This window comes from Curcuma longa, chromosome 3 (genome assembly GCF_044706935.1).
Source record: "Curcuma longa cultivar G26 ecotype Majalengka, Jawa Barat chromosome 3, ITB_CL_G26_1.1, whole genome shotgun sequence".
NCBI classification, from domain to species: domain Eukaryota; kingdom Viridiplantae; phylum Streptophyta; class Magnoliopsida; order Zingiberales; family Zingiberaceae; genus Curcuma; species Curcuma longa.
Genome location: NC_133863.1, coordinates 1,429,357 through 1,496,654, shown reverse-complemented (window position 1 = coordinate 1,496,654; position 67,298 = coordinate 1,429,357). Strand labels below are relative to the sequence as shown.

Below are 67,298 nucleotides of genomic sequence, written 5' to 3'. Positions count from 1 at the left end.
ATTAATAATTTATCATAAGATTTTGCACGAATTTTCATATCTATGGTAACAGTTTACACAATCTTCAATTGTATTTATCTTTTGATATTAAATGTATCATCCATCTAATTTTAGTCTACAAAATGCTAAATCACCCACTTAATCTGACTACTTCATTTGCTAATTAAGAGCAATATGGAAACTCTGATTAGTTATATAAAATTTAATAAACAAATTCACAAAACTAACATCCCATACTAAAACTAGAGGCATAAATGAGTCAAGTTGCTCGCAAACTATTCGAGTCTCGATTTTAAAAAAAAATTCATTTGAGTTCGTTCGATTAAATTAACAAGCCGAGCTTGAGTTTGATTTCAAATTCAAAAATATTATCAAGCCGAGCTCAAGTTTAACAGTATTTAATTCGTGAGCTTACAAATATGTTCATTTTCATTTAGAGGCTCATGAACGTCTTCAAATTAAGAAGCTCGTGAACGTGTGTGTATATATATATTATAAATATTATATATTAACGAATCAAGTTCGAACTAAACTCGTTCAATTTTTAAATGAATTATTTTTGAACCGAACTCGAACTAATTTCGTTTACTTTTAAACGAGCCATTTTTGAATCGAACTCGAGCCGTTCACCAACCATTTAATTTCATTACAAGTCAAGCTCGAGCTTAAGAATTAGAGTTCGAATTGAACTCGAGCCGAACCCGAGCTTAGGGAAAATGAATCAAGCCTGAGCTCGAACTTCTTCCTATTCGATTCGATTATACACCTAACTAAAACTCATTCGAAAGCATCATCACTGTTGATCATGACACTCTTAGAATAGGGAAATGATACTTAGTATGAAAAATGCCAACATGAATGAAACATAACACTCACATTGGTAGTGGGTCCCACTAATATATAGTGGGACCCATTGCATATGTCATATTCCATTCATATTGAATTTTTCATGTTAAGTACCATTTCCCCTTAGTATATATATAGTTCATGAACTTCAGGTAGCTGCTGGTGTGTATGATAACATCGTACCACCTATCGATGTACATTACTTACATTGTGGCTCCGCATCCTTGAATTGTGGCCTAGAATAATCACCATGCAGCCACTGCATGACGTCACCAATAGTCACCCGTACCTATCTACCCTCTACCTCGTGGGAAATGAATGGTAATGATGGCTGGTATGGTCAGTGTTTACTATCGGTCTTGAGCTACGTCCACCCACTTCGATGTCAGGAGACAATCTCACTATGCACCAACTCCCCAAGTAGGACACCACCAGTCACCAGACTTGCGATCTCTGAGGTTGTTTGAAAGTGAACTGCTCGGTGAAGAACCACTGGGCAGCATCAGTGGCGTTGGTGTACGATACTCTGAATCTTGATGGTGTCTGTCGTTCATGATGATGTCAAACCGCTGAAAGCAGATGTTGGTGTGATGGATGGCAGCAATGCCCTGGGAGAAGCATAAGCAAACATAGCAATCGAAGTGATGCTGGACGTGTAATTGACCACTGCTCAGGTCTCCTCTCCCAACGTCCAGGTCCCCCGTCTCCAAGAGCTTAATTTCTATATGTGATGGTGAAACTCAACGACAAGGGTACTGATGGCACCTCATTCATCCTGTGAGGTGAAACAACAAAGGTGGAGAAGAGGGCATGACCACTGGAAGTGAAAGCCTGTCGACAAACATAAGCCTGGATTCTCCAAGGCAGAAGAGGATGGAGCTTGAAGGCAGATTTTTTTTTTCCAAATACAGACAAACAGATGATTCAAAAAGTTAATGCCATATAAACAATTGAAAAATGGTTCGATGAAATTAAGTTAAGCAAGATAAATTTGACATTAAAACCTAAATGTTTCCAAGCAAAATTTTTAAACGTTTTATTAGGAAACTTCAAAGATTATGTTGTGCATCTACAGAAATCATAAACATTGTGCATAGGAATTTTGAAGCAGCATACACTGGTGCAACATTGAAGCTGTGTCCTCTGGGTGCATCTCTGTAGATTTGGCGATCTACGGAACAAGTGTAGCTAGCCTTTAATCATCATGATTTAGAAGAATTAACATATTCAAAAAGTCCGCGATGATACACATAAATAATATGCACTAAAGAATATAACATTGGCATTTCTTCTAAGATAGAAAAAGGTAATAGAAGAGGAATTCGCGAAGATAATGGAGAAAATTTGATTATTGACGAGTCAATATAATTCTCTTAAATAAAATAAAAAGACAGAAATGGTGTCCATATTTACATCAAAATCCTACTCTCTATTATGAAATGAAATCAACTGTGGAGTTCAAGGACGAGATTCATGTACCAAAGCCCAAATAATTGGGACTAATCAGGATGATGATGATTGATAGGTGTGAGACTAGGGATTAGAAAGATATTTTTGTTCCGATCGCCACTAATAGAATTTGTATCATCAATAGTAGCTGCAAGAAGAAACCATTGTGTTTCAATCACCAGGAAATAGAATCTCTATCATCAATAGTAGCTGTTATGCCTCAAAATAAATAGCAGTTATAATGGCTGATCTGTTCGTGGCACTGTTTTTTGATCTGGCGCATGGGAACTAGAAATCTAAAATCAAAATTTTGATTTGACTAATTAAGAACATATCTGTAGTCGGACAGTAGGGAGTATGATGAACTGTAGCAGCTAAAGGGATGGAAAATAATCTTCAAAAAATGCCTCTGAAAAAGGGAGGAGTCAAACATCATAGTTCTCTCCATAACTAATTGAGGACCCGAAACTAGCAGCACATGAAGACATATAATAATGGAAATGTTTTGACTGGATTTCCAAATAGAGGATTGCAGGAATTAGCCAACCCCAAATAGTTTAGATAAATAGGCTTGATGATTATCAGAGTATGGACAGGAATTAAAAGAATGATTCATCCGTTTTAGTGCTTACATATATGATCAATGATTTTGCCTGATACTTCACTAGTTAAGCAACAAACCGAGGAAGTTATTAGATAGGAAGAACAGTAACGAAACAATTCCCATAACTCAACAACAAAAAGTTGGTTTGTGCACGAATTATAGTATGGCACTCCAACTCTAGAGCAAGACAATGAAGGTCATCAATAGAGAAGAATAATTATACCAGGTGGAGCGCTCATGGACACTGAAGGGCATCAAATCAAGAAGTTCAGAAAATCAAACATCAGAGTAGTGAGTGCTCTCCATGCTTTTGGGGAAAAGTATAAGAGAAAATTAGAATGATAAATCCTGATCTGATCTACAGTGAAATTCGGCTGTCATAAACTCGACCCAACCCAAATTACATATCCAACCCAACCCGGCCCGACCCGATCCGATACATTGAGTTTGCGGCCCTTTAACGCGTCGCGCATGAGCCAGCGAACGCCCAAATTAATGGCACACCTAAAAGATACTGTCACTCTCTGTGTGCGGTAATCCATACGATTCCTAAAAGCGATCTCCTAGATGGAATAGTACTGGCCGTTAGATGTTAGGTGACCAAAATCGCTATCAGCGCTGGAGGTGACTGGATCGCCAATGCTGTCCATCTGCTTTTTTTTCTTAATTTTACATCGTTCCGCTCTCCCTCTTCCGAAGCAGCGGCTTTTGGCATTTGGAGTCGAGGTATTTGGAAAATCCTGAAAGCAATCTCAACCAACCCCGAACGATCGATCAAGGGTACCATTTCTCTGTGTTTCGTAGGGAACTTTCATGGCATTTTCCCCCATTTTGAACCTTACCAGGAGCTTGTGATTTGGTTTCACCATGATAGGCATCAGAGGTGTCCCTTTGATCCTTTCATTATTTGTAATTTTGGTTTTCTGATTGTGTGATTTTCTTGAGTTAGTTTATTTGTTTCATCAGTAGCTTTGATTCCCTGCTGATTAGGGCGAGTTACATTCTATTGCGTTTTGGGCAAATGGCTTAGCTCTTTTTATTGTGTAGTGGTCGGTATGACTTGTTATTTTGGATGGCCAGTTTAATATCGGCTTCAGGTACGTCATTGGAGTGCATCTTTTGCTCAATAGTTCCATCCGATCTACGATTCGATTCTATTTTAGTGCGACGGCCGAGGAGAGCATTTCCCTAGTTTTTCAGAAAAGTGGAAAATTTTGTCATTTATCTGTAATGTATGGCGTGTTGATACTCATTATGGTTGAACTACTTCATTTTCTCATTCAAAATTGACTCATCTTTTCCAGGTTTGCTTTAGTGCAATTGATTTGTAGTTTTTCCGCCCATTCTTAGTTTCCTACCAGCATACTTGATTATTTTCTAGGGGAATTATTGTAAGTATGCTGATAACTGGTACATATCTTTCGACTTATAGTTTTCCATACTTTTAGAATGAAAAGAATTTGTGGATATTTTCACTTAACGGATGGATGATCTTTTGATTTGGTTGCATGATCTACAATTTATAGCGGTTTACTCATATTCAAAGTATGAGTTTTGGTCATAATAGCGTCTCTGTCCTTTAAAATTGTTGGACCCCAAATCTTAATTCAATGGCTTTTTACTATTTGAATGGTCAGATGTAGATGAATGTTAAACTTTGTATTAACCTTATGCTGAAAGTATGTTTCTGAAGTTAGACAATTGCACTATATTTTTCTAGTTGAGGTTTGACTCAATTTATTGCAGTGAGTTAAACTAAGAGCCATGGTTTCATAAGAGCTTTAGACATTTGTATGTTTCGTTTTGGGTTTAAATTCTCTTTCTTGCTTTGGAAAGTCAGACTCTCTAATTAGTGGGGCTTTCTATTCATATATTAAAAAGATGGTAAGGTCTGGTTTCATGAGTTTGTAGTTCATTTTAATAAGAAGTGGAGTCCTACTTGCTTGCTTGTGGACATTGGTTTGTCATGTGAAAAACATCCATACTTCTTAAACACATGTTTTCTTTTGTCTATATTTTTTAGTTTTGTCTTCTTTGGTATTCAGGTTTCTCAACAATATTAACCCCAACTGCTCTTTTCCGCCAACCCCCAACTGCTCTCTTTTTTAACTTCTATATCTTGTTGCTTTCTTATTATGATTATTCAAAATTATCAAGGATGACTGAGTGTTCACATTCATGCAGTATATCTTAATTGGAAGCTTTCTGTTCAAGTGTGTACTGAAACCTAAAGGCAATCATATAATCTTTGTTTGAGTTTTTATGTTAATTAAATAATTGTGAAACTCATTCATCTTCTCAGTACACATAACGGGAAGGATGGATGTGGATTCTCTTGATGTTGAGATTTCATTCAAGTCAGAGTTGGATGATAATTCATATCGAAATAAGGGTGAACAGAAGGAAAAAAGTTTTAAAGAAGCCGAGGAGGAAGAAGAGATGCAAGATTTTGCAGACCAGGAGAAGCTTAGATCAGCTGCACTTCCTGTTGCTGCTGTTAGTGAAGTACCGCAATCACCTACCACCATTCCAAGCTCTGGAATTTCATCGTCACCGATAAACAAAAATGAACAACCAGGTGAGCGTTTGCCATTTGAGTCTGATGACCATTCACAGGTTGAGTCCGATTCTAATGATAATGTTGAAAAGAATAGTCATAGCTTTGAGGAACCGGCCTCAAATGTTGGGCATCAGGAATGCCATGATGAGGAACAAGGAACTAGTGGTAACAATCATTCTGGTGATCTTCATGGTGTTAGTGCTGATCAAATAGTGAAAGATGAAAGGACATTAGTAGACTCATCTCTTTTGTCTGATGAGAATGATTTCAATTCTCAATCTGAAAAGTCTGAGTTTGATAATGATGTAAACAAAGGTGGAAATGTTAGTAACAATATGGAAGAGAGGGAAGATGATCATATAGTTGGTATTGCAAACTTGGATGACAGAGAACGCCTTAAAGAAAGTTTTGTTGAGCAATCTTTGCCAACTGATAGAAGTTCAAAATCACCTACATTGGAGAGAGAATTATCTGTTCATACAGAAAAATCTCCTGACCCCAACCTGTTAGCAGCAGGAGAGCAGCTACTTACTGGGATCAGTGAGGAAAAATTAGCCTGTTCGCCCAAGCATACTCCTGAAAAGCATTCTATGAAACGAAAGAGAGATTCTCAGGAGAGTTTGTCTCCTCCTCCAAGTCTTAAATCTCCACGAGGAAGGGCAACACATAAAGAAGCTCATCACAGAGATTCTTCTCTGAGAAAAAAGACATCAGCCTCACCTCGAAGCCGTGAATCTCCACGAAGAAAAGAGAGGTCAACATCTCGATCACCTGCTAGGCGGAAAGATACTTCTGGATCTGGACATAGAAGAGATCGCCATGGTAGATCTAGGTCCAGATCTCCCTATGCAAGGGATCATCATAGAAGGTCTCCAAGGTGAATTTGGGTTTAAATTTTAGTAGACGCATTTGTATAAATGCCTATTCCTTGTAGAAGTACAGCACTAGAGCAGTATATTATGGAGTGGCAAAAACTATGAGAAAACAGTTTTGATCATCATTTAAGTTGGGTACAATTGGCATACCTCAACTTATACTGGTCAGACTGGACAAACTGGTATTTAAAATTTTTGTTCTTCATCCATCTTTGATGGTTGTTTTTCCCCCATAATCTTATTGAACTTTATTTTGTGCTAGGTCATCATTGGACTTGATGCATCATAGTCAAAGGCTTATTCATCATCATTGTCTTGCTGTGTTTGTATCATCCATTTAGGGTTGGCTACACAAATTCTATACCTCTATTGAGCTATATGCAAGCACTATCACTAGTAATATTTGTATTAAGTAATTAATTTTGTTTTGCATTCACTAATGTTGCATTTGATTGGCCTTTACCCCTTCTTCCACTCTAATAATAAATTCAATTCTTCGAACTATAGAATCTATTGGATATCTTTGAACATGAAATTACCATCTCAAACTATAACAATTTTATCCTTTATTAGAGCTACACCTATTTGCTCTCCAAAAATTACTTCGACCTATAAAGTATGCTAGGTTATACCATAGTTATTTAAAATACTTTTTAGTTTAAAGGGGACGTGATGTTCACACAAGAAATTTAGAAGCCTCTCAACATTTTGAGCATTCATTATTATTCCTATTACATTTTCATAAATGTCCTTGTAGTGTTGAATTGTACTTATAGGTATGTTGCTTACTAATTAATTTAGTCACTTATTTCCTTATTGAATAGGAGAAGGCATTCTCCAAGGCACAGATCTCCTCCACCAAGTTATCATTCTCGTCATCGGTCATCCAGAAGGCCATGGTCACCGCCAACTAACCGCAACACTGGAGTGGGTAAGCCTGGGAGGAATTTGTTTGTTGCTGGTTTTAGCTATGTTACCACTGAAAGAGATTTGGAGAAGAAATTTTCTAGGTTTGGACATGTAACAGATGTTCGCATTGTTCGTGATAAAAGGTAAATTATATTATTCGATGAACACATCTTTATCTGTAATTGCTCACCATCATAGTATTGGTTATGCAGTTATACAATTGTGCTAATGAATCACATGAAATGGCTCAATTTGGCCCACTTATTATATACTACGTCTATTCAACTTTATCAGTGAATTTTATCTAAAATCTCAAATATTTAATATCTGATCACGTATAGCATCCTGATTTTAATATCTGATCATGTTTAGCATTACAATTTATCTTTATGTTGTAATCAAGAAAGATTACATTGTATTTGGAGGATGAGTAATATGGGCTGCCTTATCAAATTGAGGTTATATAGTTCATTACTAGAGAATGTTTGATGTCACGATGTTTCCAAATTCATACTAGGAAGTTCACTTTGTTCTGTTGATAATGAAACATGCAAGTCAGCTACTGTTGTTTTCAGTATAGTTAATTTCCTATTCCTCTATTGTAGAATTTATGATTGAATTTAATGCCATTACCTTGATATTTTCTATTTTGAGACGACCTACTTGTGTGGCTACTGCTTCAGTTTCTCTTGAAAAAGAATGATACAAGTCATACGACTTAAAAATTGATTCAACTCCTTTCACTATCAAGAATAATTCTATCCCATGAGATTCCAATGCTACCTTGATCTAGTTATTGACTTCAATAACTAGCGAATTCCTTCTTTATACCCACATTAAACTGTCTGCCGGGAATTCTATATCTACAATCAATTGCAGAATAGTAGCAGATCTAACATTCGCCATCAAATGTCCAAAAGTTAATCTTCTTTTTGGTGTGGATGCCAGGTATTATTTTGTTTTGTGATCCCCATTGGATTGTTCTCCTCCATTGCTTGGAATGGCTTCCTTTCCTAATTGCTTACTTCTCAGACTTTTTAATTGTCATACACTTGTGATTGCAAACATTCTCTTCTAAATACTATCATATTTTTTGTTCAGACAGTTTTTAATGGCTGAGCTTTCACCTAAAGATTCGGTTAATTTATTGATCATCAATGTTGCTAGAGGTTTTCCAAGTTTCATTTTAGACTTGGAGAATTATACTGTGTAAACAAATCAATGTATTGCTGCCAGATGATTAGGAACCCAGATTACAGGTTTCACTTTTAATGGTTTACAAACTCAAATTCTATCCAGCCACTTGAATCCGTTTTTATGTTGGAAGGAAATTAATAGGATAGAAATAGAATAAGATCCATTGTTACTTGGAAGGAAGAGGATAAGAGGAACCTTATTCCTTCAAATCCTCCATTTTATTTTGGCCCAAAACAACAAAACTAGATGAAGGAAACTTAACTTGACCCTCTGATAAATACACCAAATTAAGTGGCATTATTTCCTTTTGGTTCATCCAAGTAAATAAGAATGGTCGAGGTGGTTGGAAGAAAGATAATATAATTCTGTTTTCTTACTTACATTACTTCCTTGCTCTCCTACTTCTCTCCTCCAAGTAAATACAATTCTGGTTTAATAAATTGCCGGAAGAACCTAGATGCAACTAGCTGATAAGTTTCTTAGTCCCACTGACCATATTAATTAAATTATCATTGTCCCTTTTTTCTTTTATTCAAAGACTGTTTATCTATTAAATTGTATCAATTCTTAGATTCTAAATGAAATTAGGTTATTTGTTTTGATTTGATTTCTGTTTATAAAATTTTGCCTTAGGTTGTACTTATACCACAATATTTTCTTCAATTCTTTTTTCACGAATAAATTTAAATTCCAATTTCATTTTCATTATTACATCACTACCTTTTGCACTTGTTCTCTTTTCCTGCTTTTTTACTCTGCATTTCTGCTTTAAAATTTATATCTAAATGTATAGATCAGGGGATTCTCGTGGCTTTGGGTTTTTATCCTTAGAAAGGGATGAAGATGCTGATGCTGCAATACGTGCTCTTGATCAATCTGAGTGGAATGGGAGGATTGTTCTGGTGGAGAAGTCTAAGACTGGGGCTCGCTGAAAGATTTCTTTGCATTACTACCGTAGTCAAGAATGATAGAAGAGCCTTCAGTTTTGTCAGCTTTATTTTGGACCAGTATTGGTTCCAACTATAATGGTACTGATCATGCTACGCGGCAAGTGTTACTTTGTAACAAACTCTTTGATCATGCAGTATGTCTATGTTTTCAACTTGGTATAGAATGTTTATTTTCTTCATGGAATTGTTGTGAACAAACATTTAGGGAGTATACAACTGCAACTATATGTAATTTGAATTATCATCAAATAATTGCTGCACATGGAATATTCTTTCAGGGTTTATGATCATTCATCGGATAGAAACCATAGGTGTTCCTTCACTTTCTGGGAAAAAGTTCACCTTTCAAAGGACCACCTATTGCAAACGTCTGAGGCCTGAACCTACTATTTCGAAGATCATTTCTCTCATCTTTTGCTATTTTTGACACGGGTAGCCTTTTAATGCAGTAACACTTTTTTATCACATGATTTATTAAATCATTTTAGAACTACGTGCATATAGTTTCTTTTGCTGAATATGTTTAAAATAATCTGAAGCATTGTTTGTGCTTAATAAATATTGTGTTCTAGTTTACATATTTAGTCAATTTATTCCATAACATTATCCACATGAAAATCTTGTTTATAACCTTTTGGTTTTATAACTTGATATTGAAATCATACACTGCAATTATATTTCAAGTTTGTAACAGTTGAGAATTTCTGACATATTCATTCTTTTACTCATTTTTTTTGGCTGCATCATACATTTTTGGGCATTTTCTTCTGCCGCAGGCTGGCTCCTTTTCAAATTGGTGATTACAAGCTCCATGAATTGAACCATATCTTACTCAAGTACCTTTACTGCCTGAATACATATGAATTAGTCATATAGAATGTACCAACTCCACCTTTGGAGTTGTTATACCAATCTAATTTGGTGACTTGTCCTGATATAAGAACGAGAATGTGGATCTAGTTGGAGAAATGAATGAGCATGATGAATGCTTTTGGGAGTACTGACTGCCCCATAAACATTGGGTTAGTTTGTTGTCCATGGCTCAATTGATTTGTGGGGACACAGCTCTCTTGCACAACTGCAGGTCTTAGTAAGCTGGAAACTAGTACATGGTCAACATATGATTTCTTTTACTCCGTGTATTTAGTTTAGGATACATCACTAGACATTTAATGTACTGAACTATTGACATGTCAAGGTACCCAAGGGAATTTTCAAAATGTGTCTGTTATATTTCTAATTACCTCTGTTTCTTTTAAGATGATTCTAGTCTGGAGGCTTTAATTTGGTTTGCAATTGTTTATTGGCATATTGAGTCATAGTTGTTTCGTTGCCCTTCCATAGATTGGCTGGAATTTTCTTTAAGCTTTGAGGCAAAATCATGATTAACTAAAACAGAATAGAATTGTCGATCAGATTAGCAACTGGCTTGTTGTGTTTAATATTGTTCTTTGTCAATCAATGCTAATTTCTCCTTATAATTTACGCGCACATGTAAGATTATCAGACTAAGTTTTGTTTCATTGTCCTAATGTCTTTGATCTAACTAACATTATAAGAACCTATTTGTGTGTTTAGGAATGATGTAACAGAAAGTGTTTCATACAACTGGTATTTAGGCAGTTGCCCAGTCCTAGCAGTTAATTCCAAATGCTCTTAAAAATATCACATATTATTTGATTTAGTGTTAGTTAGAAGCACACTCTGGAACATTTGCTGAGAAATGGTTTCAATTTCGTGCATTCTAGCAGCTATATCCGAGTGCATCTTCCCCTGTTAAGACTGGTAACGAGCAATAACATGCCTCGTTGATAATCAAATACTTTAATATGTTGAAGTTGTTAAGTTTTGACAAGGGTGCTGGTAAGTTCTTTTGTAGAAATAACCTTACAATTGATACCTTGAAAGAATTACCTTACCCCTCAGAAGTAGATTATAACCTTTCTATGATTATGATTTTTAAGCGTCCAAGATACAGCTGAAGTTAAAGCTGTGGTCCTATTAGCGTATGGGTGCTGCTGTGATTAATTTAGATGTACGTCATGCTACATTTTGACCTTTCTATGATTATGATTTTTAAGCGTCCAAGATACAGCTGAAGTTAAAGCTGTGGTCCTATTAGTGTATGGGTGCTGCTGTGATTAATTTAGATGTACGTCATGCTACATTTTGACGTGATATGTTGGATCAGCTGAATAAATTCATTTCATGGATTTGTTTCAGGCTCATAGATGTTTTAAGCTTATTCCTGTCAACTAGTTCTACTTCTCTAGGTTCACTTGCGGCATTTGAAAAATCTGTGATTGCACTTTTATACTTTTTGAACGAGTTTATTCAGGAATGGATCGTAAAGGTAAGCGCCTCTGCTAGTACGCGTTCTATTTTATTTAGTAATGCAACATGCATAGTCCATACGATGTCTGATTTCCATGGTTTATTGGCAGCAGCAACAACTGTATATATCTATGCTACAGATCAGTGTAACTTTTTACTGCAATTAAGAACTTGCACTTTTTGGATAAATTTTGCAAATATTATGTGATCAAATAAAAATCGAGTCTGTTTAATTTTAAGCAGAGCTAAATTTTTGTTTGCCACAGTTAATGGACAGTCTCAATGTTTGTCTCCGTTATTTACCCTATCTCTTTTTTTTTTCTGAGTTTTTACAGTCTAACAATTTCTACAGAGAAAGATAAGGCATTACCCCCTCGCTCCCTCTCGGCCCCCATCTATTAACTTTCAACATGACTTGGTCGTCTCACCTTAGCCTTCAACCACTTCTGTAATCCATCATCTCAATTAAACCATGTCCACATCAGTCTAACTCAATTAATCTCAGCCACTTCGACTACATTGCAAACCCCTCCTGAATTGTATCCGGTTAAATGAGAAGTCCATTATTCTTTAGTTAGTCCTCTTTAGTTATCGCCAGCAGTTCTTTAGGAACTTTGCATTCATGCCATCTAAGGCTTCGTTATTTCAATCTGCCTAGTGTGATACTGTATGCTCAATCTAGAAAGCTCCTGCCAAGCCTCAGTAGCTTCTTAAGGGACAAAAAAGGAAAAATCAACAAGAATTTGATCTCGACGAGGTCATCAGATTGCTATTTTCCATTGGAAAGATTCATAATTACAAAGAAAAAATAAAAAGATAATTTTTTTCTATCGGATCCATCGTCAATCTTCGTTCACAGGAGCCGTTTCGCAAAACTAACTACCAGATTCCTTCCCGCGCCCCAATTCACACCGTGACGGTCTGCACCAGCCGAATCATGCTACTACGATTACCTGGCGCTCGTAACACCGACACGTGTGACTTCACGACCGGGTCCTCGGTCTGATCCTCCCATTTCTGTCTGTTCCAGTGGCGCCGCCCAACCTCTCTTGTCATTTCGCCTATAAATTCACCTTTTTTTCCATCGTTCTTATCCCTTCAATTACTTCTCATTCAATTCCAACCCCAAAGAAAACGAAAAGAAAGCGAAGGGAGATGGGCAATTGCATCGGTTTGCAGAAGCCGGTGACATGGGTCGACGACGACGGCGACGAAGATGACGACGACGACTGCGGCTCGGGATTGGCGGAGCGCAAGCTCTCGAGAAAGCACCAAGAGCGGGCGCCAAGGCCAACAATCGATACGAAGGAGAAGATGAAGGCCGCCGTGAAGTCGACGGAGATCAAGATCAAGATCAGCAAGAAGCAACTGGAGGAGTTGCTGCAGCAGGCTGACGCGGAGGGCTTGCCGCTGCTGGAAGCTCTCGCTGGCTTCGCCGAGCCCGAGAGGCATTGGAGGCCGAAGCTACAGAGCATACCGGAGTAGCGATCAGATGTATCGTGAGTACTTCTTCCTCGATCGATCGGTTTCTTCCTTTTAAGATCGTGTATTGTGAATATATATATATACAGACGAAACATGGAGCAGAAAATTTGTTGTTTAGGTGTTTATTTAAAAAACACAGATGAATGAATGCTTCATTTGAGTTTTGAGTGCTTAAAGGTTATCACACATATTTCTAAAATGTCTTTATCTACTTCACCTTATCCATTTTCACTCAATTAATAGTTGATGAACATGATTCTAATTGATTTTTAGTCTTCAAATGCACAATTACTTAACGGGCAACAGTTCGATTGGATATAATTTCAAGTACTTTTAAAGCCTTTACTAACATAAATACTTAGCTTTTTAACTTGAATTTGGCTATATTATTTTAGTTAATTGTATATTATCTCATTTTAGTAGTAATTTAAATTTTGTATTTATTTACTAATTAAATTATTAGTAATTTGTCAAAATCGCTAATTATTTAAGAAATCATATAATGTCAAAGTTATTAATTAATTAATTAAAATTAATAATTTTTTAATTATCTAAAAATTTAGATGTGTTTTACATATTTTAAGGCGATTAGTTATTAAGAAGTAAATCATTAATTAATGACTTATTTAACATTAATTATAATCTTCACATCCAAGTAAATCATTAATTATTAAGGACCAATTTATTGATTTAATAGCAAAGTATATATACATTAGTTACAATAAATCATATAAACATAATTATTTAAGTGATCAATGTTATAATAATTTATTTATTTATTCAAAAATCATATTTAATCAACTAGTAAAGAAATATTTCTAATTAAATGTGCAACTTTAGAAATTTTATATCTTATCAAATGAATATCTTTGTGTTATTAATATTTTTCAAAGTACGTTTATCTTTATACATATAATTTTTTATATTTTGAATCTTTTAAAATTATTAATAGGTTTTGATTCATGTTAAATGAGCATTATTACCCTTATAATATTTTCCTGAGTTAATCTATTTTTTTAAATCTAATTTCGAACTTTATGCAGTCATAGTACCTTTAGAAAAATTCTTGACAGTTATTCATCAGATTGAATATTACTTTTTGCACATGTATTTGATGGCTAATAATCGACTAAATTGCATCTAGTTAATTAATTGTTAAACCTTTAATTAATAAACATTTAATTATTAGATATATATCCAAATATAGCTGTTATAAACCATTAATTTCAAGTAGAATCCTACACGTTTGACCCTTATCTCAATAGTTCTTCATGGAGACATTTTGGATACAACTTCTAGGCTATAGATTCAAAGTTATGTATTCATGTGCGATGGGTTGATGGTGTTAATTCAACAGCTAGGTTGGGCAGTTAGCTTGACGATGAGTCGACGACTCGAATTTCGAATTGATGGATATCGATATGTTGACATGGATCTTATCATGTTTATACTTAGTTCAGTGGCGTAACTAAGAATTATAATCTACTTGATTTAGAAATTTAATGTTGATGTGATGAAAATTTGAATTTTTTTCCAAAATCCTATAATTTTCAAAATGGCCCCTCGGGTGAGCCCTTGGGCTAATGCTCGGGTAAGCTTATACATGGCTCCACCCTTTCTCGACGTACCTTTTCAATTATCAAGGTATTTTAAACTGTTTTATTTTTGGTCTCATACCAATAGAGATATCTTCCCATCTATCTCTCAAACAAAAGATCACTGAGACCCACATAGATCTACTCTGATACCACTTTTAGGTCTGATGGAATCCACATGTCTTCAATTGTGTCTATTTTGAGCCCAAACTCTCATGATTTTTGGGTTTTACCAAAAAAATCTCATATCAATATAGATATCTTTAATCTTATAACCCAGAATCTTTTTCATGTATTTTCAATGTAGGACTTTGATTATATCTCAATAGGCATCCTTTTGGATAATAAAGGTATCCTTTTGGTATTGTTGTTACCGACTTAATCACGTCGATTGTCGAGTTATTCTTTTGGACTCTTCTAGGTAAATTTATCCCTATAGATAAAAATATTAAGATTGAGATAAAAATTTCTTTTCTTAAGATGCTATTTTCCCACTAAAGTGCTTATGATTTATTGACAATCACCTCCAAGATATATATCATGACCTATGTTTTTAAATAAGAGCATTCTACATTTTAAGCCCTAATAAATTTTGAAACTTTTAAGAGAAGAAAGAGAAAAGAGAAGTCAAAAGAGTTGAGCAGTTGAGTTCCTTTTATAGGATTTAAAAGGCGAAATACCTTTTAATTAATAATGTCATTCATCAATTATATGAATTAATTGATTAATTAATCAATTAATCAAATTTATTATAGTATATATTTATTAATCATTTGATTATCTAATATATTGCTATGCATGAATTGATTATTTTTTATTAATAATTAATCTTCTTAATTAATTATATCTATTAATTAATCTTGATCCATTGAGTAATTTTTTTGTAGTTAAATTTCAAAAATTAATTCTGATTTCACACTCTTAAAGGGTTACACGTAAACGTTCGAGTTAGCATTTATATATTAATGTCAATCAACCCATCTCGTATGTGAGTCAAAATTTTTCGTCCAATTATATTAAACCAACTCTTCTTTATTCAAATAATATTAAATATTAATTTTTTATTCACTCGAAAAATTGATTCAAAACGGTCTACTCATGAAATAGTCATCATTTTCCTATGTAATTTCTTGGTTACGAAAATTAATTTTTCAATAATCCCATGAATGAAAAATTATGGATAAGTTTCGAGTTTCAATAGAGTGGCAATCAAGATTGTATTTATTCTTGAAAAGTGTTCAATCTAGAAAATATATATCCTTTGGTCTTTCAATTTCATTGAGTGAAAGCTATAATTGTCTGATCAGAGTACTAATCAGAATTGTATTACTTTTTAAAAAACACTCAACTTAAAAGTATATTCCGTTGGTTTCCTGATCTCACCAAACCAAAACTACAGTCATTTAATTGATTACTTAAATTAATCAAATTTATTGCAGCATATATTAATTAATCATTTGATTAATTAATATTTTAGCTATGCATGAATTGATTAATCTTTTATTAATCAATCAATCAATTAATTAATTAATATTTTTATTAAAATTATTTTCGATTTCATACCTTGAAATAACATTTATACCTACTCAAATTAACATTCATGTGTGCCAACCAAAACTTTTTATTCTTTCATTATTCAAATAATCTTAGTATAAAATTAATTCTCCACGCATGGTCTACTCACCAAATAGACATCTTATTTCTATATAAATTTATTGATTAAGAAAATTAATTTTCCAACACTTTACATCTTAGACAAGTAGAATCCTACACATTTGACCCTTATCTCAATAGTTGGATACAGCTTCTAGCTAGGCAATAACTTCAAAGTTATGTTTCCATGTCCAATGCACGCTACCATCTTCTAATGCGCCCAAAAATTCGAAAGAATTAAATTTCATCGGGTTCAACTTTGTTAGAAACAATATGATATATCAGAACTAAATCAATAATGCATTTATCATTAAGAATAAGACAATATCGAAATCGAATGCAATGACAAACGAAGGTTAATCTAAATTCAACACAAGAGCCATTGATTTTTATTTATCGCCGAATTGTTCCTGTAGTGCAACGGAAGTCTTTTATAGGAATGAGAGGCAACAATCTTTAGTCCTTTTCAATAGGGGAAAAGAGGAGGAAGATGAAGAAACTCAATTCAGCAAACTCCATAAATGAATGAGACTTCTTCCCTTATATACCTTGGTCCATCCTATAAGGATAGATCATCCATCATAAATCTCATTATTCATTAATAATCAATTATTGTTAATGAACCGGGTTATTGAATCTACATATTAAATCCATATCTATTTATATAAATCTCCTTCATGCTATTAATTAGTATTAAATTACTTAATGAAATTTAATATCTTAATGATAATTATTATTGGTGTACAGAGGTATAGCAGTTTGCTATTTTCTTATTTCATAGCTTTATGCATGTATATGAAGTGAATCACGGACCAATGAGCCAGAAATCCATTTCATGTGTTTCTAGTTTCAGATGATTTATCTCACATTTTATAGTAACCAAGGCTCAGGGTTCATTTACTTGACGAAAATAAAAGAGGCTTATACATTCTCTGCAAAATTATATGGAAACCAAGTGTTATAGAAACACACAAATCTTTAGTTATATGCAAAGGTATTGTTTTCTTCAACCCCATGAAGCCTATCCAGATGTCTCTATCTCAACACTACAAACGAACATGAAACAACTTGAAACTTTTGCCATAATTTTCTACACATGGTTAAGTAATGCCTTTGTCCTTTAACTGATGAGCAATAATTGGAACAAAACCAATAAAAGTAAAGATTAAACCAATATCGAATCATTTTGGTCTTGGTCAAATGATAGCTGATGATAAAATGAGATGTAAAATTTCACTTTGTCCTTTAACTTTAATTTGTTTTTTTAATTAAACTTTTATCATATTTTTCTTTAACTGTGATGTTATTATTATTTATGAGAAAAATAACATGATATACATTTGACATATCCACCGTACCACTATACTGAGCAAAGTGAACTTGTCTTTCAAAGAAAGTAGAGGGATGGTTCATTTTCCCGGGCTTGATATAAATGGGCTATAATTACATAAAGCCCAATTTGGAGCCCAGAAAGGCATGCACGAAGAGGGGCAAAGTTGGTATTTGCAGATTTCGCAAAACCCTAACATTCCAATGTCGTCCGTGGGTATAAAAGGCCTATCTGTTTCTCCTTTGGATTGCCCTATCTCCATTGGCTCCGGCGCCGCCACGCGGGTTTCGCACAGCACTGCGGCAACATGGTAAACTGATCAATCCTTTTCCTTGTACCGGTTTGAGATAGTGTGTGATTGTTACCTCAGTGTTTGCTTTTGATTCAATCTCCACTGAATCTCTTTGAATTTAAGGGTCAAATTTGGATTTTAGTTGTTAATTTTTGATCTATCGGGCACTTCTTTGTTGGCGAATTAAGAGGCTAGTGAGTTATGCGAGTTTGATCATTTTTTCTGAGATGTGCTCAGGTGAATTAAAAACAAAATTATAGTGGTGCTGAAATCCTTTTCGCTTCTTGAACCTGATTTGTGCTTAGAGAAAACAAGTCCGATCTACAGTAAATTTGACTCAAACCTTGTGAGGATATCTGAGTAACTGATCATTTATGCTCGGGAAAGTTCAGTATCTAGCCAATAAAACCATGGTCCATTATGTAGCTTGTAGTTCATGATTTACATTTATTATCTTGCTCCGTATCAAATAAAAATGTTCACTTAATTATTCCACATGATTAGATTATGCCATTGTGATGCGCTGCATCTTAAATCAAGCCTTTTTTTTTGTTAGGAAGAGAAATAAACTAACGGATGCATGACATTAAGCTTGTGAGATTCTGAACCTTCAACATGTTATATTTATGGTATTGATTATGAAAAAAGTATTATCTTGCAATTCACATTTTTCTGTGTGAATTGGTTTGGGGTCGAAGTCCAGAGTTTATGTTTGTGATTAGAATTTAAGTCCTTTCTGACGCTTGCTAGTGAGAACCAACACTATTATCAATCTTCTGTAACTGTATCCCATTGACAGATGAGATTCTATTAATTCTTTTAGAAGGCCCTTTGTCTCTTTACTTTTATTGCATTTCTTTGCATAACTTTTTTTCTTGACTCTGGTCTTTTGATTTGGTCACGCAGGTGAATGTTCCCAAGACAAAGAAGACTTACTGCAAGAACAAAGCTTGCAGGAAGCACACCCTTCATAAGGTTACACAGTATAAGAAGGGAAAGGATAGACTATCTGCTCAAGGAAAGCGCCGTTATGACAGGAAACAATCTGGGTATGGTGGTCAAACAAAGCCTGTTTTCCACAAGAAGGTATTCTGGCCGTTTCTGTGCCCCATAAATGGGATAACATTGATCTTTTACTGTTAAATACCTATCTGCTATGTTTGTAAATATTTGGTCACTTGATTGACTCCAAATCATTGGTTGTGGGTTTTATTTTCTCAATGGAAAATTAATCTTCTACTTTACCTTCTCGTACAACTGACAAAAGTGAATTAATTGTGATGTTTTTTCCAACTTATAACTATGAACTTGGTTTCAAAAGAGTATGTCGATGATAGTTGCATAACACATTTGCAGTATGTGGCAGTATATCAACATAAAATACTAAAAATTTACTTGTAAGATATGGATAAAAATTACTAACATATTTACAATAAAAAATATTAATCTATATATCAAATTCATATGGAGATATAGAGAAATTCAAACCATACAATGTACAACTCAGAGTACAACAACTAATGTTAATCAACAATATAAATAATGTTTGTATAATTAGTAATTTCTCTTTCATAACAAGTGTCATAAGTTAATATTTTATAAGTTATAATTAACAAAATTGTGTTGTTTAGGTCTGCCAGTTCAATCTAAATTGGTTAAAATGAGTTAAGATTTTTTAAAAAATTGTATATGTGGTGCTACATGCCACATGTGGTCAAATGTGGCCCTTCTGAGGTATTCAAAATTTCTTATAGGGTACCTTTCTGAATTTGCCTCGATGATCTAGGTGAAGACCTTTTTAACATGTGATGTCTTAATTGTTTGATCTTTTCTGAAGTTTCTGTTTTGAGCTTAGTTTCTTGAAGCTAAGTCATAGTTGTATTTAATGCTTAGCATTATAAAATTGTAAGTGATAGAACTAATTCTTTTTTCAGGCCAAAACAACAAAGAAGATTGTGTTGAAACTTCAATGCCAGAGCTGCAAGCACTATTCACAGCATCCCATAAAAGTTTGTATTGATATTCTACCTCTTTGTCCTTTGTAGTTTTCCACCTGTAGATAATATCTGTTTTTGTTGTTTCAGAGATGCAAGCACTTTGAGATTGGAGGAGACAAAAAGGGCAAGGGAACTTCTCTCTTCTAGTTTACTTTTTCTCTAATTCTAGGTGATGTTATGTTCTTATTTTCATTGGATATGATAGCAATCTGATGTCATGAGAACCTTATTTACTGTTTCATTTATCTACATTTCGGTGATGTTATTTTGGTGTCATTAGAACCTTATTTAAATAGTTAAATCTCAATTGCCTTCAACTTTCAGCTGCCTTATGTAATGTCATTCTACTCTGATTTACTCGTGTATTTCACTATAAGATAAGTGTTGTAACCGAGTCATGTTGAAATGGTTGCCCGCTTGGTTTGTGAAAGTTTGCTTGTTCTTCTTTAAAAGCTTTTTGTGTATTTATTAGTTAAGGTAACCTTGTCTACCGACATTTGATTTGTTTATAGTTTTACTTGTTTTATGAGGGGTGGGCATATAGTCTGAAATTGATGAACTAAATGGAGCCAAATTGAAATTTTAGTTTATTTCCTGGTCAGCTTTGTATCTATTTCAGAATTGATCGAAGATGAATTACCATGCATTAGATTATTTATGATGCAACCTTATTGATTCAAACACTATACGTATTGAATTGCCATGTCTTTTTCTTTAGTATACATGTTATTCGCAATGTTTACTAGTGACCTGAGTGCAAGGCTGCTTATATTTTGCATTGTGTTATTCGTAATGTTTTAACAGTAGTCGTTGGAGGTTCCAGATTATTAAAATTGTAAAGGTTAAGGCCTTGCATTTGTCTCCGGTGCTCTTTAATGTAGTCATTAGAGAGAACTCTAGATTATTAAGAGGACAAAGGAGAAGGGGAATTTGTGGTGATTATGTCTTCCCCTGTTAATTTTGACGAGTTAATCAATATTGGAAGGGGCAAATAAATTGCCTTTCTAAAAAGAACCGTAACTCCAGTAGCAAAATAAATTTACCTTTTATTATAAAATATTTATTTATAAAAAATTTAGAAAAATTTATATTCGGTGCAGTCGTAAAATACTTATAGGAAGAGAATTAGAATTCAAATTTTAAGTGAGATGCATATTTGATGAAGCAGAGGAATTGCCTATCTCATTAGTTTGTTAAAAAATAAATCTTTTAGACAGGAATATTTGAATAACCTACAAGCGAAGCTGTCAACATGAATAAATCATGGTCAAGGTCCTTTAGACAAGAATAATCAAGTACAATCGAACAAAGTTTTCATTAAAATTCCATATTAAGACGAGTACAATCGAATAACCTACAAACGAAGCTAAATCTCCCTTGGTGCTTTTCTTTCTTTCTCGTTTTCTTTTTCTTTTTCTAATTGGTTCTTTGTTCTCTCTCTCTCTAATTTCCTACTTTTACTCTTTTGTTTTCTGCTTTAATGTTGCCTCAGTATCAAGTAAGGCACTTCGAAAATATGCCAATCTCATGGTATAACACGACGAGGGTCCTATATATACACGAACTTGATCATGGATGCTTCACCACTCACCGAGAAAATTAATAAGCATTAATTCGCCACCATGTCTTCCTGCGGCGGAGGCAACGCCGACATGATCTCTCGCCTGTCAAAGCGCTTGGAGGAGCTCAAAGACCGCGTCCCGCGGCAGTCGCAAGACAAACTCAAGTTGCAAGACGAATCCAAGCTGATGGAGGACAAATTCAAGCTGATCGATGACAAGATGGCGGAGCTGAGATACCAGCAAGACATCGGGCGGGGGAAAGAAAGCCAGGTCATGGAGCAACTCAACCTCGTAGCCCGCTATCTCGACGAGATCGACAGCGACCCGAAATCTATCATTCACTCCCAGCACCTGGATCGACTTCAGGAAGCGATCACCAAAGCCGCAGCCGCCGACATGATCTCTCGCCTGTCAACGCGCTTGGACGAGCTCAAAGACAGCGCCGCACTGCAGCTGCAAGACGGTTTCAAGCAGATCGAGGACAAATTCAAGCAGATCGAGGGCAAGATGACGGGCCTGCAATACCTGCAATACATCTGGCGGGGAAGAGAAAGCCAGGTCATGGAGCAACTCAACCGTGCAGCCAGCTATCTCGACAATCTCAACACCAACCCGAAACCTCTCATTAACTCCCAACACATGGATCAACTTCAGGAAGCGATCACCGCAGCCGCAGCCGCCATGATCTCTAGCGTGTCAACGCGCTTGGACGAACTCAGAGTCCGCGTTCTAATGAAGTTGGAAGATCCAATGAAGTTGGAAGACAAATTCAAGCAGTTCGAGGAGAAGATGACGGGCCTGCAACACCTGCAATACATCGGGCGGGGGAAAGAAAGCCAGGTCATGGAGCAACTCAACCTTGTAGCGCTCTATCTCGACGAGATCAACACCGACCCGAAATCTGCCATTAACTCCCAACAAATGGATCGACTTCTGGAAGCGATCACCAAAGCCGCAGCCGCCGACGTGATCTCTCGCCTGTCAACGCGCCTGGACCAGCTCAAAGTCCGCGTCCCACCGAACTTGCAAGACAAATTCAAGCAGATCGAGGCCAAGATGACGGACCTGCAACACATTGAGCGGGGAAGAGAAAGCCAGGTCGTCGTGCAACTCAACCTTGCAGCCGATTGTCTCGACAAGATCAACACCGACCCGAATTCTATCGTTAACTCCCAACACATGGATCGACTTCTGGAATTGATCACCAAATCCGCAGCCGCAGCCGCCGGTGACGAGGACACCGATAAAAAAGACACGGATCAGTCGGAGGAGCCCGAGGGCGTGACAGTCGTGGAGCAAAAGCTTCAGAAGAGTCCGGCGTGGGCGCACCTCAAGCTCGTGGTCGACAGCCTCGATCCGTTGCTCAAGAACTGTCTCTTCACCCTCACCGTCTTCCCGCCCAACGTCAACATCAAGAAGCGGCTGCTTCTCCACTGGTGGATGGGGGAGGGTTTCGTCCGGTGCATCAAAGACGGGAAGGGCTGCTTCGACCAGCTGGTGGGAAAGGGCTTGGTCGTCCCAGTCGGCAAGCGGCACTGTGGAAAGCACCACTACTGCCGGGTCCAGTCCTGGTTGCGCCCGCTATTGGTCGCCGTCTCAAACACAAATGGCTTCCTTGACTACGATGAGGCTGGGAAGCCCACCGACGACTGCTCGTTCAGTCACCGCTTGTGCCTGCTGCCGCGCCCGCACCAGGAGCTGGCGTCTCCCAAGGACCGGATGGCGGACAGCCGGCTGATGACGGTCTACAACGTCGGCAATCTTCAACCCAAGTTCCCGCCGGAGTGGCTACTCAACAAGAAGCAGCTCACAACCCTGCAGCTGGGGTGGTGGCGGAAGGACGACAAGAAGCGACCGCCCTTGGCCTTCTCCGACAACGAGTTCTTGTCGGGTCTGGGTAAATGCAGCGGCTTGAGGTACCTGAGCTTGAGGGGCATCTCCCGATTAGAGAGGCTGCCTCATCACTCCGTCGAGAAGCTCCGCAAGCTGGTGGTGCTGGACCTGCGCGCCTGCCACAACCTCGAGAAACTGCCGCCAAATCTGGGCGACGCCCACAGGCTGCAGTTCCTGGACGTGTCGGATTGCACCCTGCTGGACCAGATGCCAAAGACGCTCGCTTCCTTGTCGGAGCTCGAGGTGCTCAAGGGCTTCGTGGTCTGCGATTACTGGAACAAGAATTGTTGCCAGATCGGTGACTTGCTGAAGCTGACCAAGTTGAGGAAGTTGAGCATCACCACAAGCCGCGAGTTCAATGACCGCGAGGTCGTGAAATTGAGCGAGCTCATCAACGGCCTTACTTCCCTCACGGTAACATGGGGAGTCGTCACTAAGGAGGAGAACACGACGAAAAGGAAAGCTGAGAAGGAAAATGCCCATTCAGGAGATAAGAATCTGAAATTTACTTTCCCATCGAAATTGGAGAAGCTGGAGCTCCGGTGCTTCAACGAGCAAAGGCTCCCGAAATGGATCGTTCCCGACAAGTTGAAGAATTTGAAGAAGCTGTACATGACAGGGGGACTTCTCAAGAGCCTTAAAGATGCTCAGGGGAAGACGTGGTGTGTGAAAGTTCTGCGGGTGAGGTTCCTGCCCAATCTGCAGGACGACTGGGAAAGCATAACAACTTGGTTTCCCGACCTCAACTGCGTGGAGAAATCCAAATGTAAGCTGCTCCCTGATTGGCCTTGCGACAAAGAAGGGTATTGGCAAAGAGACGTTGGAAAAAGCAGCGACGATGAGGTTGAAGGTGAAGTTGGAGAAAGTAGCAGCGTTAATAGTAAAAATAAAGTTAAAGAAGGTAGCAACTCTGAGGATGGAGGTAAAGTTGGAGAAATTCGTAACGGGAGTGAAATTGAAGAAAGTAGCAACGATGGGGTTGAAGATGAAGCTAGAAAAAGTAACAGAAGTGAAGTTGAAGAAAGTAGCAACGCTGGGGTTGAAGATGAAGCTAGAAAAAGTAACAGAAGTGAAGATGAAGAAAGTAGCAACGCTGGGGTTGAAGATGAAGCTAGAAAAAGTAAAGATGAAGAAAGTAGCAATGCTGAGGATGAAAGTGAAGTTGGAGAAAGTAGCGATGCTGAGGATGAAAATGAAGTTGGAGAAAATAGCAACGCTAAGGATGAAAGTGAAGTTGCAGAAAGTAACAGAAGTGAAGATGAAGAAAGTAGCAATGCTGAGGATGAAAGTGAAGTTGGAGAAAGTAGCAACAATGATAGTAATAGTGAAGCTAAAGAAGGTAGCAACACTGTTGTTGGAGGTGGAAGGAAAAAATAGCAAGAGTGAAGTTAAAGAAGGTAGCAATAAAAGCATTGACGATAGTGAAAAAGGAAGAATACCTCGGAGTGAAGTTGAAAAGAGTAGCAACATTGGTGAAGAGAGTGACAATGAAGAAGATAGCAATTCAGAGGATATAATATGAATGAAGTTGAAAAGTATAACAACAATCACAAATAAGTTGGATTAACTGGCAATGTTGAGGATAAGAGTGAAGATGAAGGTAGTCCGTTGAAATTGAGAAAACTAGCACACTTTAGGCCGCGTCGGATTGGAGAGAATGGTGCCTAAGTAGATTAAAGAGTGAAATATCTTTCATAAAGGGTTCTAAGGGGGACTCTCTCTCGAGTTAGATTTTGTGTTCATTTAGTTGTGATCAGGGTTGCAACTTTGGCTTGTTGAATAACACTATAAGGTTTTCACTTTGTGTGTTTGTATGTTTCTTTGGTAAGGTTGCACATAGTTTGTGCACAAACTTTAGTTTGTATGATTCCTTTTACATATAAATCTATTAACATATTATTTGCTTTAGAAGTGAAATTGATCATTTATCTCGATATATAGAAGGGTATTATAAGATCTTGAATTTTCCATTTTTTTTTTTGGAAAAAAGAACAGTGGTAGGAGAGTCTCCTCTATCATATGAAAGAAGATTAGTACACTTACATTGGTGTTGCTCGTTATAAATAGGAGAAAATAGTATGAACTTAAAATCAAAGAAATTTGCAGAAAACTGAAATCCTTGGATTGCCGCATTTCCTTCGTCAGAGCGATCTTTTTCTTGATCTCCATGATCAGAATCTTCGTTTTGGCCTTTTCTTTTGATTCAAAATCTCTAGAGCCATAGCTTGATACCATACCATTCATATAGATTTGGGCTTTCCTTTGAAGTTTGTTTGGATAGTATTCTATTTCGCTGCAACCAAGTAATCCAAACCCATGCTTGGCACCAAGTTAGAACTAAAGCATTTGCTTGCTTGAATCTTTCTCCTAAAAGAAGGTTACGTTGCAGTATTACGTTTTAATTGAGGCGAAGCAGAACCACCTAGCTTTCGTGAAATTGCATTGACTGAAAAGATGTCTTAAAGACACAATTAGTAGTCGTACCGTTCTTGCTGAGATTTTGTTTGTAGTTGAGGTTGTTGTTTAGTATAGTCATGCAAAGAGTTTGTTCTTCTACGAGCAAAAGAAATCCAAATGCTACCATTCAGACATGACGTTGTATGTTGAATTGACACTAGAACTGCCATTAATCTGCTTTTCCCATATCTCTGGACTCCCGTCAATGATATACATAACCATTCTGATTTTATTCAGCTGATCTTGATGAAGTTGAGTTGCTCTTTCTGATAAACCAAGGCCCAGATCTAATGACTGCTTGCTGATTTGAGAGATTGTAATCTCGGGGGTACTACAAGATCAGAACATCTCTTGGAATTTTGTGAAAGGGTCTGAATGTGAATACGATTTATCAAACCTTAAGTATTCTGCCCCTTCCCCAGTTTTCTACGAGTATTTGCAAGAATGAAGTATGAGTTTCGCAAAGTCTTTCAATAAGAAGCTTACCGATTTCGCAAGTAGAGGCCAAACTCAATGGTGCTAATGATCTGGTAATGCATATTCAAGAGAGCATATGAAAATATGTATTATTATATTCAGTGTGATAAATATTCTTGTAAAAGTCAAGCAGGCCATACTGATGCCTCACCTCACCTCACCTCATTATCCATGTCAAGATGGGAAATACTCTTGTTTATGAAAATTCACTGTCTGAGGAGGACCTTATCCAATCTTTCTGCAGATAGGGGTGGGGGGATGCTGTTGGCAAGTTCTGTCATGGTGACAAGATACCTGATTCTAGGTCGCCATAAATGCATCCCCTGCCTCTTTGTCCTTCAATCAACTAAACTCCAAGCCCTGTCAACATTCCTTTTCCAGTGAACAAGTATCTTATATGCTGACTGCAGGGAAGAACCTGTGGGGGGGGGGGGGGGGGGGGGACACTTAAACACAAAATCATATGAAGGCTAACTCATGCTGTAACTGTAGGATCAAGCTGCGTTTAATCTCGTTCACAAACAGTCATGATTCAGTCTGTCCTTCACATGGATTGTGTGAAGGGCTCACATCAGGAACATATCTTGCATGGCATTGTCAAAGTTGCACGCACAGTTTCCCTTTTATATTTAGCAGGGACCATCTCAATATTCAACGCCTACAATTCTCCCCCTACTGAAAAATCATAAATCACCTTTATCATGAATCAGACAAGTTTATGAATCTTGTAAAATATAAGCCCAAAAATGTCTTGAGTGCATAAATGCTGATGGGTAGAGGAACATGGGAGTGTGGTGGTCAAAATCACCAAAAGAAGAGAGGTCTTTTTCAGAGTAAATTGTGTGGAGTAGGCCCATAATCCATTGTTGTAGAGAGCATATACATTGCACATCAAGTTGTGTCAACTGGTTCACGAGCATTTGTTGCACTCCAATAGCAGCCCCCATGTGGGCAGAGCCACCTCCATGTCGATATCGCCTTTCGGTATCATGGAGGATCAATGATCATCCAAGGCTAGGACTAGGAGGGTCTGAAACTAGAAAACAAAAATCAGAATCAAGTTTTACCTATCTGCAACTTTTGTTGCTACGGTATCAACTCAATAAGGAAAAGAAGTGAATAGATAATCTTATTTCAGAAAAACCCACAACAACAGGTGCATGCATCATTAATGTTTGTAGACCTTTTCTTTGTTTTTGATAAAGATCTAGAAGGAAATCTTGGAGAAGAATTGCAATTAAAAGTGTGATGTTGATGGCTTTTTATATACAAGTTCATCTAGATTTTAGACGATGAGCAGCCAACTAAACTTAGGCAAGATCAGTAAAACTGTTGAGAATTAGTCAGTAGATAACCGATAATGATAGATTATATGTAAAACATAAGTAAAGTGAAAGGTTGTGAGAGTGTGGTGATGTCCAACCGTCCATTTCTCTTCTCACGTCCCAATCCAACCTTTTGTTTTCAAGCTTCTCTGCCTTCACTCTTTCAATCTCACTACTTTCTCACTCTCTCTCTTCTTTGTTGATACTTATAAATAAACCCCACAAGGTCGCCCCCACGGGCGGGAGCAGCTGGTCAGGGCATGGGAGCTTGCAGCATGAGGTAGGCGGTTCGAAGGCTCATGGCGCACATGCGATAACATCAAAATGTGTCATGTTTCCAAATCCTTCAACCACTATGCCCTGGCCAGTCCCGTATTTACCGTGATTTACCTCCTCACAGATGGTCGGGGGGCCGATCGTGTGGGGCCGCTAGGTTGGCGGATTCCAACCTTTGCAGCATAAATAAACCCCACAAGGTCATTCAAATTCCACCATATGAGACATGGAGGAATCAATTAACTCATCTATGAGCAGCTCCTTCTCCTGCTCCATGGATGGTTCAGAGGAGAGTGGCTGGACCATGTACTTGGAGGACTACATGGCATCAGAGGAGAGATCACCAGCTGCTGGTGGCTGCAGCTCCTCCAGTGATATCAGTCTCTCATCCACCATTTCTGATGCTGCTTCATCCACTTTCGCTGCATGGCAGCAGCAGCCATCAGCTAAAGCTGATACACCAGAAGATTACAGAAAACTGAGTCTAAAGAGGAGGAAGGGATTAATGACAAATGCTGATTCTTTGGAAGATACTGCTAGCTCATCTCTTAATTGCCCCAAGGTCATATATAGAACCTGAATTTAAGTACTTATTTATAATCCTCATGATCCCTCTTACGCAAGAAAATATATTCTTTTTAATCTGCAAACAGGATACTGAGAGTTACTTGTCTACTAATCCAACGAAGAAAGATTACCACAGCCTTCAGAGAGGCACACCACAGGTATTTTTCTTTTCCCCCATTTTTATTTAGTTTTGATGCTTTTGCTAATTTTGATTAAATAAATTGGGGTTTTAGGTCATGAATGAGCAAGAATTGAAAGAAGTTGAAGATGAATTCAAGTTTACTGAGGGTACAAATGGGTGTTCAATGTTGAAGAATAGAAGGCTTTATTTTGTTCCTTTGTCCATGTTAGTAGACTACCTGTAGGATAAACCTTCACTTTGGATAATTAACGAGCCTAGAAACTCTAATTGCGCTCAAGAAGTTGTGGACATTTGATGTAATGGATCTTTTAATCAATATGCGTAAACAAGGATATTTGTCTTCTGATTTACAGTGTTTGCAATTGCACTCATGTCTTTAGTAATTATATTGGAGTTAAAAAAGAAAGAGTATTTTAATTTCCTAGAACATTGAATTCATTAAGGTAATAACCTTTCCCTAAATGTAAGAGTAATTTATTTGTCCCGAGATATAACTGAGTTGGTTACGACAAAGCAGAGTTACAAAAATGAGTAAGGGTTTGAATCTCGGCGAAGTGGAGACAATGCCTTCTTACATCGTGGTCAACTACAATTTCTCGATTTACCTTCTCATAGATGATCGTGGAATCGACCGTATAGAACCGTTGGGACGATGGATTCTATTTTTTTTTACAGAAGAGTGTAATATCTTTTGCTTTCTCTTCTTTTACCACATTTATATCATGCAAATAAAAAAACCTAATCCAATGGTTGGTATGCATACATAATAATAATAATAATAATAATAATAATAATAATAATAATAATAATAATAATAATAATAATAATAATAATAATAATAATAATAATAATAATAATAATAAGATTCAAACCAATCACAATTCATACATCGTTTTAAATTATTCAATCAACTCAAGCTTCAGCAATCAAATAAGACAATCTCATCAAGCGTTCAACACACCGCACACAACAAGCCCTGCCATGCAATATGTCTATCGTCAACTGCAAATCTCAAAAAGTGAACGAAAGAGCCGCGATCGCAGCAGCCCCCAGTGAGCTCACCACGCCCACCACCTTGGCAGGAGCCGCATTCGGCGGCGGCGATGGTTCCTCGGTGGCTCCTTCTGCCGGCGGCGAAGCAGGAAGAGGAGCAGGCGCCGGCGAACTCTTATTCGTCCTGTCGGCCAAGACGACCACGTGTAGCTTCTCGTTCTTGTCGCAGTTGTCTTTGACTCCGCTGACGAAGTAGAAGCTGCCGGAGTGGGTGAAGGTGAACACCGTGTTGCCGTCGTTGAATTGGTCGATGTAGGAGGAGGTGTTGCAGCTCTTGTAAGCGTCGCCGTCCACTAAGAAAACAGAGTCCTCGTCCGGCAGGTACATGAACACTTCATTCAAATTAATCGAATTGAAATCGTTAAGATAAATGGCCAATTAATCCACGAACAACAATTTTAAGCTGGTGGTTGTTGAACTTACCTATGGAATCACCAATCTGAAATCTATTTTTTTCAGCCCACTGATTGTAGGACATGGCATTGTTGTCAGGCAGACTCCATCTTCCCGAGCCACCTACCTTGAACTGTGTCCCAGCAGCTAATGATAGAATCATGAAGGAGGAAGCTAAAACCAGGCATACTGACGAGTTTGCCATTAAGGAAGAAGAAGTTTGGATTAGTTTGAGTCTGAGATATGTTGTAGGCTATCACGAAATTAAGATGGTATTTATAGAACTCATTGAGGGTGTGCCAGTAGAAGACTGCTATCTGAGGCAAAGCATAAGTATTTTTGCTGAACAATTTATTTATTTTTTGCTTTTGCCCCACCTGTCTGACTGCCCTTGCAAGTTATACTTTTCCAGTTTGCCTACTGCCATGAGAATATTCATGTCTTGCAAATAAAGCTACAGATATTAACTTCATGCAGATTGGGTTTCTTTGACATGATGGTGTGGAGATGGCCCATGATCTTAAGGCCCATCTATGTTGGTTGGCAGTTGGCCTAATTTTATTTTAGTTTTTTTGTTAATCGGGATTTGTCGATTAATCCCGAAGGTAAACTTGTTTCTTATTTAATCTATCGAGTAAATTTAGAATACAACTTATACGAAGTCTGACCTTTAAAATCCTTCCCATTGAAATTCAAAACATGATCATCTTATTTAACCTCTAAGTGTTTTACCACTGCAATACGAGCAATTGACATGATTAATCTAGGGGCCAGACCTAAATGGTTGACACAATTTATGATAATTCTTTGAGAAAAACATAGAATTATTGAAGGAATTGCTCATCGGAATTGTATTATTACATAAGCTTCATTTGCATTCACAATCCAATATACAACCATATTTAAAAGAAAAACAGGCAGAAACAAAAACATCGAATAGAGCAGCAACTTCCAATGCATGTATAGGATATTCCTTATCATGAGATATGAAATCTAAATTCCTCGGAGCTGGTCTGGTGCTTCATTATCGTCTCCCAGTGAAGCTACATATGGAGCTCTGAGTCTTGATGCCTTTTTCGAAGGCCTTGAGGAGGAGGATGCAGCTTGGTGTTTTCTCCTCTTCGTCTGCTTTGGAGCTCTGGGAGTGCCAGTTTCAGAGCTACTACTGTCTCGGAACGATGTTTCAATGCCTCTTGTTCGATCGGATCCTGATACAATGCAAAACATGGCACTTTCAGTTATGTTTAAAGTATTCTGCTGATGAAGATTGTACCTTGAGAACCCGATCGTCTAACTTGCCCAACATTGCTGAGAGAAGAGAAATCAGATGTGGAATTGAACCTTTTCATCTGCATTTGAACAAGGCAAAGATCACAATCACAACATCGCTTTTCATGAAAGAAAATTGTGTAACATTGGAGGAATGATTCTTCTTCATACCCAACTTGGAGAATGGACAGAGTCGCAATGCCCACCTATATGTGCTACATGTTTGACATCTGTTGGATGCCCAATCTCCATTTCATCCTCCTTAGGAGCTACCAAACCAGAAGAAAACAGAGAAGGGGGGAAACAGAATTTAAAACAACGAAAAGAAAATAACAAAAGAGCCAATTAAAGCATTTACAGAAGATCTTTGATATGTGCTTGAATCCCCTGAATAGTCCTTTCACCCTGGTTGCCATTGTGCTTTTAGAGGGATGGTGCACTGCTCCTGCTATAGAGCTTGAGTTTGAAGATCTTTCCACAAAATTGAAACACTGATTTGGAGAGGATTTTAGAGGAAGGAAAGAGGGTAACAGCAACAGCAGCAGCAACAACAAGGCTTCATAATTAGGGAAACAAAGAGGGAATTCTGTTGCTGTGTTGGTTAGGGAGGTGGGGTGATTCTTGAAAGCGAGGAAATGTGAGCTGGGACGAGAGGCGAACTGTTAACGTCGTAACTGGTTTCCAAACAACGATACTTCGATCGCATCAAATGTTAATTCCATTTTAATTAATTTTCTTTCATTTTCTTCGTAATAGTTTCACAGTTTACATTTACAATTAAAAATTCAAAATCATAAGAAAAATCAAAAGATATTGACTAGAATTTTTGACTTCATGCAGTATTTTTTTCGTCAGAATATCCACGGTGGTGTAAACTGAAAACCGAAATATATTTAAAAAAATATTAATTAAATATCATTTAAACTTTGTTAATCCTCAACTCATAGATATACTGATTGTAATGACTCGCCTAATTAAGATAGCTAGTCTAATCATCGAGTTAAAATAATAACTTAAAATTTTTTGTCGAAATTAATTACCAAGTCACTCATCTAAATTTAAAAATAAAATTTAACAGCCAGAAGAATCATGTGAAATAAATTGGTATGCCAAAAATATTCATCTTTCTAGTAATTGTGGCTCTAATTGTGCTCTCAATCCTGAAACCATGGAAGTGATTGTAGAACAAGCCAAAGTCTCAGCAGGCAGTTTATTTCCAGCTTTGCGGATTCAAAATAGAAAAAGGAGAAAACCACACTATCTGATTGATTTTGTTCTTACAACTTTGGGACTAGTCTTGGTTTGAATGTTGATTATGGATTGAAATCGAGTAGATTAATGCACCAAATTTAAGTCAGTGATGCAGCATCACTTGTTTTAGTTTGTTTCCAGTGCCAAGTTCAGTTTGAGTCAAAGCCAACTGTAATTAACTTTTTGAACTTGTATTTCAGAACTAGTAAGAATGCTGAGATGTTGAACCAATGATAAGTAAAAGCTTCTCTTGAAGAAAAGCTCGAAATAGAACAACAAAAGATATGTAAATTTTAGAAGTTCGAAATAGAGAACTACAGTCTATCTCACTTTCAGCATCAAGCGTGAACACAGCTGGTAAAGTGCCTAAACAAGAACCAACTTGCAGAGGATTGTACTCATTTTGATGTGAGAATTGAATCTGAATCATATGATTTTCAACCGAGAAGTGTTCAATAATTCTGAAAATTTTGTTTTACAGAGTTATGCACGAGCCCATATCAACTCAATTATTGTATGACAGTGATTTTTTGGATTTAGCATTTCGTCGAACATTTCGCTTGCGTTGGGTAGTTGAGTGCACGATAGGGCGGTCTCAGAAAGAAAGGGCCACCAGGATGGCCTGGCGGCATCGGGCGCGGGCTTGCTCGACCCGCTCCGCCAGCGTCTCCTCCTTGACGGCGGCGCGCACCATGGCCATGTCCATCTCCATGAGGCGCAGGACGCGGTTGAGCTCCGTCACCATTCGCTCCTCCACCTCGCCTCCGGCGCGGAGCACTTCCGCCTCCTCCTTCGCCCGCTCCGCCACGATCTCTCCGGTCTTCGCCAGCAGCGCCGGGGACCCGAACTGCCCCCGCCCCATCAAAGTCTCCAGCTTGTCGAGGAAGTCCGCGATGACCCACCCCTTGGGCTTCTCGACCTTGATCTCCTTGGTCCGCTTCCACCCGATCTCGAAGTTGGGCGGCTCCGGCCGCTGAACCGCTGAGCTCCGACGGGAATCGCGGAGTATCGCTGATTTCCATCGCTTCTCGATCTCTAAGGAGGTGTTTGCGTACGGAGGGATCTCCGGGAGCTCTTCGGACGGGCTAGGTTCAGTGGTAGCGGTAGGGTTCGACTTCGCGTCAAGATCAGAGGTTGCAGTGGAGGAGGGAGAAGAAGAGGAGGAGCAGTGAGGGACAGACAAGGAGGAAGGGGGAATCCTTTGGCGTGAAGGATGGGGATGGTAAAGGCGGGAGTAGGGCGAGGAGAAGAGGTGGATGGTGGAGGAAGCCATTGGGGAAGAGGGTTTTGCTTGCAGCGATGCCGTTGGAGATAAGGAAGACAGTGAGTGATCTGGATATTCTTCTGTGTGGACGGAGATGAAGCCCATTGGCGTGACCCTACCAAGCCGAAGGTCCGACTTGGCGCCCCACGTGTCCCGCTGAAGGTCTTACACGTCGCACATCACGTGATCCTCACGTGATGAGAGCGCCGTGAGGGCCGTTAAATGACTTCTTTTGCGGGGAATAGTACGGTCACCGCTTTCTGGCTTCGCCGCATAAAACCTTCGATCCTTCGTCGGTAAACTTTGGCGGAAGAAGTGGAGAAAGAAGACCGTCAAGCCGAAGGGATTTTGAAGCACGCTAGGTCGCAGGAACAAGGTAGATTGTACGTTAATAATTTCTTTTGTTAACTTCCTTAGGGCAAGTTTCGATTTCGTCCCCGGACGTAGATTTCGTTTGCTCGTGCTACTGAAGGTTTGGTGGATTTTCTAAGTGTTATATTTGATTTTGATTTGTTATTTAACCGATATTGAATTGTCTACCAGCAGTATAAGGGCTTTGAGTTGCATCTGATTCGAAGTAGTGAGAGTTTTGTGGAATGAAAAAAAAATCGATCCCAACAGAAAAAAAAAATGTAATTGTATTTTATGTTTCATACGCGTAATCCTCTTTTTAGATTTTTCATTAATTGGTTTTTCTTGATTACCAAAATGCTGTTTTTTGGGGAAACAATGAAGAAAAGATGAAAATTTTGCTCTAATCTCTGCTTGTTAAGCTCTTGTGGTTGTTCCATTAAGTTGTTAATTTTGAATCGCTTGAATGTTTATTTGTTTTTTTTTTTTTTTGATAAACAAACAATCGGACTTCCAGTATGCTAAGAAGGTGTCATTTTTGAAGATGTCACTAACATTATCGAATGTGTGGTGAAAATCATGAGCCTTACAATAGAATAGTTCATAAGTAGGTTATGTCTGAAAGCAAGACTTTCTACTTTAAGCAGTAGGAAAATCATTTACTCTGATGATTAAGGATTCTTTCAACGGCTAAAGATGTTCTTAAATTCTGATGGACGTACAGGAAATGAGTGAGGTTGTGATTACTGTCTGTTCTGTGAAGGTTTTTTTTTTTTTAGATAATAGGTAGAAGGCCTTTCCTCCTGGTTTGTCTATCGGATCAGTTCGGAACACATCAATTTGGAGCATATGCATATACTCAGAAGCCGACCTTCAAAAGATTCGTCCATAATGGAATTTGAATTCTGATTCTCTTATTTATTCCTCTAAGTGATTTCCCATTGTACCACTCCCGCGGAGACACAAAGGATATTGATTCTGCCTCTATTCACACACCCTTACTGATGTGGCAATTATTTTGTGAGGGTTCAGACGTTAATTTAAATGTATGGACTCAAATAAGCAACAAGCTTTAACTATTGTCAAAGTTGGAATCGGGGACATACATAGACAGACTTGAAGAGTTAGATATACGTTTTTGACTTAGATGATAGTGAAATGGAAAAGAAAGGCCATATAGGTTTGCTTTGTTTCAAAGACTTGGTTTTGTAATGGAGGTTGATATCTGTCTTTGAATTATACCTTCTTGTTGGTTAAGTTGATAATCATCCCTATCTGAGACCATAAAAAAATTTACTGACTTAACATACTTAAACTATAGGCGTAGAATATTTAAGCCCAAAGTGGTGATAGTAGATTCAGGAAGCCTTGTAAACCCTCCAATTGTGAAGTAAATTATGGTATTTCAGTCTTTCCCATGTAAGACTTGATGTCCTCAAGGCCTAATCTATAAATCACATCACATAATAGACAGAATGTTTTATCATCATAGATATCCCTTTCCTACTGATTCCCTTCACCAAATATTGGACTCAGTTCTAGTACAAATAATCTTGATCCGGCCCAATGAAAAATTGAATCGTTAACTTCACAGGCTCAAATTTTGATCCCAAAAGCTTAAGAACATACCAACTGTAGTAGATTTATGACTCAATGGACCTTGCAATGCACCTCAATTAGCCTATATCTTTCTATGGATTGAATTTGGATATTGCAAATCATGTTGTGATATAACATTGGCTTTTAAATTGATTTGTCACAGTTGGGGCCGTTAGTTTATTCTTTAAGGAGTATTCTGGGATTAGTGATTGATATATGATTTGATTTTAACAGGTTTCATTTACTGTACTTCCTGTGTAATTAAGTTTGGGTTGAAAAGTACAGATCCCGACTAGAAAACCTCCACTTGCCTCTCGAACGCGTTGCATATGAGCATTGCTTCACCCTTATAAATAGAATTCTTTTTCTCTTTACAAATTGCTCGATCTAAATATTTACTATCTATCAACAATTATTTCCTTAAATAATTTAAATTTTAAGCGATATCAAACTTTTAAACACCTCAAAATTCCAAGGATAGAAAAAGAAAGAACAATAAATTAAAAAAGCAGATCTATCAGTCATATAAATTTTTATTTTGTTTGTCAGACTTTGAATTGAGAAGGCCAAGCATTCATCAGATCCAAGACAAATCATATGAAAACATGGAGATTCCTGAGGAGGTATAAATTAGTACAATACTATCAGGATACTGCCCAGAAAATAGCAGCCAAGAGATAAAGATTTCAGTCCTCTGTCCAACTCAAATATCTAAACTAACAGCTAACATTACTTAAACAGAGGATTCCTTAATCATGTCGTGGAAACAGATACAGTTCGCTTGCACGAGGAACTGCATGCTACTGTCAAACTGATAGGAAACACTAGGCCATGAACACGCACAGAAGCTTCGAGTTCATAATTCAAAGAGAAATGTCAAAAGTCGGCATGAAACTCTTGGATCCAACAACTGCCAATGATTTCCTTAAGATTGTATCATGGAATCTTCAATCTAAATTAACATAGACAGCTTGTTTCTGTCCGATGGGTCATGTCGAAAACAGAGATGTTTCTTGAGGTAGCATCATGTTTCCAGGACTCCTCATATCATTGAAAAATAAGCTCGGTTCTTGAGCAATTCATAATAATAATTAATTTCTGGTGCAACTTCAAGTGTGTTCCCTTGTCTTCATCACTCACAGACACAAGCTTTAAACAATTAACACGCATCTCATTTACTCTACATTATAAAGTCCGCAAGCTTGCACTGTTCGCCTCGCACCAATTCTCACGGAACACAGAGCGATCCGAAACTTCCAGCTCCAGGCTTCATGGTGAGGTTTCTCGTCTCCGCGTTGGTCGTCGCCGATCTGCTCATGACGGTGGCCACGGGAAGGCCTTTTCCGAGGGCGGTGGTCGGAGCAAAGAACGTCGCTGAAGTGGAGAAGCTGGTATTAGAACTTGCAGACTCGCCCATCTCGAGTTCCTGTGAGATGGAAGCCACGATGGGGCTGGCGAGCGCGCCTGGCGACTTGAGGCATCAGAACCGCCACCGCCGGTTGGATAAATCGGTGGCTGGAGCAGAGGTGATATTGGGCGCGCTTGCCGCTATCGTGATCGTCGCCGTGATCAGCTACATTCGCGTCACTAGGAAAAGAATCGAGGATAACAAAGTTTGATTGATTGATTTATTTTTCCTGTTGTTCCTCCTAGAAATTCTACGGGTTGATAGAAAATTGCGCAATGCGTTAGTTTCTTAAAAGTAGAAGATCGTTAAATCACTTTTGGTTCATGTAACAATGACCGAATTAAATTAGTAAACTCGTCGTTTGATTTCTAAGTCTAATGGAATTCAAACTTGATCCTCTTTAAAGGAGAAGCAGCAACAGTCCAATTGCATTAAAGAGTATTTATTTCCACTTTCCATGAGTTACATTACAGGAAAATATGATTAAGGAAGACGAGGAGATTTTGGAGCTTTCTCTTCTATTTACCTCTTAATTATTATCTCTCCTGCCAAAAGCCTTTCCTTCCAAGCAACTCTGCCAAAAAAAAAAAAAGGTTGGAACGTGCAGACTAAGTTACATCATGAAATGTGCATACTGTAACTGCACGGAAATAGGACAATTGTTAGAATGGGCAGATCGAGTTACGTAATGAATGAAATGCACAGGCAGTGATTGCGAGACATAAGACAAAAAGAATGCTATCAGTCACCAGCACACCACGAGAAAGGACCCATACTAAGAAAAGGGGAACACCAGTGCAGAAAAGAAGGAAACAAGATGAAAAAGCTTCATCACTTGGCATGCCAGATAATTCAAAGATAAGAAGAATGAAAAGATCACAGAGCCAATGAGATGAAATTGAATGTAATCATGCGAACGGCATGCCATTGTCATCATCAAATATATAAGCTATTTAGTTCAGTTACATGAATTTCTTCCTCCCTTCACTACTGTTCTATATTGTATGTGATGATATCGACCATAATATTCAAATCAACATAAAATCAGTTTTATTATATTTATTACTGATGTCTTCAATGGATTCAGCTCTTGAAACAGCAATTTTAGCAAATATTTTGAGTTGCACAAGATCAAAATGAGAAGAAAAAATAATGATTAATTTATTGATTCGCCTAGATTTCTGAGTGGTGAACTCGGAATTTGATCCAAAGTTGGAGCAAAACCAAGCCAAAAAATTAAAGTATATATTCAGATGAATGGAGGACAATAGTGTAGGAAATGAACTACGAAAAGCAAGTTTTTTTAAAGGGAAATTGGAGGTCTGACATCGATCAAACAACGCGGACTTTCTGATCGAGAGGCACCATGGACGACAAAGATTAATCTTTTCAAATGAAACTTTTAAAAGAAAGGACAATCAAGATCGTATAAACTTCCCCATCCAGAAGCGAAACGCCCACCAAGATCTCATCTTTTTTAGGCTAATCCACTCACCTCCCTGCCCGCCCGCCGATTCTTCCAGTCCAGGGAGGCAGTCCGGCGGGTCCTCGAACGCGGCGACCGGAAGCCGCTTGCGGGCCAGGCCAATGTCTATCACGATGACGCCGGAGGACGGATCCTTCACGACGATCCCCTTGACGGGGAGCCACAGGAAGAGCTCCTCCTGCGAGAAACCGACCACCCCCCGGAGCGCGCCGTAGCTGAGGTTGCCGCGCACCTCGCGGTCGAAGAATGCCAGCCCGTCCTCGTACCGGGCGTAGCAAGTTCCGTCGATCCGGACCTCGAGGAGGCCGGAGACGGGGTCGTAGGCGAAGGACTCGACGGCCTTGGGAAGGAGCCCGCCGGGGAGGCCGTGGTCCCGGAGGAGGTCACCGATCGAGGCGGAGACGCCGGAGGGAGAGGAGGAAGAGGAGAAGAAGGGGAAAAGAAGGATCAAGAAGGGGAAACAAGGCATGAGGGAGGAGAAAGGAGAGAGCTTCGCCATGGATTTGGGTTTATGGGAGGGGTTTAATTTGACATGCAGGTTTATGTAGAAAGGAAGCGGAAAACAGGGACGAGATGAGCTGGCACTGTATCATTAACAAAAACTACGGTGGAGCCCACTCACTGTGCGGTGAAGCAAAGGCAAACCAATCGATCAGATAAGATTATGGATGATAGAGCTTGAAGGCTAAAACGGGAAGAACAACCACAAATTATATAAATCTTTTCAAATATATTTGTTTATTAATCAACTATATGATTTGTAATTCAGCTAATTTAGTGCAAATGATATACATTATATATAGATAACCTTGAAAGTCTAACCTTAGCAATCAAAGGATGCTGGGCATCTAGGTTGACCGCTGCGTGCACTTCCCGATTTACCTTGATGGCCGGATGAAAAACTTCTGTGGGGTTGTCGATCACCTCAGGGATTGAGTCAATGCGACTAACTGGGATTAATATTTTTTTTGAAAGTCTAACCTTAACTCGAAATTAAGAATATTGAGTTTCCACCTTCTAAAGAAAATTGGATGCATAGAGGTGCTAATGTTATAGTAATAAACTCAAACCTAATTTGAGGTTTCCAAAGGAATAAAAGACAAGTACCAATTGGCATTTGGTATTATTTAGCATGAATCTATTAATAATTTACTTACAAGGTTTGTACTTAGTGGAGAGGAAGGAAAAATAACTTGAAATTTCTCCTTTCTTTTGTTTTATGAAAAATAAAATAGTAGCGGTACTCGTATATATGAACATTATATGGTTATATTATGAATACAACATGAGAGGAAAGAAAACAAACGCCACTTCAGAGTGGCAATCACAAAAGAAGAAGAAAACAAATGAAGTTATGCTATTGCAGCCTTATTGAAATTTGCATTTAAGATCATACTTCAGGAAGATTTTCTTTTATTTTTCTTCCAATCCAATTGTTTAATTTGAGAAAACAATTAAAGTATACATGCTATATATAAATTCTTCTTTTATTTTTTTTATTTATCTTCGAATCCATTTAAGCGTGACATTAGCTTGTTTAATTTGTTCTAAAACCCCCAAAATTATATAAATTCTCTGAGTTTTACAATTAAATGTATACAGGTTATATAATAATAAAAAATTTTGACGACTAGTCGACTACACCTCATAATAATTTGCTTGTGAGGACACAAATTGTATTATGCAAGAATCGGATTCAATCCACCATAACTGAGGTTTGATTGAGTACTCAAATAATAATAAATTGTGTTCAAGTTTTTTTGTTACAATACATTTTTGAAAATTGGCTATAGATATATATAAAAGTTCCAGCGTATCTATATTTATTGAACACATTGTCTAGAACCATTCAAACAAGATAATTACATACTCAAGATGACCAACAAACATACAGAATATAAATTCTAACATATCATGATCATGTTCAGATAATTTATAACTGCATAACATCTTCCAACTACTGATGTCTAAATAATTGACTATTTTAAATGTGATTACTAAGTCGTAACACATTTCATCGACCTGTCATTGTAAGACTCATTTCTTTAGTTGTGAAGTCAGTTTCACAGGCGACTGATCTTATTAATGGCTGCTTAAGCGGAGTAAGAAGTTGGTCCTCACTAGCCAGCATCATTACAATTTCAGTCATTGTGGGCCTGTCTTCACTATTTTCTTGCACACACAAAAGAGCCATCCGGATGCAACGTAGGATTTCAATGGTAGGATATGAGCAATCTAGTGCATCGTCAAGAAGCTCAAGTGATCTACCTTCCTTCCATAGTCTATATGCCTTTGACACAGGAATCAAACATTTAGACTAACGAACATTGCTTAATCCATAAAGAATAAAATTGCATGTTTTAAAGTTATACTGACCTGTACTAAAAGGTTTGAGCTCATATCTGTTTGATTGAACACTTGATTCCTCTTGCCACTCAAGATTTCTAATACTAAAACACCAAAGCTGAATACATCTGATTTAAATGAAAAAAGTCCATTTGCTAAGTACTCCGGCGCCATATATCCTCTGTATTTAAGAACTTGAAAATTAGTGATTCTTGTTAGATTATGACATGAATAAATTGTAAACTTACAATGTTCCAATTGGTCTTGTGGTTGCATTCATAGGAGCTCCATCACCTTCGAATATTCTTGCAATGCCAAAATCAGAAATCTTTGGAGTCATATTTTTGTCTAGGAGAATATTGCTCGGCTTGAGATCTCGATGAATGACTCTTAAGATAGAGTCTTGATGCAAGTATAGAAGTCCCCGAGCAATGCCATTTATAATCTCAAGGCGATTTTGCCAACTTAGCAATGCTCCTTTCGTTTTATCTGCACATACGAGTGTTTGAATAATTTGCTATATGACCAGAATAACACATGCTGACTAAATTCCTAGCAATTATGAATGAAGCCAACGAAATCAACTGATGTTGTTGGATAATAAACTCACCATAAATGAAACCATCTAAGCTCTTGTTCTCCATGTATTCTAAGATGATAAGTCTCTCATCTCCTTGAATGCAGGAGCCGAGGACACGAAGAAGATTTCTGTGTTGTAACTTGGCTATCAGCAAGAGCTCGTTCTGGAATTCACTTGGGCCCTGCGAAGAATGTCTTGATAATTTCTTCACGGCAATCTTTTGTCCATCTTGCAATTGACCCTGACAAAACATAACGTGCATTCAGAAAATCTGTACTAATTAGGAAGCTAAATATTACTTGTGAAGCGTAAAAAATATGTACATACCATGTAAACCACACCAAACCCTCCTTCACCTAGTTTGTTGTCAACAGAGAAATCATTTGTTGCAGCCTTTATCGTAGACAAATCATAGGAAGGCAGTGCCCCCAAGATGTCGAGCCGACCTGGCACAAAACCAGAACGTGCCGATAACTTAAAGAAAGTTGTTCACAATCTCAGAATTGAGCAATGAGAAAAACAACAGACCTGCTCCTTCATTACAAGGACCATAAGTCTCAGAGTTGATCGACCTCGACCTCGACCTCGGATCTGATGCATCAAAAGCCACTGTCGAGAGGCTACAAAAGTCGCCTGTTAGAAGAACACCAAGATGTTATTTTTTCTCTTGGAAAGAAAAATATTATTCCAATTTACGTAGAACAGGTGGTGCCAAAAGTCATTACCCTTGTCCCTCTTGGACGGGCACATCAGCAAGCTGGTATCGCCCTTGACCGAGGAGGATTCTGAACTAGTCTCACTGCAGTCTGAACACCATCAAAACTCCTAATCAGGAACATGAAATTTCAAACTGAAATCTAATCTCTTAAAATTTCATGTCGCAGCACCTTGTTTCCCTGCTCTGTTTCTCCTCCACACGAACACACTCAGACTACACAGTAGCAGAAATGCTACGAGCACAGGAACGGCGATCGCCCAAACAAGCTCACTGCGCCTCGAAGACCCTACAGAAATAGTTTATTATTGATTACAATATTAGAATTGTAATCCATTCATAGATTTAAGGAATAATTAATCACCTGCAAGGCGGATGTATAAAACATCCCCTCCTTCGGTAAAATTCCTGAGATCCACTAAATCACCTTCCCAAGTGACGCACCCGTTTTCCCCGACCAGTGCGTACGCCACGCAGGAGCAGTCGTTGGTGCACCGGTCGTTGCACGCACCCAGGCTCATCTGGCCTCGTATCGTGGCGTTCTCTGTGTCGGGCAGCTTCACGTTGGCTACCTTCAAGACTCTGTTCGACGCGCAACTCAACGGCTTCTTCCTGTCGCATCCGAGGCTTCCGTTCTTCGGCGCCGGCGCGAAGCCTTCCAAGCAATGGCAGGAGCTGGAGTAGTAGCCCCTGGTGCAGATGCTGTTGCGCCCGCAGCGCGCGTACCCGTCGCAGTCGTCCTCGGGCACGTTCCAGAAGTGCGACCACCGGCCGCTCTCCCAGTTCCACCGCTCGTATTGACCGGCGGCGCTCATCACTGCCCGCGACAGCGCCGACGACCCGGCCTTGTATTGAGTCGAGTAGTACACCATGTCACTATTGGACACGAAATCGAAGTCTAATTGGCTCGAAATGTCGCTTTCCTCCATCCTCGGGTTGCCGCTGAATCCCTGAGAGTTCCACGGACCCGTTCGGTAGATTTTAGAGGAGCCATTCCAGAGGAAGATCTCTGGAACTCCTCGAGTCTCCATCTTGAGAGCGTAGTTGCCCGGAGAGGGGTTGGTGACGCTCTTCCACGACACGAGCTGCCACGAGGTGTTGGTTAGGTAGTCAACTCCGAGCCTCATGCCGGGTAGGAGAGTGTCGCTCGGATGGTCGAAGCTCTGCCACAGAGTCTTCTTGCCGCCGCCACCGCCGCCGTCGCCAGCAACGGTCAGGACGAGATTGCCGGAGTCCAAAAGCTGCACTTGTGCTGAATTTTGAGCTGTGGATGTCCCGGTCGACCATGAAACATCAGTTCCATTATCGAAAAGGATTAGATTGCCATCGGAGGTGAAGTTGAGTGTTGCGGTGGAGGTGTTGATGGATTGGTTCCTATTGGCAATCCATACTACTTTGCGTTCCGTGAGAGAGGAATTGCTGTACCATATCGCTATGTATCCCTGTACTGAGCCACTGATGGGAGCGAAGAAGCCGAGTTGGAATATACCGCCGGAAGAAGTCAAGTTCTGGCCATTACTAAGCGAGCTATTTGGAGTCAAGGAATCGCCTGCACAAAAGTCTCAGAGATTATCATCTGAATAACGATTAAGGATTTGTAAGCCTGAAAATAAATTGGAGAATCAAAAGCCGTGAAAGGAATTTTTGCAATATTACAATTGATAGTATCAGAAAACAGAAATGATACGTACCTGACTGACAATGAACAATGGATATTGCTGCTAGTATGTTTAGGAACTGGAAAAGAAAGCGCTGCATCCTGGCCATGGAAATCTTACTGCATCTTGTAAAGTTCATAGCTTTCTTGGTGTTCCAATGCTGCTTCCTGAATCGGTTCACAAATCTTTGCTAACGTTGTGCTACTGCAACCCTCATCTTCTTATCACTTCCATAGAAGGAAGAAGCTATCATCATTAATTGGATGTAGAATTCTATGGTGACATTGAAGTCAGCAAACATGCTTTTCGAGATCTAGAAGGAGAAATGTGAACAAACGCAGTTGTATTTTATACAGTGATGAAGGGGCATATAACATGGTTATACATTACCTTGATTAGTTTCCTTCAAGATACTGGTAGTTTGGTCAGCAGAGAACTACAAAAGCGGCGTCAAGGCAATGGAGTCAATGGCGGTGGGCGTGATCAGTACTGCTAAGTCTACTTGCGGAAATTTTGCCAGTCCATTTCAACAACTATGACTGGAAACCCTGTCTCTCTGAATTAGCAATGGGACAGAGAAAAGTCCAACATTAGAATATTCTGAATGAAATTTCTTTCTAGAATGATGCACAATGCTAAATTGGTTTCCACGCGGATTAGGTGGTAACTGATTCACAACACTCGATACTGATGCCCAGTTTTTTTATCAAGGAGTTAAAAGATGCACACACATTTCATCGATCTGGGAAATTGTGAGATTCATTTCTTTTGATTGTGGGTCGCTTCAGTGGCGTAAGAAGTTTATCATCCCTAACCAACATCATCTCTAGACAATGTTCAGTATTTTCTTATACGGACAAAAGACTCATCCTTCCATTGCCAATATGCCTACAATAGGAGTCAAGTTTTGGATTAGGAGCATCCTAAGAAGAGATAAAGGACCGATGTTTCAAAAGCATACAGAGTAAAATCAGCTTGCTAAATCTTGCAATTGTCGAACTCTTTTGGTTTAGCACATTTGCAGCCTGAGCAATTGCAGAAATGTCTAGAACATCCATTCAAAGTCAACTTAATATAACACCAAAAGACTTAAAGACAACATTTAACCATGCAGAAGAGAAGCGATCGATCCCAGTTATAGAATTCAAACATCAAGACATAGCCGTAATCTTATAACTGCATGCCAGTATAATAAGTACAGATACCCTGAGAATAGTAATATGTCTCAACAGCATGATTTGTTTCTTTCTCACAATATCAACTGGGCATGAAATTCTACATTAGTTGAAGGGAACAAGGATACTTAACTTACAATCTAAAAGGTGACATGAAAATTACAAAGCAGTAGTACAAGGAGCACCTTTTGTTCAGATGTTGAAAGTTGCTATTACTAGTTCCAAACGACCAAACCTCAATCAAAAGGTGGCTTCAACGCCTACAAAATAGGATATAAAAAATGAGATGGACAAGTAAACAATTTTTTGCATAACAAGCTTATTGCAACAGAAGACTCACTGCTACATATCATTAACACTGATACAGTATTGTGATAACAATAAAATACACTACGAATGAAATCATTCTGTATTCTAGAGAAAATTAAGAGAAAAAATAATGATCTTTTTTGTTAGAAGTGTACGTAAAACAGTGTTGCCAGTAGAAGAAATATGAACAATACATGTAACAATTCGATATCCAGATCAGCATGAAACTTATATAATTCCCAAGCATTTCAGCAAATAGAGCACCCAAAAAGTTCTCATGTATCTGCTAGTTGAACTTGTAATTAATTCCCTGACTTATTTATTTCATGGTTGACCAGATAAGGTTAGCTAAAGAGTTGCAAGATGTCAAGCTGTCTAGAATTTTTATTTCAGAAGGAATCAAATTGTCAGTGCATAGGCTCTAATTCTATTGAAGACAATTTGATGCAATAATTCAGAAAACTTTAATTGGACTATCTAAAGGAAAGAATAAATAAAGAACCAAAACATAATCGCATAACATGTTTGTAGAAAGGCAGTAATATGTATCCAAATGCTCAAAACAAACTAAAATGGTCTGGAAAATATTCAGCAGAAAGATACAACTTGTGGGCCTCATATGATTAGCTGTGTTATCAAAGGTAAGGTATATCTTTTTGACGCAGCATGTGTTTGCTCCCATAGAATTGCATATGAATCATAGAGGAAAATTTTATTATTTTCCAAGGATATGAAAATTTCTTATCAGGTAGGTTGATGCCACAGTTTGTTTAATTTTAACTATTTGTAATTACATAGCCCAGCTATTTTTTTCTTAGTTAAACTAATTGAAGTAATACAGATCATGCTCAAAAACTACAACAATGACTTTGATCTTTAAAAACCTAGTTAAATGCAACAGAGGCAAAATGCACAATGAGGAAGTTAGCTCCTTCAGATATGGTATTGAACCTGGATAATTTGATGAACTACAATATCCAACAAGTTTTCAACTAATTCAAGACGCACAGGATATAATGTAGTTAGATGAAAATTCAATTCAGCACCTGATAAGAAGAGGAGAATGTTCCCTGTATTTGTAGAATCGTAGTTCATTTTCCACGCTAAGTAGAGAGATGAATGTCATTCAGTTGACGCAGTAATGTAAAAGTTACACTCTTTCACTCGAAAGCAATTCTATAGTTATGCAGTTGTGAGAACCAACTAACAAAATTTTTTTTTACATAATTGATAATATACGAGTATAAGCATCACAGGTATTGGGAAAAAGAAAGTCCTCATTGTTTTCCTTGCATCTCATCTTCTGGTTGCATCGGATTCCTATGTACAAACCTCACACGTAGTTTTATGTCTACTTTTCTGTTATTAAAATGAAAAACGTGTTCATCAAAACCATCGAATCGTCAAAATTCATCATCATATCTTCCAGTAACATACAACGTTGATCATATTGAAAGGAGAATAAAGAATAAGTTGTAAGTTGTTCTTTCAAGGGCAAGAGATTAACCTTTGAGCTATACGGTGGCATCGTGGTACTCTTCTTCTTCCAGGAAAGGATGCAGCTCAGCGTCATTCTCCGTCGACCCCCTTGGAGATGTCGGACTGCCGCCGTCAGCCGCGGCCCCGTCATCAGGATAGCGCACAACCACGACGGGGCAAACACAATGGTGGACGCAATAGTCGCTGACGCTGCCGAGCCGCCCCTTGCTTGTCCTCCTCGAAGCCCCGAAACCCCTACTACCCATGATCACGGCGCTGAGGCTGAGGCGCTCCACCTCGAGGCAGAGCCGCTCCTTCATGTCGTGGTCCTTAACAATGTGGATCTTGAATGGAATCTGAGCCTCCACGAGCGGCTGCGCGAGGTCCTGCGCCTTGGTTGTGGTGAAGGCGTCGAAGTCGTCCTCCAGCTTCCGCTGCGACTCCTCGGAGCCAGTGTCGTCCTCGGAGACAGAGAGGCCCACGGCGCCCCAGTCGGCGCCGTAGAGAACGCAAGTAGGCCGGACATGGAGAAGGATGACGGCGTCTCCCGGGCGAAGGTAGTTCAGCACGGCCCACTTGACGGCGTAGGCACTCTCGTCGCTGAGGTCGACCGCAATTGCGATCCGGCGATGAGATCCAGCGGAGGGATTCGCCGAGGCGATGGAAGAGAGGAAGAGGCTAGGGGAGGATGGGTGGACCGCTTCCTGCGCAGCCGAAACCGGCGAAGGCGCCTCGGAGTGAAGCGAAGCCTGCTGAGGGTTCATTCCGGAGAAAAGCTAGGGTTTTGTGGAAGCTGCGGCTTCTCTGTCCTTGCGAAAAGGATGGAAGATTTGGAGAAGAGATCTGGAAAAAGGGCGGTGGAATCGATTCGGTGCCCGTGGCTTCTGGGGAAGAAGAAAAGGCCACGACTATCCGTACACTCGTAGTATGTCTGTATTCGTCGACGGAAAAGCACAAGAAATAATATTAAAATAAACCATTTCGCACAAATATCCTTTCATGTTCCATTATTATCAAAATACTTCGTCATGCTACTAATTAGATGAAAGAAAGTTGTTAATTACCATTTCACCGCTAGTAGTTTAAATAAGCATCAAATGACACCTTAACAATCTCAAATCCATTATCATAATTCATAAAGATAATTTTGTAGAGTCTTCGAAAGTCAATATTTTACATTTTAGATTTGAATAATTGTTAATTTTTTATCTAAAAGTTAAAAATCAAATTCTCAAACCGATTCATATATATGTAGTTATATATTTAATTAATTAAAGAGAAATTGCATTATCATGACTTATGGTTTTTCATCATCAATAATTTGAATTTCTGTTCTACCTTTTACTGCTTTATAAGTTTATAAGATTGATCTATTTGTTTAATTTTATCTTATCATTACAGCAGCAACATAAATCTATTCGGCATATTTTTTTATATAAACTAGTAAATGTTCGTAATTAAGATATTTAACATTTAGAGAAAAGTATAGGTGGTTTGTTTTTTGAGATACAGTTTAAATTTTTAATATATTTTTACACGCAGTTTATTTAATATAAATCATGCATTCATTGTCGCATTCAATTTTCTACGGTTTGAAGAAATAAAGGTTTTACTAAAATAAAATGAAAATAAAACTGTCAAAGTGGACGTGCCGGAGTGGTTATCGGGCATGACTAGAAATCATGTGGGCTCTGCCCGCGCAGGTTCGAATCCTACCGTCCACGTTTTGTAACAGCAATGCATTTTTATTTTATTTTTTAGTCCAACTGTTATGGTGCAAGATCTTTCAAATTAAGAGAACATTTAAGTAGAAAATTAAATTTCATCTACGTGACACTTTAAGTGGGTTCGAAACACATGCGAAGTAATTTCTTTATTCTGTCCGAACAAACATGCAGCAAACTTAAACAATCAACAATTCATCAAAATAAATGGCGATTTAAGACGAGAAAATCCAACACAATTTTACTCCTCGCAATCCTTGAATATTTATTTGAATTTGTAATCAAATACATCCCTAGTTTGGGGTGTCTGTATTCAATGCTTATCCAGTTCCAACTACCATAGACGTTACTAACATGCGCTAAATAAAAGATGGTACTAAATGTTTTGCTCTGGGCAGCTTCTTTCCTTTTTCTGAGCTCCACGAGATCTCTTTTCACCGAAACCAAGATAATGAACTACAAATTTTCTTCCAGACAAAAACAACAACCTCTTTGATTTTTCTTTGATTTTGAAGCAACAAGCTAACACTAAATAAATCTTTAAAAATTTGATACTGATGGAGCATATTTAATTTGCCCAATTCATAATCATTTGTGCAAATTGAGCAAACAACAGATCAAAATTTAAGTTCGAAACTGAAGATTAAGCTGATGGAGAAGTAGATTGGAGATACGTAACTAATATTGCTCATCGATGAACATACTAGTGATGAGATAATTAATTACAAGGATAGCTTAAGCGAGAGATCAAGGGGAGTAGCAGCTGAGAAGGAAGAAGATGAATAACCAGGCGCCGCTGGGTCAGCAAACTCAGATGAAGCGCCATCGATGGATGCGCTCAGGCTGCTCGACGACGGGAAAAAATCAAACTCCTTGATTACCGTCCTCTCCTTCTTCTCTGATGGCTTCTACATGCAGTCCGAGGAGAAGACATCAAAAGAACGATATACAAGGTGACAGAATTCGAAAGGATTAGACTAGAGCAAAATTGGCGTGGGGTGATTACCAGATTGACAGCCATGGCGGCGGCGAGATTCATCTCGAAGTAATCAGCACCGTTGGACAGGTTAGAAGATTGATTGTTGCCGAAGAGACGTTTCTTCTGAAGTAAGTTTGATCGGAAAGAAGCGTGTGAAATAGGAAAAAGCCACTTCAAAGAGAGAGAAAGATAGATAGAGTTGTATAACTCACTCTGGCACAGAACTCGCACTGACCGGAGAGGCATTGGGTAATTTGGCTTGAAGGGGGCTCTAGAAATTGACCTCCGACCCGGAATCTGTCGTCCACCACCGCTCTGTGGTGGCCATCCAGCGCTAACGGATCCCCGAGCACAGATCGGGCGGCGGAGCCAGCAGAATCTCCATCGAAGGCCGTCACAGACGGCGGTTCCGTAGGGCGTAAAGGATAGGGGTAACAGTGCATTTGATGGCCTATGGTATAAGAGACGGGCCTGCCGTAAAAGGCTGAGGGGCCGGCGGCGACAGGGCTAAGCTGTAGGAAGTTGATGGGCGGAAGGTCGTGGTGGGAGGCGCCGAGCTCCTGGAGGCGGATCTGCTCTAGCTGGGCAACGCCGAGGCCGCGCTGCGGTGGGCGCTTCGGCCCGGCCGCCTTAGCCCCTCCGCCGCCTTTTCGAATTTTCGCCTTCGCCACCGCAGCGGCCACGGCGTAGCCATTGGCAGTGCCGCCGCCGACTCCTCCTCCGCTGGCGTCTTCTGTCTTGCTCTGGCTCGAGGGCCACAGGAAGAAGGACGTCGCCATGGTCGAAGCTTAACGAAGCGGCCGAAGACGCATCGAGTCGGTCGGCTATATATTGCGAGACGAGGGCAACGCATCGATCAAATTATGCGTACTGCCATTGTAAATGGTAACGGAATGGGAAGCGGGGGGGCCGTGGTCCCAGACAACGAACGGACGCGTGTCATAATCCTTGTGGCAAATACGAGTACGGTCTGGTCGAGATAGTGCAGCGGGTCCCACACTCTTTCTCTGCAGTTCTGCATTTTTTGTCTTTTATTCGCAAATTCGATGCAGTGCAAGTGGGACTCGTTGGAGCCGCCCGATGAAGATTCATGAAGAATTTCGACCGTTCCCTTTCTCGGCCTAAGAATGAGACGTCGGTAGCAGCGGTCCAACTGTATAAGTAGGCCGTAGGGTCATGGATTAGGAGGGCCGTGGTGGATTTGATGATGGCATTTTCCTAACCAGGAAGATTGATTCTTTGGAAAGAAATGTGATGATGGACCGTGTTTGGTCCAGATTGATAAATCCAAGTTTAGTCCAGGGGTTGGTGGTCCCGATCCAGGCATCATCTCTGACTCGGTGAGGATGGAGGCTGGCAAGATTGGAAGAGAGCAGAGGACGAACACTTGGTGGACGCTAGCGATTAAGAATAAGGACGATGAGACATACACACACATGGGCGAGTGTTGATGTTGTGATGTTGTCTATTACTGCGTTTTGCCGCAAAGGGACAGACCATTTGGATACTGACGAGACTGGCGACTCAGATCAGACCCAGAGAGAGCGAGGGAGAGCGAGGAAGCAGACAAACCATAGACAGCAGTCGATGCATGCAGCTTAGTGGCTCAGGGACCAGTCCGGGCAGCCTTTCGGTTCGCCATTGCCAGAGAAGGCGAAGCTCTGCAAGCGCAGGTACCCACACTGCTCTTCGTAATAGCTTGTCGCCTAACTCCTGCTTGGTGAAGTTCCCACAAAATCCAAATCCCTACCATCCATCGCGGGAATCCATCGGAAGGGAAGGATGAGATTGGGAATGGAAGGCGGAATTCAACCAGGTGGCAGATTGGGAACCGCAAGATATTGTTTGTGATCTCTCACCTGTTCGATAAAATTCCCCAAAGAAAAAAAAAATACAGTAGGAGGGGACCATCTCCGCGTCGTTCGACTGGATGATAGATACAAGGACAAAGGATTTGGAGAAGGCTTGCAATTGTAAAAGCAATGTAATAAAGGAAGAGAAGCAGCCCGCGCTAGTATAGCAATGCTCAAAAAGGTTGCGGGGACCGTAGGCTTTCGAGAGCCCAGCAAAAACAGCAACGCGGATAGGGAAAGAGAAACAGAAGATTGACTGTATCTGAACTGAGATCCGCTACCAGATATTGTGTTATTATTTGAGGAATATGGCGGAGCAACAGAACAAGGGTTTGATTTTCCTCACCTACTCCTATAATTCAGCGGTAGTAGTTCATTTCTCTTGGCTGTGGAGCTTGAGAGTCACATTGCATGAAGGGCTCCTACTCAAGTATGTGCACTGATCATTTATTATTGAACAAAAAAAATTGCACTTCTCCAACTGTGACACTATGCCCATCAATGGGGGCAATGAATGTTCCTTGCTCTTGCACAAGTTTGGAAGCTTCAAACATTAATTGAGCCATTATTGTCCTGCTATGCAGATATATACTTAGACTATTAGGACTCTATTTGTCATGCTTTCTAGATGTAATACTTGTTGTACTTGCCTCATTGGCAGCAACTTGACACTTGAAATACTTTCTGTTTTCAGCAAGCCATCTGGCAGTAACAATAATAGGATGCAAATGCTCATCTTTTTGGATCTTTGAAGACGTGATGTATGGAGAGAGGAATGTTTAAGACTAGAGGTAAGTAGCACAAACTTTGTCTGAAGTCCTTTTTTATTTGTTGTTCTTATTATTAGTTTAAATTGGTAAATTTTGATTAGGAGGTCCAGTACCTGTTAGAGTTATATATTCAATACAAAGTTTTTTTTGTATTATATCATGTTTTAGAGAGCTACATTCTCTACCAAATCCAATAACATATAGGTGATAGTTGAAGTCATTCATTTTAGTAGAGAATAATCTTTAAGGTGTATTTTATTTAATTTAACAGAAAATGTTTCCTAAAATATGTTTTATATATTCTTTTTAGTGTTTTATACAATAATACATGGGGAAAAAAATACTTAAGCCAACTTGTAAATTCACCTTTTTGTGAGATCTTCAACACACACATGTACTTGGTGTACAAGCATCTAATGTGGGTCATGTCCTGATCTTATCCTGCACTATGACTGGCCTAGTGAACAGTATTATATTGGTGAGGTGTTAATTGGATCAAGAAATGGAAAGTACTAAGTTGTTTTAGTCAAATGAGGAATAGGTGCATTAGGGTCACAAGAAGAGAAGATGGTACAAGCGCAACGGGAAAGACACATTTCTTTCCAAATTGGTAGTATAAAATCAGTCACATTTTACTTCCAATGACATAGGCACATTCTTAATATTTATTAATGGAGGAACCATTGATATATATATGATGTCCTTCAAGGGTGAGTAATACTTAATGTAGTCTTTTATACTGTTAAGTAATTGTTTGACATAACAATTTTTTACATAAAAATATTTATGTGCATAATTAGAATCAACTGACTGAAGAATTAATATGTTAAAGAAAATTAGAATCAACGAACTAATAATTATTAAACACATTATCATTATAGTTATATGCGATATATCAATTTCCCGTAGATAATTAATAAATCAGGATTGAAAATTATTAGTCATATATACAACATAAGGGGCATTATTAGGAACTTGATTGAATAACAGGGCTAAATATTTAGATAAATGTATTTATTGTACACAAAAAAATATTGAGTCAACTTAAATTTCTCTAAATTTTGACTCTGGAAGTGATAAACAATTGTGATGTGTAGCGTGCCGCTGCTTATCCGGTGAAAATGTACGTCCAACCATCAAAATACAGTTGTCATCACACTTCATGACTTGCCATGCCATGTCTACTGCATGCGTGCATGAGGCATGAAACAGTACGCGTCCGTACACGCTTCCCGCTGCCTCCAGTATCGATATTTTCCTCTTATTTATTCCACAGAACATAGAGCGATGGAGAGAATCTTCGACAGTAAAGGTTGATTCCGCTATATTATAAAAATTAATTCTTGCTTTGTTTCTCATTCGTTATTCATCTCGGGTCGAGTACTCAGGAATCAGGATGCTCTTTTCTTTTTTTTTCTTTTGATTTTTTTTTTGCAGAGGATGCTCGATAGGCTGTCGTGTCGAACCTCGATCCGAGACGGCTGTGCTGTCATGGGCATCTCTGGGTTTCATGTCAATGTCGCGGTAACTGGGTAACTGCCATGGCGTCCCTGCATTCGGTAGCTTTTCCTTTGTTTCACCCATTGCGTTAGAACCGGAACAAAGAAGAATTGATGCAGCAAAAACTAAGGGGGCGTTTGGTTTGGAAAATGTTTTCCATTTTCTATTTCTAGTTTTTCATTTTCTGATCTACTTTCAGAAAATAGAAAATGCGTTTGGTATGATATACTATTTTTTTAGAAAAGAAAATTGGAAAATACGTTTGGTTCGATAATCTAGAGTTAACTTGGTTCGGTAATCTAGAGTTAATTGTTTCCATTAGTTTTAAACTATCCCAACTATAGCTAGGAGTTAATTATTAAAATTTGATTAAAGCCTAACTTAAAAAAAAATCGCTCGCGCGAGGCCCGCGCGCGGAGGCGTCGCCGAACCTGCGTGGCGCCTCCGGCGGTGTCGCCGGGCTCGGCCGGTGCCTCCGGCGGTGTCGTCGGGCCCGGGCATCGTCGGACCTGTCGTGTTTCATCGCGGGGCCCAGGCATCGCAGCCCCGAGAGGCGCCGGTCCGCTCACATTCAGCGCGACATATGGAGGAATCCTCGCAATCGTAGAGGCGGAGGAGGGTGTCGGCGGTGACGGCGAAGAATGGGGTGGAGTCGAGGCCGAAGGAGCGGTTGACGTCGGCGTACCATCGATCGCAGGAGAGGGTAGACGGGGAGGAGTAGTCGAGCAGTAGGGAGCCAGAGGGGAGGAAAGCGAGCACGCGTAGGGCGGAGAGGGGAGATAGGGAGAGGCGGAGGTCGTAATCGGGAGTGGAGCAGGAAAGACGAAGGGCGGGGAGGGAGAGGAGGTCGAAGAGGAGGAGGGGTGAGGGAGAAGAGGTCGAGCGAAGTGGAAAACGCTGCGTTTTCCCATTTTCTGATTTTAAGCTGGAGGTTTGGAAAACGATCAAAAGTCGTTTTCTGTTTTCTTAGAAAATGGATTTCAATTTTCCAGAAAATGAAAATGAAAACGCATACCAAATGCGTTTTTCGTTTTCATTTTCTGGAAAATAGAAAATGAAAACGGAAAATGCGCCAACCAAACGCCCCCTAAGTTTTTTTTCCTTTAACTAAAAATTGGACCAAATTACTTGATATATCCACAAAACTACTGGAGGCAAGAGCTGCGCGGAATGACAGGGATTGAACGGGGAAGAACTCGATCGAAAGCAGCAGAGGCCAACGCTGACGTACGTAGCTAGTCACCACCCATGGTTTGAACTCCAGCAATTTTAATATCTGCTCGTACTTTGGACATCCAACAACACGATTAATTTATATCTTCTGATGCAATTATATTTCTTTTTGAGCTATAATAAGGAGACTCAAGACTATCAACTTCTCTTTTGAGCCTTGAAGAAGGACGATCAAAATTATCGAAGGAAGATGATTAATCTGTAATCTTATTAATTTGATTGGATTGCAGCATCCAGAATTCATTCGAATTGAATTATCAAAATTTTAGATTTAATCTTTTAAGATTTTTGATAAATTTTAAAAAATTATTTTCACGGTTTATAATCGAACCGAATTTACACTGTGGATACTCGGTATCCGCGAGACGTCAATTTCTCTAGGAAAGGAAGAAATCAATCAGTCTTGTCACTTCCTTAACCCTCAAAAGAAGGATTTTCCTCTTGTACAGCATTACCTGAAGATCTTCAATGGCGATGATACTCATCTGCATCTTCGACTCTTGGAAGAGGCAGGAAATAGCGAGGTACGCTTGGAGAGGTACCTATCTATGTAGCTTACTGCAAGGCAAGCGACGGAGGGTTTCAGATTGCAATGAGACTGCACCTGGTCACGGGGATATCGGCTGATGGTAATTAAAAAGGACTAGTTTCTTTTATCTTCATTTCTATTGACTATATCATGTCCATCGTTACCTTTAGAACCAGAGTAATAGCCTCTCTCCAGTCGCAAAGATCGATAGCACCGATCGTGGCAGATGTTATGTGGTCGCCCTCAGCAGCTAAGAGGTTCGATATAGACGACGAGCACTGCAGCTCTTCTGAGTTCGTGAGCTGGTTATCGAGATCAGACTCCATTCTTTCTCAAGTAATAGCAATTGAAGGTAAAAGTTGGATTTTTTGGATGGGAACAGAAGGGAAGCAGAAGCGAGGGGTGAGCTTTATAGTCAAAACTCGGTTGCCTTCTTCAATCTTGAGTTTTCTGAATAATTCCTTCTCTGCTTGATGAACGGTGATGGGAATGTAATGGCGACTGTATATTTTCCTAAAAAGTTTCTGGAAAATTGAAGGCGCATAGATAAAGAGTGGCAGGGGAGATTAGTGATATGTCGGAGAAGGGCACAGGTGTCACTGTAATGGCGGCGTAGTATGCAGTATGCTTGGTGGCGCCGACGGTGCAACGTGCGATGTAGAAGATAATACCAGCATCAAAGGATCATGCTCTCCATTGCATTCAACTCAAGTCTGCAGCAATCTAGTAAATAAAAGCCTTCCGATTTCGCCGCTGTTGGATTAATGCAGGAGATACAAGGTCTATATGACTGCAAAACTAAATCATCCCAGTTTCTTATTGAGGTCTTGACTTTGGGGATCGCAGAGATTTGATGAATTTTTATCTTTAACCTCTCTTCCAATCTTCCACCATTGCCAAGAATTGGCACAGAGACCTCCTTGCCTTGTTTCCTCATTGAAGCCAGCCTCTACTCTGTTTCACTTGTCAGAATGTAAAAGGAAATCTCTTCATTTCTTCCGCTGCCGCAAGTAGCAGTTGACAGCTATTCTGTAATGTCATTTCAAGCCAGTGCAGGAGAAAAAGCTGTTAAGTCCTTTAATGGCCGCTCGGCAGATCCTGCACAGGAAAACAAAATCTAAACATGTTACATGTTTTCTTCGAGCTTCAGAAGGTACAAGTACCAACTCAACAGGAAAATAGTTTCTTTTTTTTTTTTTTTTAGCAATACCAAGATCTTTTTCATTAGTTTTCCAAAAAGTGGTGAATGGTAGATAACGATCAAATGATGCTTGTTTCCATTAAATTATGCATGTCAAAGTTCTCGGAAAGCTGATTGAGTCGTCTTGATTGAGTCGTCTTACTAAAGTTATGCCATTTAAGTTTGAATCTTGGAACATAATTTTTGTTATACCATGAGACATCATATATGGAAAGATTGTACATGAATGAGTTCTAGAGAATGAGCATATCGATTCTTCTCTTAGGCATATATTTCCATCCCAAAATAGTGCATGATAGAAAGTTATTAAACCGATAACTCACAAAATCAGGATCATCCATCATCCTCAGTACATTGAAGAGCAACAGAATTGCTCACCATTCAATACATAGATCACTGGATCCACTTTTGACAGATTGTTTGGCAGCAATCTTATCCAAATTTGAATTAATATGGAATTAAGGTCGCGATTGTTGCATACCAGTTGCAATTTTCACAACACATCAAAATAAGGATTAAAATAGAGATTGAATTGCCTTAATACTTTGATTGATTCTCTTCTCCCCAAGCTCAACTCCTTTTCAAGACTTGCCCATCCTTACTTCTGTCTTGCATTTTTCATATCTGGAAATATTGCCTTATGTTTGTATAGTTTAATTTGAAATTGGATCTTATTTAGGTATTCTGGCGTGCTTGGAAAGTAAGTAAAGCTTGTCTTGGCTGTCTGTTGCAGGGTGTTGTCATTGCAAATTATGGTCCAACTATTCGAGCTAAAAATGGTTGTAAGGTTTGCTTATGTTTAACATGCACTAATATTGTTGAGGTTATTTGGTTTCTTCGTTCTTGAGTTGCATACATTTCCTCTTGAGATGCTCATCTACTTTCCAGAGGGTGGATTTTCATTTTCAGTTATTCATCTTCAAGTGAATGAACTGCACAATGAGCTTGTAACGATGCACTATATAAATCTCAGAGGTCCGCAATTCTTCAAGTCTGTTACAATTTTTTTTTTGAAGAAATTTGTGCGTCCATTTTATCGTAATGTGAATTAGTTTTCGATGTAATAATTTATAATAAGGTGGCATCTCCATTGCAGGATTATCATTGGGAAGTTATTCTCTTGGATCTATCACTTCGAACGTGCAACTGCAACTGCCCTTGTTGCTCATCTTTCCCGTATCACAGGCTAATGATACTGGTCCTGATAAAGAAAAGCTAAATAACTCCATGAAACAGCACAATATATCATATAGCTATCTGGAGGAGGACAAAAACAGACAGATTAGAGTGGAAGAATTGCCCAAAAAAAAATTTGCAACCAAAAAGTAGCTTTGGATAGAAAATGTACAGAGTGGGTGGGCAGACAGGTGAACACCGCCGACTGCGGCTTATAGCGAGTGGAGCCGATAGAGCGGAATGGGCAGCAAAAATGTGGAAGAGAGTACAAGTGCAACAGTTAAAGCTCCGGGCGGAGCACGAGGAGGAGGTGATGCCGCAGCTGAGTCGGCGAGTTGCTGGAATTGCAGGGAGTCTACGGCGAGCGGCATGTTCTCCTGGTCCGGGCTGCATTTGTAGTCCGATGACTCTCCGCCGCCATGGGGAGGGTGGGCGCTGTAGAGAACGGCGCGCAGGACGGCAGAGGCCGTGGGGATATATGCCGTCCGGTTCCTGGCCAGCAGCCACGTCAAGCCCATTAGTTGGCAGTCGCGGGCAAACATCCTCGCAGTCCGGTTCCCGCTTTCGCTGCTGTCGCCGTCGTCGCCGTTCCCCTTCACCTGCTCACGAAGAAGAAGCTTGAATTAAATCGAGTGTTCATGCAACGAGGCACGTAGAGGGATTGAATGTTGCATGTTCTTCATTTATTACTGGAGGAAGGAAGATTATTGAAGGAAGAAATTGCATGGGAAACCCAAGAAGAAACTAACTTTGACTTCAGAAATTCTGAAGAAATTCTGTTTTCTACAAAATTGAAGCAATTCCCATGACATTTTTCGAGCTGAAAAAGTTGAAAGCAAAAGGTTGCCGATCGGCGATCGCTTTCTACGCCATGCTGTAAGATTTCAAGTCGCATTCAAATTCTTTATTTTAGCAAAGGGATTAATCTTATTCAATTCCTTTTCTTGTCGCCAAACTAACAATTCAGTCTTTAAAATTTGAATAATTTGAGGAATTATTTTTGGTGAAACATCAAAAAAAAGATCAGAAAACATAGAACAAGCAATACTAACGAAGACAGAGAACAAGAAATGGTGCTAATTTAGATATACCTTCTCGAGGGAGTGCAAGCACCGGGTGCAGCCGGCGTACGACGCGTTCAGGCAGTCGCGCTCCAGCTGCCGTACCGCTGCAGTCGGTGTGGCGTTGCGCGGTGGATCCTTTCCGCCGCTGACGTGAAAGGCAGCCGGGCACCGAAGCGACCCGACCTGGTGGAGCCGGATGCCGCAGAAGCAGAGGACGGTGTCGCAGGTGGCGTTGGCGCGCGGCAGGCGGATGCCGCGCCTCTCTAGTGCGCTCTGCAGCGAGTCCACGCACTTCTGGTTATCGTCCGGCATCATCGGCCTTTCTGCGCCGGCGAGTCCTTGCGCGTCATCCGGCGGCGGCCGGACCTCGAGCGCTGAGCGCGCGTGCGCGGCGAAGAGCCACGCGGAGAGCACGGGGCAGCAACGGCTCCGGTCGAGGCCGCCACGGGCGCAGGCATCGTTGACCCCACCGAAAAGCTCGTCTGAGAGGTCGAGGTGGCAGACGCTCTGGTTGTCGCCCCGGGCGACGGGGAAGGAAGGAACGGTGGTGGAGTCGAAACCGTCGGAGCTGAGGGGGTGGGGCTCGAGGAAGGCGGCTTGCAACGTGACTCCAGTGACAAGGTAGAGGACGAGCAGCAAAGAAAAGAGGGAAGAGGGCATTTTTGTTCCTTCCACTTCCTTTCTGTCTTCAAGTTAGAACGGAAGGTTGGAGAAAGGGAGGAAATCGAATGGAAACACAAGGAAGGGAAGGGAAGCAGAGCTCTCCTCTCTCGCTATATTCCCTCTCTTTGGTTAACGTCGTGATGGGGAAACGGAAGAGGAGAGGAGAAGAAAGGAAAGAGGGAAGTACAGGTTTTTTAAACGGAGTCTGTGGAGGTGCGGAAAAGAGAAAAACAGAGGGAGAGAGAGCAGGAAGTGTCAATTGCGGTCATTTGTCTGCCAAACTGTCTCTTTCTCTCTTTTACACTGTAAATTTGGTGGTCGATCTCAATGATGATTGGATTGAAGACGCAGATATACAGTGGTCACGTACATCGTTGTTCTCACTTGACCAATTGGACCTCGAGCCAGCGTTCAAACTCAATTAGAATCCCATTCCAGTTCTTAATTTGATCCGAGTACAATTGACGAGTGCCTAAACTGCGCAGGTCACTTGTCATGGGGATATTCGTATGGCCACAAGAAACCTCTACGATTCCACTGGAGATGCTTTTATTCATAACTAGCTTTAACCAGTGAACCTGTTTTCATGTTATCTATTCATCTTCTTCTCCAGGCTCCGCCTCCTCCAGAGTTGTCGACCTTTACTCGTGGCCATCCCTCTCAGAGCAAAATCCATGACATAAACAACAGCACACTGTAGTCAAATGAATCAACACTGATCGTAAAGAAGAAAAATAATCACTTTTAGAAGTGAGTATGGTTGGCGACAAGGGCACAGCCGCCTTAAAGGAGAGAGTGTTATGGGTCAGTACGACCAGGTCAAGAAGGTCAAGATGTAGTTTAACTCGATGGCACGTCAAATCAGATACATGCTCTTAGAGCTGACAGGATGGGTTCTACATCTCAGCACAGGATCGACAATTCTTGATCTAGTACTTAGCTAAGTCGAGCAGATGATCTCGAATCAAGAAATTACCTCGGTCATGACCGAATAACTATTCGGCATATGACTCAGCTCAAAATTGCACCAACTCGAGCTCCCACGTCTGACTCGGCGTTAGGCTTTACGTCTTAGCTCGACCACCCCTTAGCTCAGTATTCTGCTCAACTCGAGCACCCAAGACCGACTCAAAAGACGGCTCAGGTAGGGGTCAAACACCTGACTCAGCGTTAGGCTCGTCTCGGGATCTCGCATTTGACCTCTCTCAAGGTTCGATTCCCATCACACCTGACTCGGATTCGGGCTTCCTCTGTCGACCTGTGCCCCACTCCCTCAGTGTCTTGCTTAAACGCTCAGTCAGCTTCGTTCTAATCATTTCTCCCAAGTGATATTAGGCAAGTCACCGCCAGAACGACACAGGCGATCATGTAATATGGTGGTTAACCTACTCCTTCATTAATGCAGTATGATGGTGTCGTATGATGCCGCATTAAGATGAATGACATGATTTTTCATTACTGTGATGGCGATAGAATGTTTTCCTTACTTAGATAGGATACCTCCCCTAACAAAATCTTCACTCAAGGATATTCTCCTTAATTAAGACAAGACAAGTTTTTCTTTATTTTCTCACCGCCTTCTATATAACTCCTCCTTTCCGATATAGGTACGCAAAAAAAAAAATCACATACACTCAATTAATATTCTTTACTAGTTTTGCTTCCTTCTCCTTCGAACCGATAATCGACTTGAACATCAGAGCAGCTGAGCCAGGACAACCCTAATCTCCGTCCTCACTTTCTTCTTGTTCTTGCAGCTTTTGGAGCTCATTAGGAGCATGGGGCCCATCGTTTTCCTAGCTCTTTTTCCTTAGCGGTCAACTTGCTAGCTAGGTGGCGGGTGACGTGCTCGAAAGGCGATCTCAACCGGAACAAAGAGAATGATAATAGTGATGATTCTATGAAGAAGATACGATGCGTGGAGGGAGCATACGATTTTTAAGAGGAGAAGATATAGTTTAATAACTATTTTATTTGCACTAAAATGTGAATGTGGAACTGAGAAAGAAATAATTGAGAAGTGAGAATAAATGAATCACTCTTTTAATTAATTTTAATTTTAAACAATGCCTCGATCATAAAGAACAAAAATAATATCTTAAACACAATCAACTTTGATTTATTAACAGTCGTGAATGAAGCTAGTAAATAATTTATGAAAGAAAAATTATATACAAACTTATCTAAATTTTGATTATGATTTCATTAGTTTATTTTTATTAAATACAAAAAATAAATATAATATTCTATATATTTTGATTAAACATTTGATTTAGTAAATAAGTATCTTAATAAAATTATAAAAATATTAGTTAATTTAGTTGAGCTTCATAACAAATCTCTAATTCAGTTCCAACTTAATAAATTTTTTAACAAAATAAATTGAAACCATTTAAATAAATAAATGAGTAAATCTAAATAAGTTGATTTGAATAGTCTGGCTTACACCCTAGCTAAACCTCTCAGATTTCCTTTCTCCTTCCCCTTCCCCTCCCTTCCTCCAGGTAAACTGAGTCTGAGACTGCGTAACGAGTAGACAAAGGGCAATTCTCTGGAGAGGTCAGAGGTGTCCGCTCGTAAGCAGCAGCGAGCACTCCCATTGGCATCCCATCGCAATTCGCATGTGGATGTGGGATCCTTTGGAGTTTGGACTACTCGCATGTGGATGGTCTACAAGATGCTTTGGCGCAGACTGCAATAACTCTACTATAGCCTAAACTTAGACAGACCTCTGGCGGCCATCAACCTTTTAGCTCGTTCGTTCAATCAAACCTAAACTTTAATTATATGAAATGACGGTATGATGGGAGAGGTTTTGGCCTTTACGAGATGGCAACAGGAAGGCAAGTACAAGAAAGAAACTCCAGCGTTTTTTACCACTCATCACATGCTTACCCATTATTTATTATAGAATTTCAAATGGGTGAAAGCCGTCAGAACCACTGCCACAAATTCGTGGGTTTAAACAAGTTGGAAAAGACAAAACCACCGTGAGCTGCAAGAACCGGTGCTGTTATAAATTAAACCTTTTAGTTTACTATAGATTAGTGTTTTGTGGAGTAAATTAAACTATTTAGTACAGAACAGTGCTTTTGTAGTGACCACATGATCAATAGCAAATGTTTAATTTCTCTGGGGTATCACTTTCAATCCTGCAATGTTCATGCAATACACAACAATATATTTGTTCCAGAAATGGAACAGGGAGGACTACGAAAGAAGAAGAAATTCAATCCCCACCAAAATTAATGCCATGCTTCAGCGAAAATTAGTACAAAAGGCCAACTCAAATCCCACAAAAATCAAGGAAGTGCCGGCGGTTTTTGTTGATTTCTCTCAACCGGAGATGCAGATATCTGTATTCTATAGGAGAAACCGATGCGAACGCCGAATGTAGTGGTTTCCAGTTCCCGAGTTCTGGTCTTTCGTAACGGTGATCAGAAAGTAAGAAAAGCAAAAGGCCATGTGGGTAGAGTAGGTGAAGCTGTAAAAAAAAAAGGAAAAGAAAAGGTAGCACAAGAAAGGAGAGAAAAGTTCAGTGACAGTTTAGCTCGAGATGCTCAGTGGATCAAGCGAAAAGATATCTAAGTGGCTCTTGAGGGTGCTCTTCTAAGCCTTGGGTGCAGCCATGTCCTAAATTTATCTCCCTTTTTCTCCACAAACCACAGTATGTTTTGGTTGCAGAATAGCAGCTGCTTGTGCTGCAAGATGGGCGTTGGGTCATGGGAGCGAGTCACTATAGTTACTCAGCTCCTTACGTAGTGCGTTGCACTGGTAATGGAAATCTAACAGCAGGCCAACAAGAGCTGAATATGCTTCGTACAAAGGCACAGTGGTAGTCTGCAACTCTGCAACTCCATTCATCCACTCCATCATTTTGTCCTGTTGCTGCCGCGCATCGCGTAGGCAGTGCATAGGAAACCACAACAGGGTGAGTTGCGATGTGCAGCCCCACATCAATCATGCACCTGACCACTACGTACTATTTAATGGAAGATTGTGATCTAGTTGCATTTTGCCACACCCTCAATTATATTATAAAAGTCGGCATAACTTTATAAAACAAAAAGAAAAAATGAGCTGGATAAGAGTCGAAAGTGACTCATGCAAGCCAAAACCTCTACTCCTCCCAGATTCTCCAATAATGCAATAAGGAATTAAGGTTATGGGCAACAGCACTAGATTATTAAAACCATGTGATTTGGAAATCTTATGGATAAGATAAGTTAATCCACCGGAAGCAGTAGTCCCAATTGCTTAACCACCGAGCCCTGCAGAAGATAATGATTAATAAAGTGCATCCATTAATAAAAAAAACCAATAGCTAGCAATGGATCCTGCCTGTACGATCCTAACATGGAATGGTTGATTTATAGATGAAGTTATATCACTTCCAAACTTATTGAATTTGAAATTATAGAATCAAAATTCAACTGAGCTGATAATCTTAAGTTTGGCTGAGCAACCCAGATAGAGTCTCTGTTCACAACATATATCCTTGTGAAACAATATAAATCAGTAATAAAATTTTCAATGTGAGATTAAAATCTCATTTACAATGGAGTCTCCTTCATCTATGTTTCGTTTCCATTCAAATTTCTAGGCAAGTATTAGATCTTATCTGCAAATGCCTCATCATAAGTTGAATGGAACAAATTATCACTTTAGGAGCTGCCAATTACCTGCAAATGCCTGTGAAATAATATGATAAACCTTCAATTGTGTTCATTGTGAAACAAATGATTGAGCCTGAATTAGCCAGCTGGGCTAGATCCTACAAGGACTAAAGATAATACACGTAAAGCTTCATCGTTAGTTAATTGTCTAACACTAATACAGGGATTCATCTAAAACGCCAAAAAACAAGACTATATGCAAAAAAAATCATTTGAATCTAATTACTTTACCAGTAGATCACGTACCTGTGTTTTGTGGATTCGACATGCCAGAAATTAGGCAAGAACAAGATTAAATAACTTAATTATGAATTAGATACAAGTAATTAACCTCGTCAAAACACCACAAAACGATATTACGTTGGGGCAGTCCACAAATAGAGCGAAGCCCACGAAGTGCTCAAGAGGAGAAGGTGTCGATGATTGTGGTGTGAAGCGGGTCGCTGAGGTGTGTGACCCAGTTGTTGAGCGGCCCCTTTCCGGTGGCGGCGGCCTGCACGGCGAAGCCCAAGAAGCCGACCATGGCGAGGCGGCCGTGCTTGATCTCCGCCAGCTGCAGCGTCGCCTTCTTCTCCGGGTCCGCCGCCAGCCCCAGCGGGTCGAAGTACGGCCCACCCGGATACAGCTTCTTCTCCGGGTCCAACTCCGCGTTCCTCTGGAACTCGATGTACCCGATGAGCAGCACTTCGATCCATATCAGTGTCGTCATGTTGAAGGGTAGGGGAAGCCCCAGGTACGACGACCCATCCACTAATTCCACCTAAAGCAACAATTCTTAACATGAATTCATTTCAAAAATTGGATTTTTTTTTATCGATTGGTGTGCAATAATTTTGAGTATGACCTTGCCGGCGTCCTGCCAGATTCTGATCACTCGAAATTTGGTGTTCAAAACCTCCAACCGACTAGAGATGGAACCGTATATAACAAAAAATTTCCCAGTTGAGTTATTTGCAGGTGTGCCGCAGCTTCCTGTCAAAGAAAATTCGATTCAATTCCAGATGGTGTTGTTCTACACAACAGAACTCTGATCCCAACCATCCTATTTAGGCACGACTGTTCATTTACTCTGGAAGATAAGCAATAGAAGATATATAATCAAATTACTCCGTGGTTATCAGTGCAAAACTATACAATTGCACAAGTTGAACCTCTGTTCAGCATTCATTCTATCACTCTAAATAACTATCTGGTTTCCAAACACTAGTTGGGTCCCCAGCAGCTGAGGTACATCACTTTCCTCAGCGACTCCTCCGACTGCTTGGCTCGCTCGCTGCATCTCCCATCAGAGACGGCGGAGGACATCCTCGCCGACTGCGACAGCGACCTCATGCGGCTCTTGGCATGCTGCTGCACGGACCTCAGAGCGTAGTTCCATCTGCAAAACCCTGCTTGATCCTTGAGCGCCTCCACTGCGCCAACGCTTGCTGCCACCAAAACCGAAGCTTTATTCACTAAAGCCATGCTATGCTTCGCTCTCTCTCTCTCTATGAGTTCTGAAAACAAACACTTCTTGTTGCCAGGAAGATGAACAAGGGCGAGGCTTTATATAGAATTGGCTCGTCCTCGGTTTCGGCTTTCCGGTACCAGAAAACAGGGGGCTGTCTTCCTTTTCCACTGGCCCAAACCTGTGGTTTCAAGTCTATCGGTTCAATTCTTCATCCTGTCTTTTTCTAAATTTATCTCCACAATTAAGCACATGACAAACAAGATCAGAATTTTCTATCCAGAAATTAATTAGATGCCCACAGACACCGCAGCAATGACCAATTGGAAACTACTGAAGACTGATACGTGCCAGTATTATTATCGGATTAGAATACGACAAACTCAATGACGGATGACTTGATGCAGTAGCGGAGCGTGGAGCAGATCCGGACCATAATGTCGAATCTTCCACAGCTAGATCTACCCAATCGATGAGCGATAACATCCTGATTTAGTATAGACGAACGATTTTATTTGTTCTGACAGATAGTGCGTGTCTTGAAGCGCGCACCAGGCTGAAACAACCGGCTAATGAATCAAAACCAGAAACCGCTATGGCAGTTCCGATGGTTTTGAGAAAACAGCTCTTCTTCCTATATAATGAACTCCTTCCCCATCAATCAACGTCCTGCAATCCGCCCGCCCATCGAAACCTTCCCGTAACATCACAGGCTCACAGCTCCGACAAATAGCGAAGACAAATCTAGAAATTTCTGCAGAGTTAAACGCCTTCGCCGGCGACAGAACCGAAATCGCAGCAATAGACGAGAAGAGGTCAGAGAGAATGAGTCATCTGACGCGTGTCTGGATGGCGGCGAGCGTGGCGGTGGTGCAGGGACACTCCGAAGGCGGAATCAAGTCAACCGCCGTCCGCTGCTCCCTCCAAAGTGCCAGCGACCACCTCGCTTCGGCCTCTGCGGCCGCAGTAGCGACCGCCGCCGGGTTGGGTGTCGGACGAGCGCTGCGAGGAGCCGGCCCGGAGGACCGGCGGAATCAGGCGGACGACTCGCTCCGGAAAGCCATGTACCTCAGCTGCTGGGGTCTTTACTAGGGCCTCGATTTCCCACCGGAGATCTGACCGGCGACCCACGGCCACGAGGAGGTTCTAGCCACGGCGCCGGGTTTTTTGGGGCGTTAATTTCATACACTCTCTCGGGGATGAGCGTGTTATCGAACAATGTTGTCGATGAACTAGTGTGAATATTATGCATGTATATTTTTTTCATGCTCTCCTAACGGAGAAATTGAGAAGATAAAAATAAAATAAAGATTGTCAGTGAATAAAATAGCTGAGAACATATTGCATTATTAAAATCACTGGTAGGAAAATC

General features: G+C 39.8%; 14 protein-coding genes and 1 non-coding gene across 16 annotated transcripts; 6 read left to right on the top strand and 9 right to left on the bottom strand.

Moving 5' to 3' along the window:
* The first annotated feature begins 3,691 nt into the window (after positions 1-3,691).
* LOC141825342 (uncharacterized) lies at positions 3,692-9,569 on the top strand. The gene is made up of 4 exons (XM_074712725.1): positions 3,692-3,782; positions 5,202-6,336; positions 7,159-7,386; positions 9,234-9,569. The coding sequence occupies exons 1-4, from the start codon at positions 3,767-3,769 to the stop codon at positions 9,370-9,372; spliced, it is 1,518 nt and encodes a 505-aa protein (XP_074568826.1). The 5' UTR covers positions 3,692-3,766; the 3' UTR covers positions 9,373-9,569.
* A 3,240-nt stretch (positions 9,570-12,809) lies between these two features.
* On the top strand, positions 12,810-13,373 carry LOC141822654 (uncharacterized). The gene has a single exon (XM_074709988.1). It carries the CDS (start codon positions 12,880-12,882, stop codon positions 13,207-13,209), a length of 330 nt encoding a protein of 109 aa, XP_074566089.1. The 5' UTR covers positions 12,810-12,879; the 3' UTR covers positions 13,210-13,373.
* Positions 13,374-18,014: 4,641 nt separating this feature from the next.
* LOC141824800 (large ribosomal subunit protein eL42) lies at positions 18,015-20,408 on the top strand. Its single transcript, XM_074712131.1, has 4 exons — positions 18,015-18,097; positions 18,986-19,165; positions 20,014-20,088; positions 20,164-20,408. Exons 1-4 carry the CDS (start codon positions 18,095-18,097, stop codon positions 20,221-20,223), a joined length of 318 nt encoding a protein of 105 aa, XP_074568232.1. The 5' UTR covers positions 18,015-18,094; the 3' UTR covers positions 20,224-20,408.
* Positions 20,409-22,277: 1,869 nt separating this feature from the next.
* LOC141822983 (uncharacterized) lies at positions 22,278-24,908 on the top strand. The gene has a single exon (XM_074710271.1). The coding sequence runs from the start codon at positions 22,278-22,280 to the stop codon at positions 24,906-24,908; it is 2,631 nt and encodes an 876-aa protein (XP_074566372.1).
* Positions 24,909-28,292: 3,384 nt separating this feature from the next.
* On the top strand, positions 28,293-28,998 carry LOC141825549 (uncharacterized). Its single transcript, XM_074712929.1, has 3 exons — positions 28,293-28,628; positions 28,720-28,791; positions 28,867-28,998. The coding sequence occupies exons 1-3, from the start codon at positions 28,293-28,295 to the stop codon at positions 28,996-28,998; spliced, it is 540 nt and encodes a 179-aa protein (XP_074569030.1).
* Positions 28,999-29,741: 743 nt separating this feature from the next.
* Positions 29,742-30,426, bottom strand: LOC141825548 (early nodulin-like protein 9). Its single transcript, XM_074712928.1, has 2 exons — positions 30,252-30,426; positions 29,742-30,160 (listed from the first exon to the last, which is right to left on the bottom strand). Exons 1-2 carry the CDS (start codon positions 30,424-30,426, stop codon positions 29,787-29,789), a joined length of 549 nt encoding a protein of 182 aa, XP_074569029.1. The 3' UTR covers positions 29,742-29,786.
* Positions 30,427-33,170: 2,744 nt separating this feature from the next.
* Positions 33,171-34,070, bottom strand: LOC141824719 (protein CHLORORESPIRATORY REDUCTION 41, chloroplastic). The gene has a single exon (XM_074712048.1). The coding sequence runs from the start codon at positions 34,012-34,014 to the stop codon at positions 33,337-33,339; it is 678 nt and encodes a 225-aa protein (XP_074568149.1). The 5' UTR covers positions 34,015-34,070; the 3' UTR covers positions 33,171-33,336.
* A 3,749-nt stretch (positions 34,071-37,819) lies between these two features.
* LOC141825326 (uncharacterized) lies at positions 37,820-39,388 on the bottom strand. Its single transcript, XM_074712714.1, has 2 exons — positions 38,859-39,388; positions 37,820-37,937 (listed from the first exon to the last, which is right to left on the bottom strand). The coding sequence occupies exons 1-2, from the start codon at positions 39,346-39,348 to the stop codon at positions 37,900-37,902; spliced, it is 528 nt and encodes a 175-aa protein (XP_074568815.1). The 5' UTR covers positions 39,349-39,388; the 3' UTR covers positions 37,820-37,899.
* Positions 39,389-40,728: 1,340 nt separating this feature from the next.
* LOC141823262 (receptor-like serine/threonine-protein kinase SD1-8) lies at positions 40,729-44,441 on the bottom strand. Its single transcript, XM_074710521.1, has 10 exons — positions 44,182-44,441; positions 42,855-44,039; positions 42,663-42,779; positions 42,501-42,581; positions 42,304-42,408; positions 42,103-42,221; positions 41,806-42,016; positions 41,444-41,684; positions 41,226-41,376; positions 40,729-41,139 (listed from the first exon to the last, which is right to left on the bottom strand). Exons 1-10 carry the CDS (start codon positions 44,285-44,287, stop codon positions 40,864-40,866), a joined length of 2,592 nt encoding a protein of 863 aa, XP_074566622.1. The 5' UTR covers positions 44,288-44,441; the 3' UTR covers positions 40,729-40,863.
* Positions 44,442-45,286: 845 nt separating this feature from the next.
* On the bottom strand, positions 45,287-48,021 carry LOC141823265 (universal stress protein PHOS34-like). The gene is made up of 2 exons (XM_074710525.1): positions 47,140-48,021; positions 45,287-45,583 (listed from the first exon to the last, which is right to left on the bottom strand). Exon 1 carries the CDS (start codon positions 47,873-47,875, stop codon positions 47,147-47,149), a length of 729 nt encoding a protein of 242 aa, XP_074566626.1. The 5' UTR covers positions 47,876-48,021; the 3' UTR covers positions 45,287-45,583; positions 47,140-47,146.
* A 732-nt stretch (positions 48,022-48,753) lies between these two features.
* On the top strand, positions 48,754-48,835 carry TRNAS-AGA (transfer RNA serine (anticodon AGA)). Its single transcript has one exon. It is a non-coding gene; the product is annotated as a tRNA-Ser (tRNA).
* A 582-nt stretch (positions 48,836-49,417) lies between these two features.
* LOC141823264 (uncharacterized) lies at positions 49,418-50,593 on the bottom strand. 2 transcript variants are annotated; one of them, XM_074710523.1, is made up of 3 exons: positions 50,027-50,593; positions 49,842-49,937; positions 49,418-49,743 (listed from the first exon to the last, which is right to left on the bottom strand). In XM_074710523.1, exons 1-3 carry the CDS (start codon positions 50,591-50,593, stop codon positions 49,558-49,560), a joined length of 849 nt encoding a protein of 282 aa, XP_074566624.1. In that variant the 3' UTR covers positions 49,418-49,557. The 2 variants fall into 2 exon arrangements, with proteins under 2 accessions (XP_074566624.1, XP_074566625.1); XM_074710524.1 differs by having other exon boundaries at positions 49,418-49,740.
* Positions 50,594-58,131: 7,538 nt separating this feature from the next.
* Positions 58,132-60,010, bottom strand: LOC141823263 (putative GPI-anchored protein At4g28100). The gene is made up of 2 exons (XM_074710522.1): positions 59,168-60,010; positions 58,132-58,675 (listed from the first exon to the last, which is right to left on the bottom strand). The coding sequence occupies exons 1-2, from the start codon at positions 59,798-59,800 to the stop codon at positions 58,289-58,291; spliced, it is 1,020 nt and encodes a 339-aa protein (XP_074566623.1). The 5' UTR covers positions 59,801-60,010; the 3' UTR covers positions 58,132-58,288.
* Positions 60,011-64,745: 4,735 nt separating this feature from the next.
* LOC141824627 (chlorophyll a-b binding protein CP29.2, chloroplastic-like) lies at positions 64,746-65,420 on the bottom strand. Its single transcript, XM_074711947.1, has 2 exons — positions 65,324-65,420; positions 64,746-65,239 (listed from the first exon to the last, which is right to left on the bottom strand). Exon 2 carries the CDS (start codon positions 65,186-65,188, stop codon positions 64,880-64,882), a length of 309 nt encoding a protein of 102 aa, XP_074568048.1. The 5' UTR covers positions 65,189-65,239; positions 65,324-65,420; the 3' UTR covers positions 64,746-64,879.
* A 154-nt stretch (positions 65,421-65,574) lies between these two features.
* Positions 65,575-66,074, bottom strand: LOC141824628 (uncharacterized). The gene has a single exon (XM_074711948.1). The coding sequence runs from the start codon at positions 65,941-65,943 to the stop codon at positions 65,683-65,685; it is 261 nt and encodes an 86-aa protein (XP_074568049.1). The 5' UTR covers positions 65,944-66,074; the 3' UTR covers positions 65,575-65,682.
* Between the last annotated feature and the right edge of the window lie 1,224 nt (positions 66,075-67,298).

Excerpts from the sequence above, each read along its gene's own strand:
- LOC141825549 (XM_074712929.1), top strand. The coding sequence starts at position 28,293 with ATGGAGGAATCAATTAACTCATCTATGAGCAGCTCCTTCTCCTGCTCC. Across the intron at positions 28,629-28,719 it reads CATCTCTTAATTGCCCCAAG|GATACTGAGAGTTACTTGTC; the intron begins GTCATATATAGA and ends ATCTGCAAACAG. Across the intron at positions 28,792-28,866 it reads TTCAGAGAGGCACACCACAG|GTCATGAATGAGCAAGAATT; the intron begins GTATTTTTCTTT and ends TTGGGGTTTTAG.
- LOC141825326 (XM_074712714.1), bottom strand. The coding sequence starts at position 39,348 with ATGGCGAAGCTCTCTCCTTTCTCCTCCCTCATGCCTTGTTTCCCCTTC. Across the intron at positions 37,938-38,858 it reads ATCGGCGGGCGGGCAGGGAG|AGTTGCTTGGAAGGAAAGGC; the intron begins GTGAGTGGATTA and ends TTTTTTTGGCAG.
- LOC141825548 (XM_074712928.1), bottom strand. The coding sequence starts at position 30,426 with ATGGCAAACTCGTCAGTATGCCTGGTTTTAGCTTCCTCCTTCATGATT. Across the intron at positions 30,161-30,251 it reads TCAGATTGGTGATTCCATAG|TGTTCATGTACCTGCCGGAC; the intron begins GTAAGTTCAACA and ends ATTTGAATGAAG.
- LOC141824719 (XM_074712048.1), bottom strand. The coding sequence starts at position 34,014 with ATGGCTTCCTCCACCATCCACCTCTTCTCCTCGCCCTACTCCCGCCTT.
- LOC141823264 (XM_074710523.1), bottom strand. The coding sequence starts at position 50,593 with ATGGCGACGTCCTTCTTCCTGTGGCCCTCGAGCCAGAGCAAGACAGAA. Across the intron at positions 49,938-50,026 it reads AGTGCGAGTTCTGTGCCAGA|AAGAAACGTCTCTTCGGCAA; the intron begins GTGAGTTATACA and ends AACTTACTTCAG. Across the intron at positions 49,744-49,841 it reads CCGCCATGGCTGTCAATCTG|AAGCCATCAGAGAAGAAGGA; the intron begins GTAATCACCCCA and ends GACTGCATGTAG.
- LOC141823262 (XM_074710521.1), bottom strand. The coding sequence starts at position 44,287 with ATGAACTTTACAAGATGCAGTAAGATTTCCATGGCCAGGATGCAGCGC. Across the intron at positions 42,409-42,500 it reads CCCGTCCAAGAGGGACAAGG|GCGACTTTTGTAGCCTCTCG; the intron begins GTAATGACTTTT and ends TTCTTCTAACAG. Across the intron at positions 41,377-41,443 it reads ACAAGACCAATTGGAACATT|AGGATATATGGCGCCGGAGT; the intron begins GTAAGTTTACAA and ends TCTTAAATACAG.
- LOC141822983 (XM_074710271.1), top strand. The coding sequence starts at position 22,278 with ATGGATCAACTTCAGGAAGCGATCACCGCAGCCGCAGCCGCCATGATC.
- LOC141823263 (XM_074710522.1), bottom strand. The coding sequence starts at position 59,800 with ATGCCCTCTTCCCTCTTTTCTTTGCTGCTCGTCCTCTACCTTGTCACT. Across the intron at positions 58,676-59,167 it reads GCTTGCACTCCCTCGAGAAG|GTGAAGGGGAACGGCGACGA; the intron begins GTATATCTAAAT and ends CTTCGTGAGCAG.
- LOC141823265 (XM_074710525.1), bottom strand. The coding sequence starts at position 47,875 with ATGAACCCTCAGCAGGCTTCGCTTCACTCCGAGGCGCCTTCGCCGGTT.
- LOC141825342 (XM_074712725.1), top strand. Across the intron at positions 6,337-7,158 it reads CATCATAGAAGGTCTCCAAG|GAGAAGGCATTCTCCAAGGC; the intron begins GTGAATTTGGGT and ends CTTATTGAATAG. Across the intron at positions 7,387-9,233 it reads CGCATTGTTCGTGATAAAAG|ATCAGGGGATTCTCGTGGCT; the intron begins GTAAATTATATT and ends CTAAATGTATAG.
- LOC141824628 (XM_074711948.1), bottom strand. The coding sequence starts at position 65,943 with ATGGCTTTAGTGAATAAAGCTTCGGTTTTGGTGGCAGCAAGCGTTGGC.
- LOC141824627 (XM_074711947.1), bottom strand. The coding sequence starts at position 65,188 with ATGACGACACTGATATGGATCGAAGTGCTGCTCATCGGGTACATCGAG.
- LOC141822654 (XM_074709988.1), top strand. The coding sequence starts at position 12,880 with ATGGGCAATTGCATCGGTTTGCAGAAGCCGGTGACATGGGTCGACGAC.
- LOC141824800 (XM_074712131.1), top strand. Across the intron at positions 19,166-20,013 it reads AGCCTGTTTTCCACAAGAAG|GCCAAAACAACAAAGAAGAT; the intron begins GTATTCTGGCCG and ends TTCTTTTTTCAG. Across the intron at positions 20,089-20,163 it reads ATTCACAGCATCCCATAAAA|AGATGCAAGCACTTTGAGAT; the intron begins GTTTGTATTGAT and ends TTGTTGTTTCAG.